A 71,488-nucleotide genomic window follows, 5' to 3' on the forward strand; every position below is an offset into this window, starting at 1 on the left:
GGCATCTGATTGGCTTGAACCTTCTATTAAGCATTGATCAATATCCGTAAATGACCCAATTACACAAACTACAGTTTAGTCAACCGACTTGTGGAGGAAGACAGAAATGCATCTTTAAATCAAAGACTGTCTGGATGTATTCTTGACCATCTGAAGCTAGTTATTGGCATATAGCCGGCTAGTCCATAACGGGAAAAAAGGGGGGAAAAAAGAGTGAACTTCCTCTGCATGTTACCATGGAAACGTTTCACCTCACTCCAGTGCACACTGCATAAAATATGCTGCAAGCTCTGAAAACCGCAAATCATCTCATTTAAACTGCACTAAAACACACATATTTTCATCATGGAAATTTCTTTTTGCTGAAAAAACATGTGAACACACACATGATGCAACTTGAGCTTCATCAGGAAGACCTACAGTAAAATGGATGACTCTCTCCAACAGCTGCCTTTATTACAGAGAAATATTCACATCTATTTTGCACTTCAACATTTCTCCAGCTATCTCAAGATCGTGTGGGTAGTCAACCATTCACAGTCCACAGTCTCACAGTCAAGACACGAAATACTTGGGTAACACTTTATTTTAGGGATACATCTATTAGCACTAATACATGCAATGTTAATGCCTACATAAGTAACTGGTAAGGCATGTACTAAGGAAACGCTAAGGCCTATTAGGTCCTTACTAAAGTTAAATTGGTAATAAATCCCTTATTGTGCATGAACAAGACATTTGCGAATACATGCCTAACAAATGTTTGATTTTGCTTTGTACAAACCTTACAAGTTACTTACACAGGTACATTGTATGTATTAGTGCTAATAGATGTATCCCTAAAATAAAGTGTTACCAACACTTGAATGTTTACATTTGCAACAACGTCTCACACGTGCCATAGTCTTACAAAAATGAACCCGTCACATCTCATTATGATCGTTCAAAGTCATTTAAGAAGCAATTTGCATCTTATCCTACAAACCAGCCTCTTGTGTTGGTGTTTCCATGGGGTTTTTGTCCCATCAAAAATGAGGTGTACATAACTGAGAGTCTGGTTGATAATCGAGATACAGTATGTAATGTCACAGAAGTGCACACCCCTCACATTTCTGGAGATTTGTTTATCTTGGTATCATCAGACTACACAACATGGTTCTAGCAATCCATATATCCTTACTTTTAGTCTCTGGTGAGACCAAGATAAACACATTTGCTTTAGATGGTGTCAAGATTTCCTCTCTCAATCCTCTCTATGGGATTTTAACAGGGATAGACAAGGATAACAAATGGGTTGGGCATTTTCAATGCACACTAGTCCACCAGGTATCCAGAGAGACAATGCAAAGCATGAGCTATGTTGACTGCAACAGCCAAAATGCTTCATTGCTTCATTTATATCTCACCATCTTGGAGAAGCCTCTGCAGTGGCATGAGGACTGAAACCAGTGTTTCCCGCATATATTTTGTTAGTCAAGGTGGTGGGGCGTTAAAAGTATATATTTTTTGGTTCTGCAACTTTTGAAATTACATTCACAACATGAAATCTTTTCAGGAGACCTAGTCAGGTGTTTCTTGTCAAGGTGGCCGCCTTAGCAATAAAGTGCTGGGGGAAACCCTGGATACCATTGAGGGGGAGGACAGGTCAAAATCATGAATTGTCCACCAGGCAAATGCCCTGTATGCCCTGTAGGCCTACTGACTTTTGTGAGGTACATTTTCAGACATTAATGGCTGTATTTCAAATCATTTGTGTGAACAATACATTGTAGCGGCTATGTAAGTTGTATGCAGTCTACTGTTCTTTATGTCAAAGTGACCTTTCCTGTATGTTGTCGCATAAAAGGATGAACTTACAAATCTGTAGAAATATGGGTGTGAGTGCTGTGGCATACTGTAGCAATAGGTCTACTATATTTCCCTGCACAGTTATGCCATCACAGACTCACAGTCTAATGCTATAAATGATTCCCATGGTTTCTATCTAGGGGCATCAAAGTCTGATTATCATGACTTTCAAATCTCTTCGAGATTTGGTCTGACCAAGAGCATAACAACTATGTTCTCAAACGGCATGGTTGACCCACCTCTCCCTTGTTTTGCTACTGGTCGAGGGCAGAAAAGGCTGAGCCAACGTTTAAACCAAACATTTTTCTTAGTCTCAATAGAACGTCTGTGCTTAAACCACGTCATTGCCTTGAACATGCCTATACCCAGGACCGTTGGAGATGCTCAGAGTTAATTGATTCCCGCCAAAGTGGGTGCAGTTCCCCAGCCTTGTGGAGCTCAGAATGTACCTGGACAAACTCTTTGCCTGAGTAGTATCAGAGCCGAAAGTGTTGCGTCATTACGAGGGCAGAGCCTGGGTAGGGGCATCAGATCATTTGACAAAAACTGAAAACTGTTTGTTTAAATGCACTGGTCTTAGTGTTCTCTTGCTTGCAATGCAACGTTTCCTTTAAATTTGGGATTTTCCTTCAGTGAACTCACAGTTGCCCCAAATTATATAACTTTTTAGCATGTATCAATGTATTATCACATCTGCCGGGCATCTTATGATCCCATCAAACATACTAATAATATCCATACTGATCCATTTTAAAAAATCAACATTACCTACTGCTCATTAAATATGAAACATGAAAGAAACTTGAGTTTAGTCTGTGGAATAGATGGCTCCTGGTGTGTGTGTGTGTGCATGTGTGCGTGTGTGTGTGTGTGTGTGTGTGTGTGTGTGTGTGTGTGTGTGTGTGTGTGTGTGTGTGTGTGTGTGTGTGTGTGTGTGTGTGTGTGTGTGTGTGTGTGTGTTTGTGTGTGTGCCTGGTAGCATGTAAGAGGATGCTCCTTCCGTCCACTAACATTAATGGAGGAGAAACCGAAGTGAAACGTGGAGGCGTCAGAGCATGATCTGGTTCCACTGATTCCCTTGATAAGAGGATGTGTGATGGGTATCAACTGTAAGTAATCAAATAAATCAAGCAGCGAAGACACAAACACCCTGATGGATGGAACGCATTGAAATTCCTCCCCAAGTGGCTCAAGTTGATAAGTAGTTTGCAGTTAAACAAAACGTAAAGTTGCTGTTTTTTTTGTTTTTTACATATAACCCTTTCGTTAAACTGTACAACACTATTTACAAGGGAAATTCAAGGATATCTCTTTTGTCCTATGCTATTATTCGGTGTTAATATTGTTGGTGCAATTTTACACACTTTAGGCAATAGATGGAGTGCATGTGGGATTATCCTGTTGGTCCTCTTGCCTGTTTTGTTTCCACTAAAATACACAGTTTTCTAAGGCCAAAAACAAACAAAACCCAAAATGAATACAGAATAAACCATTCAATTAAAGTCTGGATGCTTAATTGCACATGCATTATCATACAGCCTAGCTATAGACTAAACCACACCCACTCCAGATAGTGCACAATACATTTTGCAGGCTCTCATCCCAATCGGAACATTTCCAAAGAATATCAAGAGATTGAAAACATTTCTTAGATCCATTTCGGACCTAAGCAAAAACAGATTGGCCTAGGCCTATTCAATGAGCCTCTTTTTGTTTTCTTAATAGTATCTTCTCAGCCAAGCCGGGCAGGGGAGGATGGTAAGTAGTTGAGAACTGGCATTTTGATGAACATATGAAACAACCAATTGAAATGTTAATGATCTTTCGAAAAGGCCAATCGTCGTCCCCCGGCTTCATCCTCCAGAAAAAGCTAATGGATATGGGCGGTGTTTCGGCCAATCTTATCCGCCCACCGGCGTAGGGTTAGGTTGCACATAGGTTGCAGTTTCAGTTTGTTTTATTCACCATTTTGAGTAGCAGAAGGTAAAATTAAACACAATTCTTTCATAGGATAGAATTGCATTTTACAATTTATCTGGGGAAGGCGTTTGTGATTTGATATTTATTTTTACGCAATTTCACATTGCCCCTCGTGTCGCAGAACTGGACGCTGTTGGCTCTATCTTACTGCTTTTCTTCTGTGCTCTTTTACATTTGTAACCTCTACAGTATTCCAGCAAAATGTCCAGACCCGTGAGGTATGTGCGTTTCAGATGTCCTCCATTCTCATTGCATTGCATGCATGCATTCTGGGTCCTTCGTAGACTGACGCATGCTCTAGACATGTCGAGCATTTAGCTATTATCTGCCTCTTTTAAGGAGAATGGAACACATTAATGCTGTTCTTCAGATAGCATTTGCTAGCCACAGACATTGCATTGCGGATAGAGGGTGATTGCTGGTCAGATGTCTTTTTTACGCGCGAGCTCTAAATGTGTGCAGCGAGATGGTGAGCAGAGACGCGAGCCATCTCCAGCATCATCGGCGCGCAGAACACATGCTGATTATAAGCGAAGCGCAAATATTGGGATTTTCTGATCATGGGGGAAGGCTGATGGCAAAGTATAGAGCAAACATGGCCACCCATTCATCCCTGCTGGGTTCCACAAGACTATTAACCTGGACTGGCTCACTGGCATGTTGAGACAGTGCTGCGTCTCCAAACTATCATCGCATGCTACTAACTTCGCCATGTTGGGTGCATGGAGTCTGGGCAAGCATACACATTTGATTTCATACAAACTTACAATGAATGTGATCTGGAGCCTGGCAGGTTTGGTTTACACGCATTAGAAGAAAGGAGCCGCCACCGCTGCTCATTTCCACGCTGATAGTGGTGAATTAACCCTGTTGGAATGATGTCAGAAGGGGCGGGTCAGAGCAGAAAGTCACCACACCCCCCTCACATCGAATATCGAGAGTCATCCTATTGAATCAAATCTTTACGTTTCTTTTTAACTTACCGGCATTAAGTCGCGTTTACAATGTATTGTTGTATAGAAGTAGGCCTAGCGAGAGTGTTTCTTTGTTGCATGCTACAATGTGAATGTGGTTTGCAACACTGTGTCAGGTCAGGAGTATTCTTCCAACTAGCCTACATCAAATGGCATTTCAGCTTTGGGTCGACGACTTCTACAGAAAGGCTCCATGTAGTTCCAAATTGTTAAATGGGTTCGTGTAGGCTCGACCAGGCACATAATAAGATGGCTGACTTGAGAAAAAGACGTTTGTTTTGTGTTACTTTCCATGAAAAGCGCGTTCTTTCCCGCCCCTCCCCCTTGAAGTTGCTCTGATAGACTGGGACTTGAAATTGCCATTGTCATTAGTGCTTTCCCCCCATACAGAGAATCAATGGAATTATTGACGTTGTATGGCATCTAGCCTGTGAGGATGTGTCATCATTTCATCCAAGAATTGCGAAGTCTTTCAAAACTTACTGATCAAATTCCTTTAGGCTTCCAGCTCACTCTATAATCCAAAACAGCTCAAACACCCCTGTGGCCATAGCCTTCCAGTAAAGATAATTGTAGCAAGACCTGCTTCTGTATGTGCATGCTTGTTTGTTCGTCCAAGGGAAATGGATCTGAAAAGTGATGCAGAATTTAAAAAATCTTTCCAAACATTTTGTGAAGCACGTAACTGTAACTAGCATGTGTGTACAAATATACTGTCAAAGCTGCTTTTCCACTGGAGAATGCTACCTAGCTAGGGTCTGTACATTCTTTTAGATGATGATATGTCTACCTCCTCCACTGAAGGCAACTTATAAAAATGTAAAACCACTGAATGATAACTGGAAAATGTTTAAAAAGTTCAATGGCCATGCTGCAGCTTATATTCATTACCAGACTTAGTTATTCTCGTATCACCTTTACGCAACTAATTGTTTTCTCCCAGAGAGTTGATGTATGATTTCCAAATCTCAGCTGTTTATTTCTAGCTGTTTGTTTTTCTGGCTCCTCTAAAACAACTGCCATCATCTTGTGAAAAATAGCCTCATGGAGCTGGAATAGTGTGTCATGAAGTTTAATGAGGCGCCACCTCCTTGACTGCAGAGCTGAGGATCCCTGAACAGCGTTGCATAATGCAGTGGCTGGAATTAAAACATAAGAAAATGTGGTGGATGGTGTACTGATTCTACTGCAGTTGAATCAGTAGCATGCAGACTCCTGTCCATTGCATATTTTGTGCATGTGTGATTGTTTTTTAAAATGTTAAAAGGCTAAATATGAAATGCAAGAAAAGATTTTGGCCAAAGGAACGAACCTGGGTTTTTATCATTATTCTACGTTAGAGAGATTTAAGTTTTCCAATGGGTCCTCTGCTCCTCTCCATGATTTAAAGGTGTGTTTGTTCAGTTCAGTTTGATGCATTTTGAAGACCATCTGCTTTCTTCTCATTCTGTTGGTACTTGTGATTCACTCAACAGGAATCGGAAGGTGGTGAACTACTCTCAATTCAATGAATCAGACGGTAAGAGGGCGCTCTATCCATCTCCACGCTTTAGTGCAGGGATATTCAATTAAAAGTCACTGAGGGCCAGTATTTCAAATTCCTCCCAGTAAAGGGGCTGAAAACACACGCGCACACACACACACACACACACACACACCCGTTTTAGATAAGATATGTGAATGCATTGGAGAGATATCCCAAACCTGAAGTTTGAATGATTGCAAATTACGCACGGTCACAGATAGCGTGGCGGGCCAGAACCTTGCTGTCCAAGGGCCGCATCTGGCCCCGTGGCCACCATTTGAATAGGCCTGCTTTAGTGGGTACAGAAAAAGCCATAAATAAAGTTACCACCATCAGGGCTCCCATCTGCTTCTTTTTTAGTTTTGAAGTTTCTGTGTTTATATACTGTACACTAGGGGTGGTACGGTTCACAAAATTCACGGTTCGGTTCATATCGCGGTGTCAAGGTCACGGTTTTCGGTTCTCTACGGTTCTTTTTGTTTAGGTCGTATACGCTAATGTTTTAATCAGAGAGACTGGATAAGATACTCCTAGAGTCTCTGTTTTACATATTTTTCTGGGCAGTACATGAATTGCGGTTTGCGATGGATTGCACGGTTCGGTTCGGTATGTGTGTGAATTGTACGGTTTCGGTTTTCGGTGCGGTTTGTGCCATCCCTACTGTACACTGACCTGAAGCATCAACATTTCAAAAAACACATTCATATGAGCTGTGGTGTTGGGGACTTAATGTATGCCTCAGTCCAGTACCAAGACTGGTTAACATCTTTGTGTTGGTTCTATGATGCCCTCTTTCTTATGCACACTTTTTTTTTGCTCTGGTCATTCATTGTACTACATGTTGCACGGAGGCGTCTTTATGGATGTGACAAATAAACCTCCTTAAATCCTTGAATCCTTGACAAACATTCTTGGCTTAAATCAATATTTACCCAGCATAACAGAAGGGATGACCTTTGAGACTATTAGACTTTTTAGTAATGATATAACGGAGGGTTAATTAATTATTTTTTCCTTCTTCTGTTTGCTATTTCTGTAGAGTTGCCTGGATTAACATTTTTTGTTTCAGAGGGGCCAACACATTTTCAAAAAACTGTTTTTATAATCGATACCTTTTGATTGAACTGACTTAATGTTGTCTTTTTTTCTCTCCAGTTTATCTCAGAGTAGTGATGTTGCCATTTATTCAGGGTATAAATGAAAGCTGGCTATGTGTAGTCTGTTGCAGTGTCGTAAGCACATTTTTACACAGTGTGCTCATGGACCTGTGTTTTGGCTTGCTGGAGCTAATGGTGATAGAGCTGTGGTTGTAGGATATAGTGTGCACTCTAGCACCGATTATGCAAGGGACATGACAGAGAGGGAGACAGAACATCCCATTTAGGACTGTTGATCTGTCTCAAAGGGCTTGTAGTAGGCCTACAAAGTGATAATAACAGTAATGGGTCTTTCCTGGTATCTGTCTTCCACACAATGTAGTGCTGTGTAAAGTGAGCCGTTCATCAAATGAATGAGTGTGTGGTACAAACAAACTGGTCACGTTCTAGTTTAATACACGCATGAATGTCAGATTTTTTACCTATGCAATGTAAAGATAGAAGAGAAACTGAAGTAAATGTACAAATGTGTGCTAATTTCTTCGTTAGTACCAGTGTTTGGTTTTGAGAATGTAGCCCAAAGAAATGCTCATTTTCACACAGTCCACTGTGTGATAATTGAGTTACTTTAAATTCTTTCATGTCAAAAAAGCTTTGAATTAGTGTTTTCTGTGCTTTGATTCAAAGGTGCTTTTGATGCTGCCATGAAGGTTTTGGTTGTTTTACCAGACCTACTTCTGAGATGAAGTAATTAACAAAGGGTTATCAAGTCATAGACAAAGGGATCCATAGTTAATGAACAACATGAACAAACTGAAATGGTTTATTTTGTGCCAAATCAGGAGGCATGCTTTATGAGCAGTTAACACGAAGTATCAGTGTTGGAGCTGTGTATGTGAAAAGATGTTGCAATATGCTTTGAAGACCATTAAAATGTCAGTTCCATTCAAATTAATTCAAGCATTAAGCATTTCATACTATTAGTAACAGAGAAAACACAGTAAACACATTATGTTTGGAAAAAAAAACAAATCTATAGTGAGAAGACCTAAATGGATTTTGTAGGCTTAGAAGGCTTCAGGTAATGCTGGAACTGCTGGTGCTCAATCATGTGCTGGAGATCCACAGAAGAGAGGAATTGAAAGAGGCACTCTGAGGAGATGCATTTTGGAAAAGAACATCTCATGTACAATCCAAACAATGATGGTCGACTGACAGGCTGCCAGAGGGGCAAACATTTTATGTGGGAATTTAGTGCAGGACTCGGGACGGATTAACATGGACATGTCCACTTAACGCCATCTGAGAAATATGGCCGCAGAGCATTGGTCAAGATGTTAAAGTTTGTGTTAGATGCATCAGGATGGCTGTTTCCCATTTACATGTTCTGAGAGTTTGTACAAATCTTAGAACAATTCTCATAGAATTTGTTTTGGTTTGGAGTTGCTCATGCAAGCCTTAGTTATGGTTTTTAACAGCTGTTGTTTACAAACTGAAAAGAGCTTGGGAAGTGATGTCACTTCATTTATTGTGTTGTATTGTATTATATTGTACCAAAAATGCATCATGTGGGTTTTATTTTGTGATTTCATGCAATTGTTTTGTGCTGTATAAGACTTGTGTGTTTTGGTATGTGTGCATGTTTTTGGCTTCATGTAGATGAAGAGTATCGTGGCAAGAAACCCAGGAAAGTCCGAGAGGTGAAGCACAAGGTGTCCAAGAACTCCCAAGAGGACAGGTATGATGCCACTCGGTTATGGATGACGCCTCTGTCTCCTACAAAATGGCGTCTCTGTGAACTCTGCAATTGGCAAAGTTGTAGTTGCCTGCATCTAGTAAAAAACGCGCCCAGCTTTCAGTGTGTGTGTGTTTTTTTACCCCAACTTTCTGTCGAGTAAACAAGTTTTCACTGCATCTCGAAGGAATTTTAATCTTGTTTCCGTGCTGTTGCGTTAAGTGATGGAAAACTGCCTTCTTGCCATTTACTGCAATCACGTCCAACTTCATGAAGAGTGAAGGTGGCATGAGTATTTGAGGACACATGCTGTGTCCTGCTCAGTGCAATGTCATGTTTACGACTGCATGCAACACATAGTATACACGCAAATCCTCAGTCCTTAGCCAGTGCTCTAACAGCCATGATTTGTGTTTGTTGTACCAGCACAACTGTGGGGGGAGCTGCAAGATCAAGTACTCATAACTGTGTTTGTCAGTCTTGGACCACAATTGGTGTCATCACTGACAATGATCCATAGAATGAATACTTCATCCTTTACATATCACAAACTATCAAAACACACCAGCATATTATTGACTGTTTTTAATATCTGTTTTTTTTCCCACCAGTGAGGACTCGGATGATAAGCACTCCAAATCCAAAAGCGACTCTGCAGGTGAGTCTTCGGGTTTTTTTTTTCCCTCAGCTCTGTGTCTGGTCTACATGTGGGGGTCTGTTTGCTCCATGCTCAGGTGCCCTCTGTTTGTGCTCTGGATTTTTAGTGCCTTTTTTATAGGTCTTGTGAGTTACATAAATTGCTCAGTAGAGTGCAGTAACGTGTTGGAGGTTGCCGCTAACTCTTAGCACATGGATGAGGAAAACCAAGCGTTGGCAGTGCTGGCATTTACACTTAGTCCCCCATTAGATCTTCCATCGAATGTTTGGCTCATTGATTGTGATAAACTATTGTAGTTTAGTGTTGTATTTAATAATCATTAGTATTGTCTAATGAATGTGCATTATTGGTTAATTGCGTATTTCATCACATTGAAAACCACATCCTCATCTGCTGAACAAATAGTCTACTGTACATGCCAAGATTCTGTCCACATACCAAATACTTGGCTTACATAGAACATGTTGTACAACATGGTGCAGACGCAGACAACAGTCTACAGTACTACTTACATGAACTCAAAAATTACCGAAACAGACACACATACACACGTGTGCGCGCACACATAAAAAATAGAAAACATTTAATTAGTTAAAGGTGCGCTATGTAATATTAGTATTTTTATTAGTAGTATATTATTAGTACCTTTTTCATGAATATTTACCACCACCATCCAATTTTAAGTATTCATTATGGATGGAAAATGTACACTTTTTATACATGAAAAGGGGAATCTTCTCCATTGTCCGCCATTTTGAATTTCCAGAAATAGACATTTTTAGTTGAAAGTCTTACTGTACTTTGGTCATACTAGTACATATTAATTCATTATTAAGTAAATATTCATTAAAACATCATTTGTCAGTAAATACCACAGTTCCAATTAGCTGCCTAATTGCAATACCTACTCTGGCAACCATCCTACACAGTGCACCTTTTAAATAAAACCTGTGAAGAATTCTGCTTATTATATGTGTACCTTGTTTATATTTAGCATACTTGGTTAGAATTGTTTGACGAGTATAATATAATGAGATGCATGTAGTAAATTAGATACTATTTGTGTCCTAGATGACTTTGGCAGTGATGAGGATAACAACTTTGGGGGAGAGGATGGTGGAAGTGATTATGACGCCAAAAAAGCCGCCAAAAAGGGAAAGAAAGGAGGGAAGGTCGAGAAACCCAGCAAGCGCTCGGTGAAGAGGAAACGAGGTGGAGGTAAGAACTGAAGGAGGAAAAAATATTTCGTGCCGTCAGCTTCCCTGTGCATGTGTATTCTGTTCAATATGACATTGTTTTACAAATTTGCATTCAAGTCAGTCTGGCTGAGCACAGACTGTCCTCAGAAAACTGCATGTTATTTTACGTGATGTGTGTTATTATATCCCCGAAACGCGGAGCGTCGGGGATGTAATGGTTTTGCGTGCGCCGCCGCCGCGTCCGCGTCCGCGTCCGCCGCCGCGTCCGCCGCCGCCGCGTCCGCCGCCGCGTAAGGTCTTTCGTGTTAACGCGATAACTTTTGAACGGATGTTTGGATTTGTCCCAGATTTTTTGGGTGAATGCTCTAGGGCAGGTTCATGAACTGATTCGAGTTCGGAGGTCAACACTTTCAAGATGGCTGAATTCAAGATGGCCGAATTTTTATTTGGTCCATAACTTCTGACCGGGTGGATGGATTTGTCCCAGATTTGGTGTGTGAATGCTCTAGGGTAGGTTCATGAACTGCTTCCAGTTGGGAGGTCAACACTTTCAAGATGGCTGAATTCAAGATGGCCGAATTTTTGTTTGGTCCATAACTTCTGACCGGGTGGATGGATTTGTCACAGATTTGGTGTGTGAATGCTCTAGGGTAGGTTCATGAACGGATTCGAGTTTGGATGTCAACACTTTCAAGATGGCTGAATTCAAGATGGCCAAATTATTCTTTGGCCCATAACTACTGACCGGGTGGATGGATTTGTCCCAGATTTTGTGTGTGAATGCTCTAGGGTAGGTTCATGAACTGATTCGAGTTTGGAAGACAACACTTTCAAAATGGCGGAATTTTCATTTGGCCCATAACTTCTGACTGGGTGGATTGATTTGCCCGGTAACACCTTATTTTAATGGTTCACCATTTCAGTGAATCTACCATATTAGGTACAGTGTAATAACCAATGTAACAATATTTAATACCATGTAATACTAGTGTAATACCAGTGTAACAATATGCAATATCAGGTACAGTGTAATAACGAGTGTAACAGTATGCAATACCATGTAATATAGTGTAATACCAGTGTAACAATATGCAATACCATGTAATACCACTTACGCACAAACACATGATGTAAGTAAAAAAAATACATTGTATTAAATATTGTTACACTGGTTATTACACTGTACCTAATGTGGTATATCCACTGAACCATTAAAACAGTATTACCATTTGCCCCATTTTTTGCTTCATTTTCACAATAGTCGTTTGGTATTAAGCCTATGCACGTCATGTCACGTCTGTATGTATCATATACGTTTACGAAATGGTGGACGGGAGTGGTAGGAATGATGGGGGACTGGAAGCGTCGCGTTTCGGGGATATACCTTAAGCAGTCGAAGGCGACTGCACAGGCAGTCTAGTTTTGATGATGCAGTTCAAGAGTGACAAACATAGCATGGATGAGATACTTCTTCCAATACTGTATTCATGAACAGTAAACACAACCAAAGAAAGTGCAAAAACTCTGCTCACAAAACTCAAACCCACCCCTAACCTACCCCAGCCTGTAACATGGCGTGATATGACTTGCAAAAAGCTAAATCAAAGCCACATTGGGCAGTTTTTTTTTTTAAAGGAAGTAAAGTTATAGTTAAAAAAAGTGTGGTGATGTGGTACCATGAGTGGGCTTGCATCTCCATGGGGACCCGGGTTCAAGTTTGACCTGGGTCATTTCCCAACCATACGCCCCCTCTCTCCCCTACTCTCTTCCTGCCCTTCACTGTCCCATCTACAAACCCCAACTCAGATTACGTAAATTGGGACACTTGGTAAGCTGTGAATAAAAGATCAAAATGCTATACTTTTCAAAACATTCATACATTAGATGGAGAACATTACCAAAATAAAATATTAATTGTTGAAACAGAGACAAAATATTGTTCAGGGGCGCATGCACTGTATTGCCAAAAGTATTCGCTGAACTGCCTTGACTCATATGAACTTAAGTGCCATTCAATTCCTAGCCCTTACGGTTCAATATGACATTGGTCCTCCTTCTGCAGCTATTACAGCTAGAGATGCACCAGATCCTGATTTTTAGGATCCTGCCGGATACCGGATCCACTGCTTAAGATCCTGCCGGATCCGGAACCGGATACCGGATCCTACGAAAGGGTTGAAACACATAGCCAACTCGCACACGTGGGCCCTTTTTATTACGCTGGCGCAAAATATTTTTAAGACTCATTGGCTTACTGCCACACTGCCTTCAACGGCCGCTTCCAAAGGGCTTTCACTCCATGCAGCGATTGGGGTTGTGAAAGACTAACTGAAAAGCCTAGGCTACGTAAAAAGTAGAGATGCCCCAGATCCTGATTTTTAGGTAACTGCTGGATACCGGATCCACTGCTTAAGATCCTGCCGGATCCGGATAGTCTGAAAAACCCTATTATCCTGCCGGATCCGGAACCGGATCTTGGATCCTGTACATCTCTAATTACAGCCTTAACTCTTTTTGGAAGGCTGTCCACACAAATGAGGAATGTGTTTGGGCATTGAAATGCATTGTGTGTTTAGCGAATACTTTTGGCAAGATGGTGCTCATTTCAAAATGCAACATGTCTGAAATAGGTTGGGACAGGACCAACGCAATACAATAAACATCAGAATAAGCTAAAACAGCACAAGGAAACGCATTGGAAAATGAATTGTATATTTTGACATTCTTTGTACTATTCTCCATCTAATGTAAGAATCCGATGTTATGAAAACAACAGTATATTGTTGTTATTCACAATTTACCTGTACCAGTTTTCCACCAGAACCCGGCTGTGCTGTGCCGTGCTGTGTTGAGCTGAGCAGGGCTGTCAAATCAGAATGGTTTGCTTTTCCATTCGAAAACGTGCAGCCGCCGAGAAGGTGGCACCTAAGGCAGCACCTAAGGGACCATCTGACATTATGGAAAGCTAAAAAGTGTCTACACCAGCAAAAAAACATTTGCAGAGCATTTTTTCAGTTTTCCTTGTTCTATTTTGCGCTGTTGCCACATGCACTTCTGCAGATAAAGTGAGCCAATGATGAACACAAGATATTGATGGTTGAAATACACTCTCACTGGCCTGGGTTATTGTTGAGGATATCCAGCTCAGCTGCTTTTCTAAAGCAGCGGTTCTCAAACTTTGTTTTCCTGCGCACCCCCTTGTATATTTGAATGGTTCGCTTACAGCCTTACTGCCACAACCCACTGCAAAACTTGTATTAATATTGGGATAATTATTGGGATTTGATTAGTTTGACCAGCATTGAGGACTTAGCAGGCTACATGTCACTCTCGGGCAGAAACTCCACTTTTATTATTTTATTATCTCCACAATTGTATTTATTTATAAATCACTATTTTCTAAATAAACATTTCAACATCAAAGTTGGTTAGCCAATTAAATGTACTTATCAAATATATGTCCATGGAGACTGACCAGTAGAGCTGATTTATATTTTGATAACAGATATAGTAATACAAAAGAAGTGGAGATAGGAATGTGGACAAAACAACAAGACTATACTTTGTCGGAGAAAGCGACTGCATGGTGGATTATACAACTGCTGCTGAAACGCGAATGGAAGAATTTACACAGAGGAGGGAAAGACAACAGGGATGAATAGCCCTGGCTAGATGCAATCGTTTTACTCTTTCTGCCTTCATCCGTAGTTTGTTATGGTGCCTTTTTTAAAGTCCCGCGTTAAGACATGGGGCGTGAGGTCACGCCTCTTGACCAATCAGTGGGCTGGTTGTCAACATACTGTTCAGCTCGCTTCAGCCAGCAAGCTGGCTTTAGAGCTGAGTTAAGCGCAAGTTGAAACGCAAAATGTTGGCGGCTGAGTTGAGCTGTACTGGGAAAATATGTGCAGTGGAAATGACCCACTGGTGTCCTAGGGGTTAGTACAATATATAGGCATAAGCAACCATCAAGTCTTGGAAGTCTTTTGCATGTTGCGTTAATGCCGTGGTGCCTGATGATGCTGTACTGTATGCTGTGTTTATGTCCAGATGACAGCGACGACGATAAGGAGGTCAGCCGGAAGGTGCGACAGGTGCGGCAGGCGGCATCCAAAGCCGTGTCCAAACAGAGAGAGATTCTGACGGCCGGGGGCGGCAGTGAGGATGAGGAGCACGAGGAGGAAGAGCCGACCGCCATGGACCGTAAGAGTCACCATCTCAATCGTCACCATCTCATTACCCAGAATTCCCTGTTCTCCGTTACTTGATTTTCTGACTTTGTTAACGTAACGCATGATTGTTGCTTTCTGCTCCCTGTTGGGTGTTATATACTGTACTGTTCTTTGAAGTATACTGCATGGTACCTGGGCAGCTGTGGCCTAATGGGCTTTAGATCTGAGGGTTGCCGTTTCGATTAACCCTTCCACTCCCTACCTCACTCCATGGCTGTTGAAGTTACCTTGAGCAAGGCACCTAACCCCATGCTGCTCCAGGGACTATAACCAATGCCCTGTACACTCGCCTCCAAAAGAGTTGTCGCCTATCCATCTGTTTGGAATAACAGCTAATAACCTGACTTTCAATTAATCACTTGGCTTCAGAAGTCACTCATATGAAAGCTACAACCCTCCCGAATGAAAATGTATGTACAAAAATACATTTCATGCACCAAAGAAAGATTGACCCTTTATTGAACACAGACAGGGCAGATTTTCACAAGACAAAAGTTTTGTCGCCTATCGAACATAATGTGAAAATGAGCAGATAAGTCACTTCAAAACACTTCAAATACGCAGAGTGGGTGTCATACTTAATCACTGAATCACTCTCACCTCTCCAGAAAATCAACGTTGGCCTTAGGTGTATGTTTAGGGTCATTGTAATCATGGAAAGCAACACGATGAAAATCAATGGAGTTCAATGAGAGATGGTGACATATTTGCTATTCGTAGAGGAATACATTTTTAACTTCATGATTTAATCCATGATAAAAGCCCTCAAACACCTGCAGCATGCATGCAGCTCCTCATAAGAGCTGTATCTGTACCATGTTTCACTTTATACACCATTTCTCTTTTTTCATATTCTTCATCTCCAACACCCTATAGTTTTGATGCTATCAGTTCTAAAATGGTTGATCTTGGGATCTTGACTTCAGAGTATGAGTCCCATTAGCCTTCATTTTTGTCAGAATTAGGCCTGACATACTCTTGGCTGGCTTTTTTGAGACAGGACAGTGGGAGAGACTTCTTTGGTGTTAAAGGTGAAGAATTTGGAAAAAAGACATGGTGCCTAAAGTCAAACATGGGAGGGATACAACTCTTATGTGGAGCTGCATGCATGCTGCTGGTGTGTGAGGGCTTTTATCATTGATTACATCATGAAGTTAAAAATGTATTGCTCTACGAATAGCAAATATGTCACCATCTTTCATTGAACTCCATTGATTTGCTTTCCATGATTACAATAACCTTAAACATACACCTAAGGCCAAAGTTGATTTTCTGGAGAGGTGTGAGTGAATCAGTGATTAAGTATGACACCCGATCTGGATATTTGAAGTGTTTTGAAGTGACTTATCTGCTCATTTTCACATTATGTTCGATAGGCGACAAAACTTTTGTCTTGTCAAAATGTGCCCTATCTGTGTTCATTAAAGGGTCAATCTTTCTTTGGTGCATGAAATTTATTTTGTACATACATTTTCAATCGAGAGGGTTGTAGCTTTCATATAAGTGACTTCTGAAGCCAAGTGATTATTTGAAAGTCAGGTTATTAGCTGTTATTCGAAACAGATGGGTAGGCGACAACTCTTTTGGAGGCGAGTGTACTTACAATATCTGTGAGGCGCTTTGGATAAAAGCGTCAGCTAATTGTAGTGTAATGTAATGTAATGTAATGTAATGGTACCTCAGTTATGGAGCAGTAGAATCATGCTATTAGATAGTTAAATTAGCTTTGAAACATTCTGATGATTCCATTATTTCCTTCTTTCTCCCCCATCACTGCCAAGCTAATTCAAGTCATTGAACCTACAGATATAGTCTGAACCATTTGTTGGCCGTCTTTGTTTCCTTGTAGAAGAGTCGGCCAGTGACGACGACTTCATGGTGGACGATGATGACGACAGCGACTACGGCCGCTCCAAGAAGAAGGGTGGCAAGAAGGTGGTGAGCAGCGGCAGGAGGGGCCGGCCCGAGAAGAAGGAGAAGAAGTCTCCCAAGCCCAGACTAAAGGCCACAGGTAACACCTCTCTCATCTCACCATGCGATGCTCACCATAGGCTAATGCAAAATTAACACATCTCTTGCCATGTCAGTGGCGTGCACAGACATTTGGGGGGGGGCAGGTGCTGAAGGGGCAGGGGGGTATTGGGGGCATGTGGAACAACCGGCTGCCTTAGTAGGCTATAGAGGCTACAGTGGTGCTCATATGTTTACATACCCCAGCAGAATATACGCTTTCTTTCTTTGCTGGGGTATGTAAACATATGAGCACCACTGTATATAAAGCCTCTTTTTCTGTTTTTTTTTTCTGGTTTTACTATGGATGGGTATGTGTTTGAGTAAAACAAACATTGTTATTTCATTCTATAAACTACCGACAACATTTCCTCTGAATTTGAAATGAAAATATTGTCATTTAGAGCATTTATTTGCAAAACAATTACAAATGATCTAAACACAAACGATGCAATGTTTTCACATCTGAAGAAAACAAGATGATATTCACTTTAAAACAATATGAAAGTAATGTTTTAACTGATTAAGAGTTGAGAAATCAATATTTGGTAGAATAACCCTGGACGAGCAAAAAGTCAAACAAGTGTGCCGTAAACTTCTTTCTTCTGAAGTATTGAATATATAGCGTTTAGCGGCACCTAAAGGCTGTGCATGGGTCTTTGAACTGTTAAATCTGTAGTTCACGTTGTGAAATGTCTCTTGACATGCAGTTGTGGAAATATCTTGGATACAGATGTAGTTCTCCAGCTAGTTTACTTTACTAGTTAATGTAAATGTGTATGTGTACAGTATGTAGTTGTACATGTGTAATTTGTAATCTGCCGTTCCGCAGTGACGCCTAGCCCCATGAAGGCCAAGGGCAAAGGCCGACCCGGCGCAACCAAAGCCCAGGAGAAGTCGTCTCCTAAGGACGAGGACGAAGACGATGAGGCAGACAGCGCCCAGGAGGACGACGACCAGGAGCAGGAGGACGAGGGGAAGGACAGCCCTCCCCCCGCCAAAAAGAAGAGCGAGCCTGCTAAAGATGACAAGGATGACGAGGACGAGGACGATGAAGAGGAGAACGGCTCGGACGAAGACGGCGCGTCTGGGGACGACTAGGCAGTCCATGGATGCATTTCTCAAAAGCATAGTTGTTAGTCGTTAGCAACTTGGGTAGTTGCCAATGGGAAATTGCACTGCAAACAACAAAGTAGCTTCTGTAGTTAGCAACTACGCTTTCGAGAAATGCACCCTAGTTCTGCAGCCCGTCTCCAGTTACTCCCCACTTCTTTTCCTTTCCTCCAACTTGCATTTCACCCTCTCCCCATCCCTTTTTTGTTTATATTTTGTTTTTGTCAAGGGTTTGTGCAGACAAGTTGCCTGGCTCAGTGAGTTAAGCCTCTCTGGATCTCATTTTATTTTTTGTTTTTAACATGTTTTTTTCCAAAGGCTTTTCAGTGTCTGCAGACAATTGTATGTGTGTATGTGACCGTGCATGGAAAGGGGGTCTGTCATGGTTTTTATTTATCGACAGAAATGCATGGGGGCCGACCGCTGTAGCTGACGCTAATTTTTATTCTCTCTTGCACACAAGTGTGTTGGTTTTCCTTTTTGGGGGTTTGTTTTGTGTGCTTCGATTTGTTTTGTGTGTGTGTGTGTGTGTGTGTGTGTGTGTGTGTCTTGTATGTTACAAAAACCTAAAGCTGTAAAAGGTCTCTGGAAATGTCTCTGAACCTCTGCTTCCTTGTCCATCTTTTTGCTGTCCATCATCTCTTGAATAACCTTATTTGGTTATGTGGAGGGAAACTGTTATGCTGCTCTGATGGCCACCGTAGATTTATTTTCTTGGTATTTTATATAATTCTCAGCTGAAATGTCAGTTCATTCATGCTTACAGTTCAATTTTGGCATCTTCTCTGTTGTGAAGTTGCTCGCTTGATGCTGTCAAAAGACATAGGATCGTGTAATGGACATGGTTGAGTGTGGGTCATTTTCTATTATTATTATTATTATTTTTCGTTTTGAGGATCATCCTTACCCGTATATATTTTGCCTTGGCTCTGTTTGTCTGTGAAATCACCTTTGGAAACACACAGGTTTTCCTTTATGTGTGCTTGAACATAAACCTCTGGAAAAGTTGTTCTCAACCTTTTATCAACTTCTGTAAATCAAAGGTACATATATGACCAGCCTTTTTTAAAGCCCATAATGAATGCAATGAATTGTTTTGGGGTTTTTTTTGTCTTGTAAAATTTGGGTTTCAGAGTGGATTGAACTAACAGTGCTTGCATTCACTTAAGGAAGGTCCTAAAATTTGCCTGTGTCCAAAGAAAGTCTGACAGTGGATGTGTGTAGACCCACATGTTTCCCCTGACAAGCAGGGTTTTAGCTGTATTTGCTTCAGTGGCGTCAACTTTCTTTTAAACTAGGACACGTTTTTAAATGACTGTCCAAATAGATATTGTGATCCCTGGCTGGAGTTGTGATGTGATGTGGGCCATGGTCCTATTGTGGCCATCGTAGGGTCATGGTCCTCCAAAGACACAGGTCCAAGCTCTGTTTTCAATAGTATGGACAGTGTGTCACAACCAATAACTGTGTCTCTACCCATAGCTGGGATTGGCGATGAATTAAGTCGTCTGCCCATTGTAGCCCTTCATAATTGATTTTGATTGGTTGGTTTATTGTGAGATCTTAATCTGATTGGCTGGCTTTGGTATAACGGGGTTGTGTGACCCGAAGGATGTCCTCTGTGGATGTCCTCACAAAGGTCGCGCTCCGCAATGCTGCAAAAGGGTGTTCTTGAAACGGTTCCTGGTCACACATGGTTTTCATTCTAGGCAAAAAGAGAAAAAAGAGCCTTCTTGCATGTGGGTCAAGCCACTGGGCCAGGCACATCCTCAGTATTTTAGTACCGAAGTTTTGCTTGTGTTGGTTTGGGGGAAATACAGAAAAAATGTTTTGTTTCGAATTTTGTTTGTTTTTTTATAATTCCTCTTCAGAATTTTTGTAATGTTTGTTTTTTAAGAAAAGAAATAAAAAAATGTATTGTGATTTTAAAGAGAAGGCATACCCTATCTATCTTTTGACTGAAACCTCTCAAAGTATTCTTACCCTTCTTTTCCTGCGTTACTGCTTTAGAGTCTCTTCTCTCTGTGTCCAGTTTGGGTCATTTTTGTACTTCATTGCGTGTGCACAAGTGTAACATTACCAACCATCTATTTGGCTTAAAGCACTCCCATGCAGATATTCCATGCCCTTCCTGTGAAACAGCACTGATTTGTGGTGTGTGTTTCTTTGCCTGTCGTATTTCTTTAGAAAAATGAAATCATAAGCAGGGCACCTTTTTTTTTTAAGCGTTGAGTTTTAGCTGTGATGATGACATTTTGAAAGAATGTGAGAAGAAATTTGAATGAAATGGTTGAGACATTATGTACACAGTACATGGCTATGTTTACATGATGTTTTTAATTCCGAATGAATAATTCAGAATTAAATAGTTCTATCAAGTTTATTTTATCTTTCATTTAATTCTGAATTGTGAAGCGTTTACGTGACGTTTTCAAAGTGGAATTGAGCTTTATTCAGAATTAAATTGAGTTAATTCTGAATTAAATGTCTCATGTAAACGTAGTGAGTATGGCCCTCACCTTTTAGTTCCTGCATCAGACCAGCAGCTTAGCTTTTTAGGGCTGTGCTCCAGGTCAACTGTGAATAAACGCTGGCGCTGATGTGGCATTGAACCATGAATGTAGATATTTAAATATTGCTCCATGGCAGTTAACTGCCAGTGCCACCTCGTCTGCAAACTTCATGTGGATGCCACCAAACCCGTTCTTGTTCTCACCCAGCCTAAAGAAACAAGTATGTTCCGGGTACAGAACGGGCTGCTTTTATTAACAAATGTGATATGCTGGCATGCTTTACTTTTGAGAATACCTAAGATGTGTTGCTGTTCTCTTCTTTTGTCCAGTCTCCAATCATGCAAATAAACAGCTTGAGCAATAGACTGGCTCCATTTGAGCATTTGCACAAGAGGCTGCAAATCCTTGAGAACAGCAGTTAGTGATCATCGTGTTGAGTAGGTATTTTGGTACAGTGTTTTCTAGGGTTGGCATCAGTCCAGGTCCTGAAATGAGATTTCTGTCTGCTGAATTAATTACAGCTATCTTTTCTTGTTAACCAAGAAATACTGCTAGAATATCATGACATTTGTGGAAGGTGGAAGGCAGGTGCATTTGTATTTTTCACTCTTTGATCATAATGTCTAATTTCTCCTTGCTTCTAGATAATCTCATTTTAAAATTTGTAACGTTCCCTTGGTGGTCACAGTTTGGCCTCATGAGACTAGGGCTAGTACTGACACTTGGCAAAATGCTTAGTCTTATAAGACATGCGCAAGTTGCAGATAGGAATAACTGCAAGATCTGGCATAGGCGAAAAGCATAGTAATGGAACATTCTCTTCCCCCTTATAATTTTGATTCTTTGTAGTGTTCATACCTGCCCCAAACAGTTTTTACCCTCTCAACAGTGTTTCATTATCCAGAAATGTGAATGGTTGCTTCAAGTATAGTGTACCACAAATTCAGGACTTGGGTAGTCCTGGACAAGAAGAATCTATTAATTTGCAGGGTACTAGCTTCCTTGTGAAAGTCACTGACTGTTCAGTGCTTCTCAAGTTCCTATGGACTCTGGTGGTGTAAAGGGTTTTTTTTAAGTCCTCTTTGAATTGAATGTACTCATTAGTGCCAGAAAAGCCATATTGCACCACCCTTGAGCTGCTCCCTGATTTTAATCCAAGTGCAGGTCTTTCTTGTGCAAAGGTCAATGCGTTAGTTGTATAGGAAGGGGCCGGTCAGTCAACTGCCTTTTAAAGACTGTGTAAACAATTCACCCCCACACACCCCAGTCTTTCTTTACAAAACAAAAAATGAAGCAGAAAAAAATCACAATGGGCTTTCTTTTGTTAGTGCTTGTTTGTGGCGTGCCCTCTTCAGCCTCTCCAACTGTCCCCATGATGTATGTGTGAAATGAAGAAGCTGAATTTCTCTTGTAAAGGGTGTTTGCAGAGCGTTTCTTTTTTTGTGCATGTTTATGGGGGTGGGAGTCCTGAAGGCAATACTGTGGGCTTTAGGATCAAATGACAAAACCACTCTGTTGATGATTAATGGATACCTGCCTCCAATAAAGTAAACCTAATTTTTTACTGATTTAACTGCTTTGTAATCCTGTTGTTGGTAAAGCCTCTTAAAATTTTACTTTAAAAAGCTTTGGTTGTGATAAACCTTCAGTCATCTTTATAAGAGATGGGTAAGTGAGGCTGAATCTGTCATGAAACAAAGATTTAACTCCTTTTGTCAACGGGCGTCCACCAGGGGTCGCCGGCGACCCAATTTTGATAAATAAAGTTTGCTGCACGTTTATGCAACTAATTTTGAAAATGCAGTCGCAACCGCCATTCCCCTAGCTCGTATGACGTCTGAACTAGGTCGAGTTGGAAAATCACCGATGCCGACCAAATGGCTAGCTAGCATTAGCCAAGTTAGCTGGGTAGGCAACCTCCATAGGATTGAATGGGACATGCCACGCTCCCCAAAACATCGTTCAGAAATGTGTTTTAAGACCGCGTGTGGGCACAAATAAAGCCATAAAGTCATTCTTTACCTTTCAGTAGTCTGGAAAGTGGTCTTGGTTGTTTTGAAATGCCCAGGGAAATCGTACAGCTGCGTAATCCCTTCATCGCGAAAAAAAGTACTTTTTCCTCATAGAAATCCAATGGCATGTCCGTCGACATTTACTGGTCACTGGTTTATGGTTTTGCACGCAATGTCATACATGAGGAAACTCGTGAAGGGGTTCTCCGTGACACCATATGGTCATTTTTTGTCATAAACAGACTATTTCCCAAATATAGCCCGATCAAGCTGCCTAGTACAGCCTCCAACTATGGAGATGTGAAAGCCACACGCCGACATTATATGCTGATATCTCAATCAGCGTTACACTATGCCATCGAGGCATTACTGAACTAAACCTATACAGTTTGACGAACACTAAGAGTGGCTCTATAGCCTTAGTTAGTCAACCATGCCTTGGTAGGAAGCACGCGTAATGTCGTGCGTACGTGGCTACGGACATTGGCGTTCTAAGTAGCACTGTGTTTAGCCAGCTACGACGCATGACTGGTCGGGTGCACAGCGATCCACGTCCCTTGAAAGTAATAGTATACCGTTTTATTGTCATTTGAAGCAGTAATATGCCCTGTTTGGACCATCGATTGTGTTTGTAGCGACATATAATAGTGCCTCCCCCCTGTAAATGTAGCATTAGCGTATAGGGGCCTGTTGACACATAGCAAGCTGGAAATGCCTTGGGCGCTAATCTCGCGATGGCGGATGGGGTCAAAGTCGGTCGGCGATAGTCGAGAGAGTTGGGGAAGACATTTCTGGTCTTGTACTGCCATCCATTGGTTATTTATGGTCACTGCACTGTTAAAATGCGATGAATGGGTCAGATGTCAGATAACGTTCCAATAATGGCCATATGAATAACATTGGCATCGAAATTCAAACGCAATAAGATGTTTAACATGTATTTACACAATGTCAAACCATAAAAACCCACAAAATTACCCTCCTTTGTCTATTTAATTCGTTTAAGCATGACGAGCTTTTTGAACATTTTGAAACGCCAATTGCACCCTATACATATGCATGCACAGCACCAAAAAAAAAATAAAAAAATAAAAAAAAATTAAATTTTTTCTTCACTTAACCATCTGAAATGGACATTTTATGACATAAATAAACAACTAGGGGTGAATGGTTGTTTTGGCCATTTTGTCTTCTTTCATTTAAGCCACCATGGACCTCTCAACTATTTATACAACTTGAAATAATTAATGCTGAATGCAGTATCAACAAAACGCCTCAGAATTCCATAAAATCCCCTGCTGCAATAAGAGGTTAAAAAAGGACACTGAGCAATAAGTAAGTACACCCTCGCATTCAATAGGTGGTTGACACTCCTTTAGCTGCAATAACCTTAACCAGATGTTTCCTGTAGTTGCATATGAAATAAGCAAAACAAAATGGATGAATCGTGTCTCCCTCCTCTTAACAAAATTGCCCCACTTCAGCAAGGTGCCGGGGGGTGTCTGAAGGGCATAGCTTATTGAGGTCATATTACTGTATATCAATGGGGTTTATGTCAGGGTTTTGACTGGACTATAACTTTTTTCCTCCCGCTGTACACTGTAATATTACACTAAAGACAAATGACAAACCTTGCAGCAGAAATAAAGAAGAAGCTCTGAGGTAATGTTGACAGTAGTTAAGTCAATGTGTTAAGACTACATTTTTACTAAATTCAGTGTGATACATAACATATAGGGTATTGGTTAAACGAGACAATAAGAGGAACTCAATCTACTTTCCCATTTGTTTTTTGTTGTTTTTTTAGGGGGTCTTTTTAGACTATTTGATAGGACAGTGTGAAAGGTGGACAGGAAGCGAATTGGGAGAGAGACGGGGAAGGGGCGGCAAAGGTCCCAGGCAGGAAAGGTCAGCCACATGGCAGGCGAGTGCCCTACCGGTTGGCCACGGCAGGGCTCTACTTTCCCATTTGTGCAATGTACTTCAATATGATGAGTCATCTTTAAGGGACAATAACCAATAGCCTAAGTCGTATAACATTTCTGCATGTATTTTTAGTATCTTGTGGCCTTGATACTAGTCATACTAGTAAGAAATCCTGAAATACCCTTGAGAAAGCTATCTCCTCCTCATTTGTTCAGGGACTTAACTGAGGAATAAATAACTAAGGTGCTTTTGATAAGATTGCCTGTTAACTCTAAAATAAAAGATAATATATAAAAAATTATACCTAGTGAATGAAATGTAAATGTTCTACAGGTGCTGCAATTGCAGTTCTACTTTGCAGCAAGCAAACTGTCAAACCAAGTGTAATTCAGTTGTAGATCAATGGCCATTCCCTTGTATGTAGAGACCAAAACACTGAAATAACCAAGTGCACAAAGAACAACATCACCAAAAACCTCAAGTCTATTATGTCCTGATCGATTGCTTCAGTTGACTGCATTTTAATGGACCATTCTTGCCAAAATGGTTTCAAAAGAGGAAAATACTTTCAGCTTAAACAACTCCACTGACTTCTTCGGTCCCCCAGTTGAGAGATGGTAAAATTAAAACAGCAACCTCTGCTGTTAAAAGTGCTGAGCCAGTGTCAGTTTTAATACCGCTAACTGCCACTTTGTCAAACAAAAACGGACACATTTTTATCCACAGAGTCTCTTTCACTTCATTAATTTGTACAGACAATTTCGTATAGCCAAATCACTTCTATCAATCAATCACTCTCTGACTTATTATGACTCTTGTAAGAATCCAGTAGCACAGTGTAACTCAGTGATACACATGATAGTCAATTGTTTAGGCTTCTTATGTTACTACTGATACATTGTGTCTGAAGCCAGGACAGTCAAACACAAGGCACAGAAACAGCACAACTGGAGAGAGACCATGCACGTCAGCTGGTTGAGAGTTGATAGTTGATAATAACTTGTGTTATATCCAGTTAACTTTTACATAATATTAATATAACTTAAAAAGCCATTTACAAAGGACACACACACACACACACACACACACACACACACACACACACACACACACACACACACACACACACACACACACACACACACACACACACACACACACACACACACACACACACACACACACACACACGGATGAGATGGGGGATGAGAATTCCAGGGATAGCACATAATTTCAAGGAGTATAGTGTGTGTGTGTGTGTGTGTGTGTGTGTGTGTGTGTGTGTGTGTGTGTGTGTGTGTGTGTGTGTGTGTGTGTGTGTGTGTGTGTGTGTGTGTGTGTGTGTGTGTGTGTGTGTGTGTGTACGTGTGTGTGTGTACTCTGCTGGCCTTGATCTGAATTTGTGGAAAGATAAGCCTGCACCATGGTCACAACACAAGTCTAAAGATACGGTGACATGACCACAAAGTGATACTGCAAGTCTGTGTTTAATGATACATAACAGCTCATTTTAAGGCCATCAGAAACATAACATTATGATTGCATGGCTTCAATAGGACACATGCCATGACTGCAGACCAACTATAACACAAGATAGTAGACTACAAGGAAAGAATGCTGATGTGCATAAGAAATGCTGATGCTCATAAGATATAATTTTTCTGTGGAATTCATGAGCAATGTGCGTCTTCAGTGATCTTTCAACAGGAATTGTTGATGCATGTCCTTAATGATTAATCACGGCGTGCTGCACGCCTGTGTTGGGCAATCAGCTGAGAGCGGAAGCTAAGCCACTGATTTCCAAGCACACTGGTTTCCTGAGGACGGCATTTCCTTGATATTTTTCTGACTGCCTTGCCAGTCTTTTGTTGAGGAGTTGGAGGCAACTCTTTTGACAGGTGGGTGCTATTGAATCGTTTCAAATGGTCTTATTTTTGTCACCTCTGATGTAATGTTAAACTGTAAAGCCACGAAAGTTGAATGGGTAGTAGTGCCCATTCAGTTGCCCATGTATTCAAAGGCTGTCTAATGCGGTGTTGGCACTATAGAGCTAACTGGATTGAATTTGGGCTTTTAGATTCTTATCCATGCAGTTATGTGCCATGAAGACATTCGTAAGATCAGCGAGATTGATAAGATTCATATTGTCTATCCAGGTGCTAATAATAGTAACAGTTCTGAAACTACGAGCAGAGGTTGACGTGGTGTGTCTAAGCTTGAATCACGTCACGTCAGTACCTAGCTGGCATGCTTAAAGGAGTGTAGTCCTCGGGACCAAGACGTCAGCAGGTACACCCAGAGAGAAGCTCCACCTCCCTGCCTACCTGTTGACAGGTGAGACAACGTGTGCTCTGCTGTGGCCTAACCCACTTCTCTTGTTCTTCCCTCAGGGGTATGTGGGAAATGAAGAAAATCCTGTTGTTGTATTACTACGCTATGCTTCATGGCTTTTGCAGACAGACATATTTTCCCTAAGTCATCAAAGCCTTGGTCCCTCCCCTTCCTGTATGTTAAGTTTTACTTGATATGAGTTGTGGAGATGCTGCCATTCAACACAGACACACACGTTGCCTTGGTACCTGGCTCCACGGATGAAGCTTGACAGCGCTGAAGAACTCACTTTCAATTGGCCAATGGAACTGAGAACAGTATGTAGAACACTTTCCATTCATTTTGTTGTTTCAATCATTCATTTTTTTCCTCTGTGTGGGTGTTTTGGATATAGTATTTACAATACTAGGTGTACACTCAATAGGTTTACAATTCTTTAATAACTCAATTAGTCAAGACATGGTACTATAAATGTCTTGTCTAAAGCACCCTTCAACAGTGTGAGTGCTGTTGGAGATGTAATGATCCAGGTGAAAATAACTGACATGTTATTCAACAACTTTTCAGTCCATTTATAATGGACAGAATGAATGTCAACATTGGGCTTTTGTGTGAATGTGTCAGGTGTTTGATATTTTATGCTTGTTACACACTGGTTTACAGTAATTTGCTAAATGGCCTTTATTTTTAGTAAATGAATAATCATCCCTGTGCAGCTGTACGTAACTAACAGCTCCTCTTTTATAGCGGTGCTGGCCACTGTGCAAACAAGAAACCCGTTTCCTTATACAGAGAGTTGAACTTCCAATGAAAGCCACGTACGCTCGAGCAAACAGTCCTTGACTGGCCAGTCAAAGATATCAGCTGTGCTGTAAGAGTTCAGCTGCTGGAGCAGATCATTTTGTCACTGCATCTGTACTTTGTGGACGCTCTGTGAGACATGAATCATGACTGATCTGCTCTAATCTGAAGCTGATTGATGTAACTTTTGTACTTAACATGTTTGACCTACGGACCCAGTCTGTGACTTTAGGGGTGTAGTTGTTGAAATTTTGTTGCTTTAGGTGCAGTGCACCTTTCTGTGGCAAATGCCTCCTGGCACCTCCTCATAGTGTAAACCCACCTGTTTCCTTTGTCCTTGTGAGTTACAAAGAAACATGACTTGTGAAATTTTAATATAGGAGTGTTTGTTTGCACATTGTGGTGGATTTAGAACAGGTTTATCAAGTAAGTCAGGAAAACTGCAACAAAAGTGTCTTATGTGCCAGTTGTCTTATGTCCCATCCACTAGAATGTGCACTGTCATCTAGAAGTTTATTAACACATCCCCATATCTTTGTCAGCACTGTGGAATGGATTGGTTAGAAGAGAGTAATACGAAAGGGAAAAGTTGGTTAACTTGCCTGGTTTCACTTCCCCCCTCAGGAGTGAATTTAAACTTATGGATGCACAGTGACGACTCCTCAAAGTGGACAGCACTCCGTCAGCAGCAGCAGCAGCACTCCTTCGCATGTGTGGGGCTCAGCCAGGGCATCATGGGTAACCACCATCTATGTGACCGTCAAGCCAGTCAGCAGCAGCAGCAGCTCTCCTCTCATTCCTTTAAGGCAGCAGCAACAGTAGCAGTAGCACTTGCAGAAGCGGCAGCCGCACGCAGACGGACTTCTCCCCGCGTCTCGACCTTGTGAGGAGCAAACAGGAAGCTTTGGTATTGGGGCCTCGAGGAGGGAGCGGAGTGGCCCAGAGAGGGGGGTGAGTGAGGAGAAGTGAAATCCTCGCTGCTGTGGCCATGCACAGCCAGCTCTCCCTGCTGCTTCTGGTCAACGTGATGACATGCGGCCTGGAGGTGTGTCTGGCGGTGGGCACCATCTACATCCCCCCCCTCCTACTGGAGGCCGGCCTGGAGGAACGATACATGACCATGGTACTGGGTGAGTACTGTACTGCAGCAGAAGGAGAAAGAAGAGAGAGAGAGAGAGAGAGAGAGAGAGAGAGGAGAGAGAGAGAGAGAGGGAGAGAGAGAGAGAGAGAGAGAGAGAGAGAGAGAGAGAGAAAGAGAGAGAGAGAGAGAGAGAGAGAGAGAGAGAGAGAGAGAGAGACTTTAACAAAAACGTGTAATTTCATTGACCAGATTGAGCTGTCATGCAGCACAAAAGTACATGTTGCAAAAAGACAAGTTTACTTCAGACTTTCTCAAAAAAAGTCGCTGACACTAGGAAACCAAATGTGGTGTGGGGGAAAAGGAACTAATGTTGTCTTCTCACGGTATGATATGACATCATCCTTGGTCCTGTTCTGGTCACTGATAGACAGGGTATTGACCTGGGGTCATTCTGAATCAAAACAAATAGTACTCTGAGATTGTGTCAAAAATTAATCTTTCAATGTCAAACTCAAAATTAAACCTGATTATCTCTTTTGCAAAACAACTCTTACATAACATGTAGGGGTTTTGGTAGGGATGTGGATGTTGCTGGGATTCTAGTGTGGGCTTGGCAGCCCAGCAATAATGGCAGACAAAGTATGAAATAAAAATATTAAAACATGAAATATGGAAATGGTTGAAATGTCAACCACTTTATAATGCCTTTGTGCTCTTAAACGTTGAGAAAGTATTCAAAAAGCATTTGAAATGCTGTGTCTATATCCAGTTTTCTTTTAGTGCTCTGTTTGTGATCCTTTTTTCCTAGTGCTTGCGACTACAGTCCTAAAGCAAGAAAGAGGCAAATTGTCTCAAGTGTGCAGATAATTTTAAGTTGTGGCTTCGTGGTTCTGAGAGGTTGAAATGCTAAAAAAGCCAAGACCTATACTTGGGCTCATTCTTGGGCCTATATTTACATTTACTTATTTGGCAGCAACTGGTATCCACAGCAACTTTTTTTTTTAAGCCAGGCAGACTATCGTACAAGCAAAACAATTGGCCAAGTGGCCCAGTCTCATAATGAGTGCCATATAAACAGGCCTTGTTTTGGTCAGGGAAAACCATTAGCAGCTTTTACAACCCTGGCTTTTGAGTCTCCGCACTCCCTATCCATCCGTCCATGGCTGAAGTGTCCTTAAAGGTGCATTGTGGAAGATTGTGGCGAGAGTAGGTATTGCAACTATGCTACTCATCGAAACTGTGCTGCCTACTGTCAAATTTGATCTTTTCATTAATATTTGCTAAGTAATTAACTAATATTTACTGGTATGACCAAAGTACAGTAAGTTTTGCAGCTAAAAATGTCTATTTCTGGACATTCAAAATGGCGGACCATGGAGAAGATCCCCCTTTTCATGCCTGAAAAGTGCCATTTTTCCAGTCATAATGAATACTTTGTGGAAAATGTAATATTTCTGAATTGGGAACATGAATTCTGGAAATAAACTACTAGAAATATTACACAGTGCACCTTTAAAGGACCAATTTGAATATGCTGTTGTATTGCTCACGCTACCCTTGACTTGTCAGTACCCGGTGATGCCACATTTTTCTGCTCAGCCCTTTCCGAGATATGAGCTATTCTAATGGGGACAGTGTTTGTTTACATTTTTTTTTTTTAAATGAACGTAGGCCTACTCCAAATATTTTCCCAAAAGGTACCGCTGTTTGCTAGTTATCTGCTGATGTTGTATAACCTTTTGGATGTTTTTTGGAATGAATAAACGAGGATCTCGGCAAAGGCTGAAGAAGAAGGAAAAAAAAGTCTATGGTAGGGTGAGCATTACAACTGCATGTTGAAATTGCCTGAAGTTATCCTTTAAGCAAGACACCCAATCCTAGTAAATTGCTTCAACACTATAACCAATACCTTGCACCTCAACTCTTTTTTATGAACATGACCTGGATGAATGAGAACCTTCACAGACATCAGAGCCTGATTCTCCCTCATCATGCCATTCCGTTTCCCCATGCAGGAGTGGGTCCGGTGCTGGGCCTCATCTTTGTGCCCCTGATAGGCTCCGCCAGTGACACCTGGAGGAGCCGCTTCGGCCGGCGGCGCCCCTTCATCTGGGCCCTGAGCCTGGGCGTCCTTCTGGCCCTGGTGCTCATCCCCCACGCCTCCTCCCTGGCTGAGCTGCTGGCTCTCCAAAGCCACTGGTGGCCCGAGGTCTCCCTGCTGGTGCTGGGCATCATCCTGCTGCAGTTCTGCGGGCAGGCCTGCTTCACGCCCCTGGAGGCCCTGGTGAGCGACCTGTTCCCCGGTGAGCAGGACAGCCGCTGGGCCTTCACCGTCTTCTCCCTGCTGCTGAGCCTGGGGGGCTGCCTGGGGTACCTGCTGCCGGCCGTGGACTGGAACACGGGGGTGGCCGCCGCCTACATCAGCAGCCAGGAGACTTTCATCTACGCCCTGCTCACGCTCATGTTCCTGGCGTGCCTGCTCAGCACGCTCTTCATCTCCGAGGAGACGGCGGTGAGCGTGGAGGCCGGCGGGAGGCCCGGCGCGGGCAGGAAGCTCCGGCGTTGCTGCGGGCTGGTGGTTCCCCTCCTGACCCCCCAGCGTCTGCTGAGCGCGGCGGGCGGGCTGCTGGCCGTGCTGCCCCACTCGCTGCAGATGTATCGCGGCATGCCCCGGGTGCTGTGCCGCCTCTTCCTGGCCGACCTGTGCAGCTGGATGGCACTGGAGAGCTTCATGCTCTTCTACACGGACTACGTCGGGGAGGGGCTGTACAACGGCCTGCCCAGCGCCAAGCCAGGAACCAGAGGGAGGCAGCTTTATGAAGAAGGTGAGTCGGAAGGGGCATATTATGTGTAGTAATTATGTATATTATAGGCATATTACTGTATATGTAGTCAGCTTTGTCATAGCAGTTCTGCAGAGTCGTGACATTTAAAGCTGGTTTACTGGGCAGTCATGGGTAAGCGGTTAGAGTGTCAGACTTGTATCCCAAGGGTTGCCGGTTTGACTCCCAACCTCCCAGGTTGGTGGGGGGAGCAATTAACCAGTGCTCTCCCCATCCTCCTCCATGACTGAGGTACACTGAACATGGTACCGTCCCACCGCACTGCTCCCTTGCGGCGCCATTGGGTGCTGCCCCCTTGCACGGGTGAGGCATAAATGCAATTTCGTTGTGTGCAGTGTGAAGTGAACACTTGTGTGCTGAGGAGTGCTGTGTCACAATGACAGTTGGAGTTTCCCAATCGGGCTTTCACGCTTTCACTTCACAATTAAGAGGAATTAATAGATGTTAGTGTGAGAGTGTCTACCTTGCAGATGCTATTTGAGGCATTTCTTTTTATGACCATAAGATGGCCTTCTACTGCTCTTAGGCCACGATTCTATTGAAATCAGTTGTGCACTCTGGCAGCAGAGCACAGTGCAGTGTGTTCTACCTTCAGAACACAACACACAAATAGGAGTGTCTTCTTTGTTCTTACATTAGGTTCAATAATATGTTTTGACATGTCTACATTGTGCTTGTAGTAGTGTAAATTTGTCCTAAGTCAGTTCCTTGAGGGTTGTATACTTAAATGGGTGTGACCACAATCTTTCCCAACAGAGGTGTGTGTACAGTATCTTGAATGCCTAATGTTTGATTTGCATGTGTGCACCATTGTTTTATGTGTTTGCGTGTGCGTGCTACACGTGTGTCTACCTCTGCTTATGCAATTCATGCCTACGTTTGGACTCTCACTGTGCTTGCCTACCTGTACGCATAAGTGTATTTATGTATTTACTGTGTGTGTGTGTGTGTGTGTGTGTGTGTGTGTGTGTGTCTGTGCGTGTGCGTGTGTGTGTGTGTGTGTGTGTGTGTGTGTGTGTGTGTGTGTGTGTGTGTGTGTGTGTGTGTGTCTGTGCGTGTGCGTGTGTGTGCACGTGTGTGTGTGTGTGCGCCGGTCTGTCTGTTTGCATGTCCGGGTACAGGTGTGCGTATGGCCAGCCTGGGCCTGTTCCTGCAGTGTGTGACGTCTGCCTGCTGGTCTCTGGTGGTGGACCGCGTGGTGGCGCGCGTGGGGCCCAAGGTGCTGCTCCTGGGCAGTGTGTCCCTGTTGGCCCTCAGCACGGCCGTCATGACCCTCTCCCACAGCACCCTGCTGGTCACCCTCATGACCGCCACCACCGGCGTCACCTTCTGCACCCTACAGGTGCTGCCATACACGCTCATCTGCCTCTACCACTCCAACTCACAGGTGAGTCCACCCCCCTCTCTTTCTTTCTTTCTTTCTTTCTTTCTTTCTTTCTTTCTTTCTTTCTTTCTTTCTTTCTACATTTCTTTCTTGCTTGCTTTCTTTCTTTCTCTGTCTGATTAATTTCCACGTGCCATGGCAGTCATGGTAGACACAGTAGTTATGGAGTTTGCTTACCATATTTATAACTGGCATTCTAAACACACATATGACAAATTAATTGCATGTGATCTTGGCTATTACGTGTTGTGATGGCTGTTGATAGTTCGGGAGTGGCGATATTTTATGCTATTGTTATTCACAACTCCTCCCAGTAAAAAAATAATCTTTTATCTTTTATCATCTTTTTAACCATGACGTCAACATCACAGCAAAACATGCATCGTGTTAGCTTATCTCAAACCTATGAGTAAAGCCGACAATATTTTGCAGGTGTTCTTCCCCAGCACTTTGAGAAAACCTGCAAACACATGCAAAGACACCTCCTCCTCCTCCATTCACCTCAGCAAAATGCACTCTGAGAGACTACCAGGCTTAGTTCCTCCTGAGCCGCCAGTAGGGTCCCCTCCACCCCTCTGCGTCCTCAATATCCCCCACCCGGACATGGACACACTGGCCCTTCCAGGCGGCACCAGGGGGATGTGTCTGGACATGGCATTGCTGGACAGTGCCTACCTGCTCTCCCAGGTGGTGCCCTCGCTGCTGATGGGCTCGCTGGTGCAGCTGACCCACAACGTGAGTGCCTACATGGCCAGCTCCTGTGTCCTCAGCGTGCTAGCAGTCGTGCTGTCCTCACGGATTATCTTCGACAGGAAGGACATGGAGCTGCTGTGCTGAAAATATAAAAAAATAATTAAATTAAACTATGAGTGATGCTGTGGGGAAACCCCACAGTCGTGATGATAAACTGTGTGTGAGGATGCGGGAGGACTAAGCAACAGTGATGTGAAAGATATAAAAAGAATCTAAAGAATGGTCAAAGTGAAGGTCTACTCTATGCAAGGTCATGATTTTGAGGCTTGAAAAGCTATTTTGGCACATGTGAGAAAATAATTCTCCTACATTTTTTTAATGGATGCTGCCAGTTGTCATACAAAACCAAAGTAACTTTTTATTACTGTTCTCCAAGAACCAATGCAAAGACTAAAATGCTCTCGAGTATTGTTTACAATTTCAGCTGTGTCCTTTAAATGGAGTTCAGGTATTAGGTCAAAGAATTTGCAGGTTGGTTGGCATATGTGTTACTGACTGTACCAAGTGCTAATACCGAAAGGCCTTTGTGTTTACTTTATTTATTATAATGTTATTTTTGTTATGTTAAGTGTTAACTTAATATGTGAGATGTTTAGGTGTTGGGGTAAATTATATTTCCATTTTCCACTTTTCCACATTGGTTACAAACACTTATGAAGGTAGGGGTTCACAGGTCTTTTTCTACATGCATTAAATGGCCCAGTTTTGTATTCTTGAATAATTCGGGTCAATTACAGAAAATCTGCTTTGTGAAAATATTGGAAATGTATCTATTACTCTGCGCTCAAGCTGAATCACCCCAGAAAAGAAGTTGAGACCATGTTCACACATATATGGATTTTTTTTTGTTAACACATCCATTTGGGCCTTTTGTTTATATGTAAACAGAGTTATGTCTCCCTAAAATGGATTTTTGTAAATCACACCTGTTACAATGGTGTTTTTATGCTATGTAAACTGGGTGTATAGTTTTTTTTATCTGTTTTTTTTATTATTATTTTTTTAAATCCATATATGTGTAATCAAGGCCTAATGTCAGCCTATCTGTTCTTCACTCAGGACTGAGGAGAATGTGTCTAGTTTGTACTACTGTTGAAATGAAGTGCAATCTGTAAATACAGATAAGATTTTATTTTTTTCCGTGTGGTATCTGAGATTTCTTAAGAGATGTGTAATATTTTAATTAATGTAAAGAGTTGACCTTATGCACTTTCAGTAAATCTTATACAGGTGTATAAGACAACCTGAAAAATAGATTCCTCTTCATACAATGTTTAAACAGGAAAATTCCCTGAATAAAGCCTTTTCTTTTCTCTACCTCAAAGTAGGGGTGCATTTCTCACAACCGAAGTCGCTTACTACATTAGCTACTTCGTTGTTTTCAATGCATTTTCCCATTGGCAACTACCGAACAGGCTAACAACTTCTCTTTTGAGAAATTCACCCCTAGGTGCTTTGTAAGCATAGGCAGCGCCGCCAGTTAGTATTGGCACCCTTTAATTTTATGTAGCCTACAAAATGTGTACTATATCCAGATATAAATGCAAATATGAAGGGTTTCATTGCAAAACGGTGTATCCACCATTTTTGACTTTTTGCATTTTATTATTGGAAATGGCTGTTCAGAGGTCCTACCACCTTTGTGTGAGTTCTTGCCATTCAAATATTTTGGGAACATACTTTTTAAGCCCATATAAAATGCATTTTGCAATGCAATGCAATGGAATGCCCAATACAAAATGGCAATTTCCCAACATTCTACAAAATGGAGATACACCGTTTTGCAAATAAACCCTTCATATATACCTCTACCACCAGGATCTTTTAATTGGATTTCCAAAGATATTTAGAATACAAAAATATTTTTTCCTAAATGGATTTTGTAATTTCAAAGACAAACAAAAAAGGGCATGTGCAGAAATATTGGCAACCCTCCTCAATATTTGGTTGCACAACCTTAGACAGCAATGACAGCCTCCAAACATTTATGTATTCATGAATGAGCTTCTTGCACTTTTTTGGTGGTATTCTCCCAACTCTTCCTTTACAATATGCTCATTGTCTTGAACAGGTACAGGATTCTTTCTCCTAATGACAGATTTCACATTTCCCCTAAAATTTACAACTGGATTTGCATCCGGAATCACTGCCTGCCCAATGTGTTTTTTTTTTTCATTTTACAACCATTCCATCTGTGCTTTTGGATGTGTGCTTTGGGTTTTTGTCTTGCTGGAGTGCACATGATCTTCACCTAAATCTAAGTGTTCTTGCACAGAGTTAAACATTTTCCTAGTGATGATACCTGTGATGCCTGGTAGGGTCTTTTCCTTAACCTGTTAAAGACACAGCGTTATACATTTGCTGTTACCAGAATGGCAATGATCAAGTGGTGGTGCATTACTAAAGGCCCTATACACTGTCAAAGTATTGTAGTACTATGGTAGGCTACTTAACTTTTCAATGACTATTACTGGTGCCACTGGTAGTACGGCGTGCATTAAGGGGCTACAGATTTTTTGCAGAGTATGCAAACTTGCTTGCATCTTCTTCTTATCTTAGAACATTTTTAAAGGAATGTTCTTTGCCTGTGTTCTCTTACATTAACATCAGGTGTTCCCTTTTACCCTCAAGCGACCGGACTGTTTTTGCGACTAATGCGGGCAGGGTTATTTATGACTCCAATGAAATTGGAATACTACTATATTGTACATTATTTTTGAGGGGTCATTCAACTTTATTTACATCTTTGGCACACTTGACCCTCATCTAAAGCAAAAAAAAGTGAATTTTTACATTTTATTGTTTTGGTGAAGGGTAGTCAAACTTACATCATGTGCATATTACTAAATAGAGAATTAGGTCATTTACATAGATAAAACCATGTCCCAAACATGACCGTATGTACATCAACATTTCTTTGAACCTTTTCATTGTAACTTTGCTTTATATCATCACTATGATTTCTATTCCACTCTCTAATCTTGTGCCTAGCATCTATGCGCAATGATATGAGCAATATATGTAATAACTGAAATGATCATTGCATGGCCTCACTATATGTTTGACTATCTCAGGTAAAGCCCTAATCTGTAATAAAATATATTACATTTAACATTAAATATATTTACTATCATAATATCGTAATATTTACATCATGAATATTGTAGGTCTGCTGACCATGGTCTGCACCAAGACACAAAATATAAGAGTTGGAAAATTACAACATAATGGAACTTATAATGATGAGCATCTCATCGATCCTCTCAGGGTCATAAATAAACCCACAAATCTTTTGATTATAATTCCCTCACACATTCACAAATTCATTCACAACATGTGTATTTACAAACTCCTGGAAGGAAAAGTTTTTCTGATGAAAATATGTGCCCGGGGTCATAAATGAGGGTTTGGCTTATTTATGCCCTACAAAAGCAATTTATCAATAAGGTTGATTAACCCAATGTGTCCTGGAGCGACATATATGCTGCATCTAGGTTCTTTAGATTTGAGCTGCTTTATTAAAAATGTGGGTATGTTAATGAACACATTGTAGTGCTAGATGAAGGTTCTAGCTTAAGACGCGGCTTCATAAATTTGTTGTTACCAGTATGGTAATGACCAAGTCATGGTGCATTACTAAAGGGCCTGTGTTGTGTCATAGTATTGTAGTGCTACGGTAGTTACATTTCAATGACTATTACAGCGTGCCACTGGAGGTACGGCGCGCATTAAGGGGCTACATGCAATTCATATCATGTTTCATATGCTTCGGAGGCTGAGATATTTAGGTTTTAATAGGGAGAGGTCACCTTTTCCCAAAAAGGGCTTCGGCTAAAATGGGTTAAGGTAATTCCCATTTGTGATTTACCATATTTGAGTCAATAAATTTACACAGTGATATCCAGTAGGGTGCTTTACCTTTTTCAACTTTTATCCGCTCATAGTTTAGCTTTTAATGTTGTGGATAGGCCTATATTTTGTATCAATCACAAGCTTTCTATAAGCCCTAGTAAAATCATCCTATTATTTGTTCTCTGAGATATGTCCCATTAATGTGTGTGAAACAGAGGCCAACTAGCAGTGTGGGACGTGGAACGTTAGTAAACCTCCCTCCCGAAGCCTCAATACGGTTCGGTACCGTTGGGCTATCAGACCGGCGCTTTAACTCAGCGGTCTGGTACAGTGCCTCCCATTGCCAAAGCGATGTGTTGACGAGGTGGTGAGTTCACGGCCCCAAAGGGGACGAACTGCGCGGGAACAACTCCATCACAGTGGTGCCATGACCCAGATGGGAGTGAGGTTTAGGGGGGAGAGTGCAACGTATAGGCCAACTAGCAGAGTGTGGCGTGGACAGGGGCGTTAAGTATGCCCCCGCAGCCCCCGCGAGGCAGGGAGGCCCCTGACTTGAAGAAATGGGCCCCCTCCACATGATATTAGGTCCTCTTTTTTCATTCGGGGGCCCATTCTTGGTAGTTTGCAGAGGGGCCTGAAGTACTTGCATTACGCCAGTGGGCGTGGAACGCTAGTAAACCTCCCTCCCGAAGCCTCAATACGGTGCGGTAGCATTGGGCTATCGGACCGGCCCTTTAGCTCAGCTGTCTCATACTGTGCCTCCCATTGTCTAACCGATGCGTTGAAGAGGTGGTGAGTTCGCGGCCCTGAGGGGGACAAGGGAACATCTCTGTCACACCAACAATACTAATAGGTGGCACTTTAAGTCCACACAAGCAAATAACAATCTTGCAGCAAATTGATTTCTGTTTCATTCTAAATTACACAATTCTTGTAGACATGGGTGTAATTTTAGGTGTGGAGGGTACATGTCAATAGCACTTTTGATATTAACCTAGCTTATCCCCGCCAGTTTTTGACAAATATATTGCAAAAATAGCTAACCTGGACAATTTGCCATAATAATGTCCCCACCACTTTCAAAGCCAAACCTAGACCTTTGCCTGTAGGCCTATTTACCAAGTGGGTAGGCTACAGTGTTGCATGCAAACACCTACCCCTGCTATTTTTATAATCATATAGAAACTACTTTGTAGAACATTCCAAACAGCTATTCAAATTATGATTAAGAGTGATGCCATACTTCAAAAAGGCCAATTTTTTTCCCCCCTTCACAGGGCATACAGCCGTCTCCAAAAGTGTTGTCGCCCATCCATCTGTTTGGAATAACAGCTAATAACCTGACTTTCAATTAATCACTTGGCTTCAGACGTCACTCATATGAAAGCTACAACCCTCCTGAATGAAAATGTATGTACAAAAATAAATTTCATGCACCAAAGAAAGATTGACCCTTTAATGAAGACAGACAGGGCAGATTTTCACAAGACAAAAGTTTTATCGCCTATCGAACATAATGTGAAACTGAGCAGATAAGTCACATCAAAACACTTCAAATACGCATATCGGGTGTCATTCTTAATCACTGAATCACTCTCACCTCTCAAAATTTACTTTGCCCTTCGGTGTATGTTTATGGTCGTTTAGGGTCATGGAAAGCAACACAATGAAAAACAATGAAGATCAATGAGAGATGGTGACATATTTGCTATTCGTAGAGCAATACATTTTTAACTTCATGATTTAATCAATGATAAAAGCCCTCACCCACCAGCAGCATGCATGCAGCTCCACATAAGAGCTGTATTCCCTCCCATGTTTTACTTTAGGCACCATGTATTTTTCATATTCTTCACCTCCAACACCATACAGTTTTGATACTATCAGTTCTAAAATGATTGATCTTGGGATCATGACTTCAGAGAATGAGTCAGAATTAGGCCTGATGTATTCTTGGCTGGCTTTTTTGAGTCAGGACAGTGGGAGAGAATTATTTGGTGTTAAAGGTGAAGAATCTGAAAAATCTGCTTTCATATGAGAGACTTCTGAAACCAAGTGATTAATTGAAAGTCAGGTTATTAGCTGTTATACCAAACAGATAGGCGACAATACTTTTGGAGACGGCAGTATAGGCAGAGTAATGCGGTACGCTTATTTCATCTTTGTCCCACTTTGTATGGTGTGTAGCCTATTTCTGACCTGTGTGAAGCTGGCTCCGACTCAAAATGCTGAAATAACTCTGCAGATTGTTTGACCTACGTTTGTGCCGGATTGTGCTGTAAATTTTTTCGTTTGTGCTATTTAGGATTTTGAGTAATTTAAAAATACTACTACATTTTCAATGCCTGCAGTGTTATTTCAGCATTTTGGGTCGGAGGGGGGGCCCAGCTTCACACAGGTCTGGTCACAACACAAGAAGGCTCGCCCTCAAAGCCACACCCACCGATGCTGCATGGCACAAATGTTGAAATAACCTGCTTTTATCGCAACGCAGAGAGCAACTTATGCACGTAAAACTTAAGTAATTAGTTTTTAAAATATTGAGGTAGCACACTATACCGATGACAAAGTGCGATGAAACGTTTGACACAAGCGATGTCACAAACCATGGCGTTGTTGTCAAACAGCTTAAACTCAAAATGCTTCCCGAGGGCAAACACAGTGGAAAGGATTTAACCAATCGTACGACTTGTTTTAGGGCGAGCCTCCACTTACTCAGCCAATAGAAACGGCAGAATAGGATCCGTGCCTACAAGTGTATTGCAATGCGTGTCATGTGATGGGCCTGTAAAGAAGAATGCCAACATGGAACCGTGGCAAGGACGATGTTTTTGCCAGGCGTAACACGAGGGAAAGCTTCAAAAGTGCGGATTGAATCTTACGTTCTGGAAACAAATAGCCACATTGTTCGTAGAGGTAAAAATGATTCGTTTTTGTGCATGCGAGCGTCTGTTTCGTGGGTGTTGGTTGTCGATGGGTCTCGTCAGAACGTGGTTTAGAATTTCGTTGATCCTGTCGAGGCAACTTGAAACTGGATAATATCTAAAAGAGTCGCAAACGTGGTCGGGCGCGTGGCCACGCGACACATGCATGTGTTGTGCCTTGTGCTTTAACATTAGTTGCTAGCTGTAAAGCTAAAATCGTCTTTCTTCGATCACTGATTCGAGAGTTCTGGCAGGCGTTGACGTGAAACGGCCTGTAGTTTTGCTCTGTTGTTGCCCCACAGAACCGCATGCTATGATCTTGCTTTCGTTTTGAAAACAAAACAAACAAAAAAGACAGCTGCTTGGATATATCTATTAAAGGGCTCGATGACGTTTTGTGTTCTGACATGATCTGCTGTAGTTTTACATAAATTGCATTACTAGGGTAGGGCTATATGACACCCATCCATGACTATGATGTATATAACATTTTAGTAACACTAAAAATGTTAAGTTATAAATATGTTGTTTTCATGTTATGTGAGAGCTCTGTGAGGCAGTGTTCCTTTGCAGCCTTCATTTTGCGCCTATAGGCTGCAATTATGTCATATTTCTATAAGCTATATTTCTTAATGTCGATGCCCAACTGATAACTTGTCTGTCATCGTGATTTCCAGATCAGAGTCTATATTTCTCCCTGGAGTGTTTCACCACATTCACCACTGTGATCAGGACTTCGACAAATGGTCTCGGTAAGTGACAAAGTGCTTACAAGTGACAGTGACTCACTGAGGACTGGTTCTCTGGCCACCGTCGCCTTGGGCGGTGTGGGCAGCAGCAGTGGGAAGTCCAGCGATGCCTTCAGCAGCATGACTCTGTGCGCCAGTCCCAGAAGCCCCGACGTGGGGGACAGTGGGCTCCTCCTCAGCTGCAGCCCTCCTGGAGAGCAGCAGCAGCAACAGCAGCCGCAGCAGCCAGAGGGGGAACAGTATGGAGGGGGTGCGCCTCCTCCTCCTCACCTCCACACCTCCCCACTTCACCTCTACCTGAGCTCGTCCAGTGTGAGCCGAGAGGACAAGCCGCCGGACTTTGGGGTGCGGCTGGCGGATGGCTTTGCACCCACGCTGGAGGACATCGAGGAGTTCCTGAGGGAGAAGATGGAACAGGTGAAGGAGGGGCTGCTGGGAGGAGCCGACGGCCAGAATAACATGAAGGAGGAGGCGGATGAGGATGAGGAAGAAGAGGATGAAGATGATGATGATGATGAGGAGGAGGACATGGATGGTGCTGAGAGCAGCACCACCCCTCCCTCTGCCTCCGCCTCTACTGACTCGCTGTCTCCGAGCCCGCCTGCCGACCAGATGGCGCCCCTGATCACCATCTCGCCCTCCTCCTCTGCTGCTGCTGCTGCTGCTGCTCCGCTGCTGGTCGGCTCCCCCGTCCTCCTGCAGCTGCAGCCCCTCAACCCTAGCCCGGCGGCGGCAACGACAACCGGCCTGCGCGTGGCACACCTGCTGGTGGCAGCCGGTGTCCCCAACACCCAGAACTTTATGGTGCTGTCGTCGCCACAGCAGCAGGGGCCTGGGCAGACCGCAATCGCCGGGACCCCCACCCTGCTCTCCTTCCCGGGCGGGCCAGACCAGAAGTACGTTAAGATCGCCCCCTTGCCCCTCACGGTGCGGGCGGTGGGCGTGACAGGGGCCAGCCTGATGAAGGCCATCCCCGCCCGACCCTCCTCCCGGCCCGCCTCGGAGATGATGCGCGTGCACAAGTGCTCGCACCCCGGCTGCGAGAAGATGTACACCAAGAGCAGCCATCTGAAGGCCCACTTCCGCCGTCACACGGGAGAGAAACCCTACCAGTGCAGTTGGCCCGACTGCGGATGGAGGTACACTAGGCTTTTTCCATTAACCCCTTAAGACACAGCGTTTTATATATTTGCTGTTACCAGTAGACCAAGTGGTAGTGCATTACTAAAGGCCCTGGACCTGTGTCATGTCATAGTGATGTAGTACTATGGTAGTTACTATTGATGTAGTACTATTCAATGACTATAGCGTGCCACTGTAGGTACGGCGCGCATTAAGGGGTTAAAACTACACCACATGTGTTGGGTAGTATTCTGTGAGATGGGGCAGCGGGACAACAAAGCCTTAGTTATAACAACTCAATAGCAGTAGCAAAACTGAAAGCAGCAAATGAACTGTTTGTATGTGGCCTAGATCTGGTTTCTGTTTGAAGCACCAGCAGGTGAAAAGGTCAAATAAGGCAATATTCAATACTCTAGGTCAGTGTTTCCCAACCAGGGGTACGTGTACCACTAGGGGTACGCGAGCACATTGCAGGGGGTACTTGGAAAAGTGTTATTATTATAACAAATGTATGGATCAGCCACATCAGGACTGAGAAAATGATATAGAAAATGAATTAGGGGGTACTCATGGCACAACTAAGATGCTTAGGGGGTACGCAAGACAAAAAAGTTTGAGAAACACTGCTCTAGGTGGCACCAGTGTAGCCCTGTACAGTTATTAATAGCCTATTAGAAATACTGTAAAGGTCAGTTAATGAACTGAATTGCAAATAATCCTGCTATTAGTCCTTTCATAATCTTTAAAAAACTCATTGTAGTGACAATAATGTTACCCTGTGTCTCTTTTCATGTATCTTTTTTTATGTTTGTCCAGTCCATATTGCACAAGCTTACTTTTGTAATGAATGTACTTTGCACATGGTCCCCGACTAAATAAACCAAATTGAAGAATCAAATTGTAATTCCCCAGTTCTAACACTTGCCACCTTTCCGTCTTTCTGTTCCTCAGGTTCTCTCGATCTGACGAGCTTTCCCGCCACAGGCGCTCCCACTCCGGAGTGAAGCCGTACGGCTGCACCTTCTGTGACAAGAAGTTTGCCCGCAGTGACCACCTGTCCAAGCACACCAAGGTCCACCGCAGCCCTCGGCCCGGGCGGCTGGTGAGGGCCAGCTTCTGAGGAGTCTGCCTCTCTCTCTCTCTCCCAGGCCCTCGAGCCTGGCAGGCTGGTAAGGGGTCAGCGCCTCTTGGTCCCTCTTTAGGCCCGGCTGGGTAGTGTGCCTGGGCCAGCTTCTGAGGTGCTTCTCTCTCTCTTTTGGGCCTGGACTGGACTGAGACTCTAGCCACTCTTGCCCCTGCAGGGTAACCCCCCTGCAGGATGGGACTGCCTTGGTGCTCCTCTGAAAGGGGCACCCTGCAATGCGTATGACAACAAAACAAGCTAAACAAAACAAAAAAAACAGATGTTACACTATGTATCCATGGTGCTCTTGTAGGTCAGAAAAGAAGAAAGGAGACATTTGTGACACCGCCACCCTCCTAACGCCCCCATCCTGCACCACCCTCATTTGTGTAGCAGTGAACAAGATGGTTACCATATTTTCCTCCAGTGTTACAGCCATATCACCTAAACTCACCTAGGGATGTGAAACAATTGTTCAACTCTGACTTCCAACACTGTAGCTTTAGTGACATGCCTGGATAAGCTAGCTCAGCAAGTGGTAAAATTGTGGGGTTTAGAGTCTAAACTCCTTTTTAAGACATCGCAGTTTCCTGTTTGGCTTGATTTGTAAGTACATCACAAGTGATGTAAATTGTTGGAGTACTCCAGAGCTCTTATCCGTTAATACTGGTGAAGGCAGATGTAAATGCAGTTAATCCGGTAGAGAAGGTAAAAGTCCTTCCTCGTATTTCCCACAGTCCATGCTCAGTGAGGGATATTAATTATGTTCAAAAGGAAAATGGGTACCAGTATGTTAAAACATGGCCACAACTTACTGTGTTTGCTGAGCAAAACTACACCAGTCAGTTGCATTTATCACCACACATTTTTACCATTTTGGTTGACCGGGAGGAACTGGAACTTTTATAATCAATTGAAGAAAGGTCTAAGAACCCATTTCTTGGTAGTATATCAAGGATCTTTATGTCCTAAAACAGGGCAGCAAGAACTTAATGAGTTTAAAATGTATCCATGTGTTATAACAACAGCACTTAAAGAGTGCAGCACTCCCACAACCAGCTCAGATCAGCCCCAAAAAAGGAACCCTCTCCAGCCATGCTGCGTACCAATTTGCTGTCAAGATTTCAGAACATTATGGGCATACATTGTCAAATTATTTAGGAAACTCACAAACCCTGGCGTAAATATGACCCGTCAAGGAAAGTTTTACCGGTGGTCAACATCCACGGCTTTTAGTCGCTGCCATGTTGAGAAACCATACATGCCCATATCCATTTTAGATTCGATTTGGAGCAGCACTTCATAAAAAGTATTTTTCCTTATTAGCTGAGGAGTTGGGCTTTGTGTGGCCAGTTGGTTCATTGAATTGGCTGGAACAAAATATGGCAGGACTTTCACTAGGAATGACATCTGCTGATCCCAGTGTGTAGTTTGTGTCTTTGTCTGCACAGCCTCAATAGTGCGAAAATCTGGTCATTGGAAACACAGAATAGGATCGCGAGACATGTACAATCACTAAGAAAGACCAGAATGTTAACTACTAATGTTAACTACCTCCAGTCACTGATTGTTTTCGAAAGTTTTGGTAAATTGGTTTAGCGTTCATAGCACTAACCTCATCAAGATGGACTGGTAATGTAGGTATTATTATGGCGCTGCTTTAAAGGCTTCTAGTAGTGGCCCACTGCAAGCTGCACACGGTTGTGTGAGGATGTATTAGTTTGAGATCAATCAAGGCCAGCATGCCGTGTTGGTGCATGTCCTCAAAGGGTTTTGTTTGTGATTACCTTGAGGGGAAGACGCTCATGAACTGCTATACTTGATTGCACTAAAACCACAATGTGTAAGTGTAACAATGTTATAAAAGGTGGAGAATATCTCGACAGAGGTCGGTTTTGGAAAAAGTGACTGTCCAAACTGGGCTGGAAAAGTTTTCAAAACAATGTAACCTCTGCTACACACCATTAAATGAAACAAATGGCTTTAGATTCACAAATAAGCTCTTGTTAGACCGTCGGGTATGGTCTTTCAAAACACGGACAGATGCACTAAAATAATCGCCTTTTTAACATGCAATTCCCAGAAGTGTGTTTTTCTCATCCACAAATATGTGTCCTTTCCTTCATAGTGAAGTACATAAGTGCTCTTCAGAAGCTGTTGGCCATTTTTCCTTAACCTCCATGATGTCCGTTTTGTCCAGCTTCCGTTTTCCCATTGAGTCCCTACTAGATTGCCGTAAATGTATTTTTTTGTACTGTAAACTTAGTCCTTTCCAGATACAGTCTTTTGTGAAAAAATAAGCAGTCCGGGAAAGGCCATCACACTCAGAATACACTAAATCAAGTGGGATGCTTTGGCAACGAAGGTGAACCTTGTCATCTAAAAGTCCAACTCAAGTACTGTATGGGTTTATAAGCTATTGTTTTTTTTTTCATTGTTAGATTATATCAATGTGTATTTTTTGCATATGCCATCATGTTCTTCTATTGTATCTGTAACTTTTAGTTTTGTCTTTGTTAACGTCCGTAATTTCTGATAGGCTGATAAGACATCATTTTGTACACTGATTCTCGGTCTGGCAGCTGATCGTGTTATGTCGAAATGAAGCTATCTGGCAACACTTTTATCTGATTAAGCTATGTAACAGAAAACCAGAAAATGTCAAGGCATTTATTTCCCCTCGCCTTGAAGAATCATGGTTCTGTTCCAGTGGAGGTCTGCTCCAGGACTCCTGGAGGGGGGGAAACCGTTGTTAATCACTGCAACCTGAAAAGTGCACTTACCTGATGGCAGGCAGGTGTGGTGGAAACTTCGTACAGTAATCTCTTCTTGCCCAATGAATGTGGTCTGTGTGACAAGAGATGTGACCATGTTATAGCTGGCTTGACGTTAGACGGCTCCTGGTGTTGGAATGCAGAACTGGGCTGACATAGGAGTAGCACTTTTAACCTATCTACAAAAATGGTTCCTTTGTCTCTGTCGTCAACATATACGTTTCAGAGAGCAGTGACAAGAGGTGCTCATGTCTGTCCTGTGTGAAACTAATGCAAATGCCAAATGCAATCCCTTCAAAAACCTCCCTTTTCTTTGCCTTACCAGGAGTCATGCTGCCCACTTTAACTGTACTCATTAACAAAGCCATCAGATGTAGCCACTCTACTGTAGAGATGGCGGAATACAGTATAGGTTCTATTTTTGAACATGTCAAAAGCTATTTTCCTATGTATAATAAATAAAAACACAAACATGGCTGGACTGGAAAGTGACTTTTTGTCTTCCGCCGCATAAAGGAGGGTAGTGAATGTTTAGTTCAGTTTGGTTTGTCTGTCTGGGATTATGGAAGGAGGAAAGGAGGGGGGAGCAGTGTCCTCCGACTGCCAGACTGACCGAAATTTTATAGACGGGTGATGCGTGAGCCAAGAAAGAAGCCATTCAAATTTGAAGCTGACCCAGATCAAGGGAGAGATTTAGCATGTGAAAAAAAACGCTAGACAGAGCATTTGACCACAGTGGAGGCCTGCACTCTGCAAATCTTAAACTCATCTAGGTTTATACAGTATGTGTTGTACTGTATGATGAAAGATACAACAAATATTTAATCTTTATTTAAAGGTAGAGTGCATATTTCAACATGTTACTTCCACAATTCATGCTACCCTTTCAGAAATGCCCTGTCATGCAGATGGTACCACTGTCAATCCCATTCACTATATGCTGAAAAACATTATAACAACACCACTATGACATTTTCGAGAGTCTTAAGTTAGTAGGGTTATTTTTTTACAGCGCTTTTCCCTCAACAAGACAAAGTGCTTTACAATAATATGATTATATTATAGTAGGAAATAAGGGGAAAAGAGAGGGAAAAAATATACACTATAAAGTAAATTAATAATAAAACAGAAAATAAAATGCAGGTAAAATTGAAGGAAAGAAAATAGTTAAAATTAAACAGAAAGCTTTTAGTTGTCTTACATTCTTCCACAGAGGGTACAAATCTAAGATTGGTAGTCAACGCATTCCACAATTTAGGAGCAACTGCTTCAAAGGCATGGTCACCATAGGTTCTAGGCGAGTGTGTGGTATAGACAATAGATTTTGATCGTTAGATGTGCAACATGTCATCATGCATTGCATATAGATGACACGCTGATTTGAACCCGCTATCACGTGTGTCCAATACGCCTTTACAAGTTAAAGCGTGCTCCACAACGCCCTGTGACAGGTTAGGTTTAGGGATGGTTTTGGTTTAGGCACAATTTAGCTAGAAATTCGCCTAATGTTGCCGTTCTTGGCAAAAATAAAGCAGCAGAAACATTGCTTTACTGACAGGTTAGGTTTCGTCATGGGTGAGCGGTTAGGGCGTCAGACTTGCATCCCAGAGGTTGCCGGTTCGACTCCCGACCCGCCTCCTCCATGACTGAGGTACCCTGAGCATGGTACCGTCCCACCGTACTGCTCCCTATGGGGCGCCACTGAGGGCTGCCTCCTTGCACGGGTGAGGCATAAATGCAATTTCGTTGTGTGCAGTGTGCAGTGTTCACTTGTGTGCTGTGGAGTGCTGTGTCACAATGACAATGACAATGGGAGTTGGAGTTTCCCAATGGGCTTTCACTTTCACTTTTCACTTTAGGGATGGTTTTGGTTAGGGCACAGCCTTAGATGTGGGAGATGGTGGAGAGATGGTGCTGAGGATAGGGGGCGAAACAAGTCCACAGGCTAGACAGGTGCCTGCCCATAAAGACATTTGAATGTGAAAGGAAGGATTTTGAACTGGGAGCCAAAAGAGGCACCTACATTTGGGTGTAGTCAATAGGCTATATAAGTCAATATGTAATGAGACAATATATCGCACAATAACTTTTTTGGGCCATAATAAGTTATATTTGCGGGCTTCTTTGTTTTCCTCATCACTGTCTCTTTCTCTACCCAAGAGACTGAATACCGAGGCACATTTCATTTTCACTCAGTGCAATGAGGCTTAAATATTGGTGTACTTTTGATTATCTATCTGTCTGTCTGTCTGTCTGTGTATCCATCTATCTATCTATCTTGCACCCCCTGCCCCGACACTTTCAAAATTAGAAAGGGTGTATTCGCATTTTTATTACATTATCCCATTGTCATTAAATTATTTTAAAATGACCACGAGAAGGACAATCTTAGCATTTTTCGCAATCATTTCTTGGCCAATTTATCGTCCAGCAAATAGCGTTATTGTGACAGCCCTACTCTGGCCAAAATCCTACACACTCTACCTTTAGCTGTTGAATGTAACGACAAATATTGCACACCATACAGGATGGTAGAGTAACAATGTGCAGGAAATTCTGAATAAGTCAAAATACCTATCACATGTATACTATCAATGTATTGTCTCTCTCCTTTTGGGTGTGAGAGAAGTCATAAGACCTTGGTGTGGAAATCCTGAGTGCCAGGGTAGAGAATAGAATGCAGTGGGTTTGCAAGTTTGTGTCTTACTAAAAGGACCACACAGCTGAGCAGAAGTATGTGGGAGTGTACTGCGTGATGCTGGCTGCAGGGAGCATGGGCCCTGTTGGAAAGCTAGCTTGCTTGTTGGACTGGAATGTCTGGTTTTTACTGTGACAGACTGGCTGCTCCTGCCGTGTTCCATATGGGGACAGAATGGCTTTGTCTTTCTATATTGGCCTGAATGTAATGACTTTTTAGAATAGGAGGTTAAAGTGCAACCAATGTGTATATATACTGTATATCAATACATAATCCTTTTGTCCTAAATAATGCCCTTACCCCTCCTAAACGAAGGAATCAAGGGTAGCAGGACAGGGATCTAAGATGCATGCTTCTGGACAGCAAATATGCAGGGGGATTCCCTGTTTTTCTTTTTTTTTCACCAACAATTCACAATTCAGGCCATGTGTCTTGGCACGGCACAGAATCTTTGACCTTTCCTCATCTTGGATTGATTTAATTTTGGGTTGGGGTCAGGGTTAATCTATATAAACTGTTGCCTTAGTATACAATACTCTGCATGGTTGGTAGCGCGTTTATGTAACAACATGTAATGTGTTGTAATTACAGTGTATATCACACAATAACTTTCTACAAGCATGGTAACTTTTTTTTGGCCATAATAAGTTATATTTGCGGGCTTCTTTGTTTTCCTCATCATTGTATCTTTCTCTACCCTAGAGACGGAATACCGAGGCACATTTCACTCTGCAATGAGGCTTAAACCTTGGTGTACTTTTGACTATCTATCTATCTATCTATCTATCTATCTATCTATCTATCTATCTATCTATCTATCTATCTATCTATCTATCTATCTATCTATCTATCTATCTATCTATCTATCTATCTATTGTAATATTTTACAATACTCTGCATGGTTGGTAGGTAGCACATTCATGTAACAACATGTAATGTGTTGTAATTACAGCTTATATAGGCTACTATACACTGTAATTACAACATATTACATGATGTTACATAAATGTGCTACCAACCATGCAGAGTATCGTGATTGTTCAAACATGTATACAGTACTAAAATTGAAAAAAAAACCCTGATCATTTAGAAGTGGTCTCCTCATTTGTTTCACTAATTTTATCACTAATTATTAAACTCTATGTGCAGTCAAGTGGCAAAAACAAGCCCATGTTAAAATATGCAGTAGACCTATAGTAGAAATATGCAGACCTATGCCTACAGCAATGCCAGATCCACGGACAGATTACAATATTTCTCAATCATGTTGTTCACTAAATAGATGCAACATCACACAGGAGTAATCATCATCAAACATGTTACTTTTTTAAAAGTATTTTTTGGGGGCTTTTCACCTTTATTCCCGACAGGACAGCGAAAGACAGACAGGCCATGAGTCGGGAGAGAGAGACGGGTAGGGATTGGCAAATGACCCGGAGCGGAACCAAACCAGGGGTCATCGGCGAAGCAACCCAGTACCCTACCGTTACCCCCAGGCAGGGCCAACATGTAACTTTTTGTCATGAGACACGTACAAACTGGATTGATATAACAATAATCTTGCCAGATATTCCCTCTGCCTGTGCTTTTGAAACAGGTGAGTCCACTAAAAAGCCCTAATTAGGGGCCCTGCAGTGGCCATCCAGTAGGGCCCTCGTCTGCCATGCGGCCAACCTGGGTTCGATTCTCAGCCTGGGTCATTTGCCGACCCCTCCCCATCTCTCTCCCCATTCACTTCTCTCAAATTGTCCTGTCAATAAAGTCATAAAAGACAAAAAAAAGCCCTAATTAGAATCGGCTGTTGAATTGGCTGGAGCAAATATGTGGCAAATATGTTCTGCACCCTGGATGTCTGCCCCTGCGCCAGTCCCCATTCTTCTGCAAATACATGTCCCCTGCTGGTAGACAGCAAATCGATCTCTTTGGAGGAATTCTATCAAAGGACTATGTCAATTTTCTAAGCTAGGTCATAGGAGAGGTATGAGGTCATGTATGGTGATCCATATTTTACAACAGCAGCGTACACACAAAGACACAGACACACACAGACACACGCACACAGAAAAACGCACACAATGTAACTATAATAGCCTACATCCGTGTCTAATTTCACATAGTAAATTTCACAGAGCAGGTGGATTAATGAACAGACCTAGCCTCAGAGGGCCACAGGTCCCAAGGGGCCTGCCCTGGACAAACTGAGTGAGAGTCACATCCCAGTAGGCGTCTGAGATTGGGGGGGGACGGGTGCAAGGTTGAATCGACACCACACAGCCCTCTTTCACCCCATTCGCTCTTCGGACAGTCGGTCCAAGACTGTACATTCCAATCCAATCCACTCAGACTTTATACTTGAAACTTTATTTTCTTTATAATCCTTATTCTTAAATGTGGCTACACTTTATTTGCTCTTGTTGACACAGTGTAACAAGTATGTAACAATGCACTGAGTTATGATTAGGTGTAAGTAGGCTACAGCAGGCCTACAACACACCCAACATTTCCCCCTGGGAATCAATAAAGTTACTCTACTAAATAAAGTGTTTGGCTATCTTAAAATTGTATGAAGCTGCACATGATAATGCCACTGGCTCCAAATATAGACAGGCATTGCCTTTCTTTTTAAAATTTAAAGAGCACAATAAGCTACTTTCTTTCAGATGAGATGATCCAACATCCATTAAAAAAATAAAAAATAAATAAAAATCCCAATTGGCCTACAGTAGGCTATCAGAGCGGCTCTGGCATGGACAACCACCCGGTTAATTTTGCTACTTGGTTGCGCGGATTACCGTAGAGGAATTTGATTGAACCATCAAAATCGTTGTCAAAACTCAAAAGTAATCTCCAGATGTAAACGTTCTAGTCGAGCAGCTGAAGCGCGCCAAATGAGCACGGAGGGAGCTAAAAGCATATTTATGAAAATGCTCGCAAACAAAAAAGGAAGTGATCTCAGCAGGCTGTTAATTTCCTGTTCTGAGAGATTTGTTCCTGTACAATTGCCGAGGACTTGATGCAGCTTTTGTGGATTTATTTATGAAACAAACGTGCCAGCTGTTTCGCGGCAAAGTCTACTGCATTAATGCAGACCAGGGATTAAAAATGTAGCCACTTAGTTGACACTTTGCTTCTGTGGACTTCGCTGCTTAAAAATCGAAATCAACATCGGCAAGTAAGGTAAGAACGAAGACAGCCTTCGAGAAGTGTATTTCATGACTCTACCCACCGGGGCTATTTTGTCCTCAGTGTGCCAAATGTTACTGTTAGCAAATGATGTGTAGCCCGAATGTGAACTCAAATTAGCCACAGGAACAATTTAGCCACTTTCCCTAGCTAGCCATAAACAACTTTCTCACCAGTCCAAAATGCATCCAGCGATACGTAGCAGCTACAAGACAGCCATCACTTGTAGTTATGAGCTAGCTTGTTACTTAGATAACAAAGCAAGTTAAGGTAGCTAGCACATCCTTGCACGTATTTTTTACTTATGTTGTACAGTCAGTGATGTGTACTGTATGGCGTGGACAATGTTATAATTTGATGTTTTAACCCCATTTACACCATTCTCACAGCTCAAAGTGACACCGTAATTATAATGCAGATAATATACATGTATTAAGGTCTTCGCATTGATTGCATTTTAGAGCTCGTGGGTCTTCGTTTTAAGTCTCGTGCGTGTGTTAGAAGCTGCACAGCCTCGCAATTTTTGAAACAGTACACAGCACACTGTATCTAGCCTAGTCTGAAATTAATGTTTTGTGTTGTCTGTCAGTGTGTGGGAGGCGTGTTGTGTTTTGAGTTTTGCTGCCTCTTCAGCAGATGAGATGAGTCAGATCAAATGTAGCACAATTTTAAACACTCTCGCTGTCTGCATGCTTATTCTATAAACCAGTGCACATGAAACAAGAACAAGTAGATGGTAGGCCTATAACACGGTAGCCTATATTATTGATTACGCAATAGCCTACATGTTGAGACTTTACTGAAATGAAGAAAAAAAACCTGTAGCCTACTACCACCATTATTCACTGTTCTGAAAACAGTGCAATGGGATGTTTGATCATTCATGGTGTGAAATAAGCTCCTTATGGTTCTTTTCAAGTTCCTAAATGTGTGTGTGTGTGTGTGTGTGTGTGTGTGTGTGTGTGTGTGTGTGTGTGTGTTCATGTTCAGTGGAGTGTGCAATCAGTAGATTACTGATGAGTCTAGTACTAGCCTATAAGTCAGGGGGCGGGGAGTCTTTTTCATTCCAGGGGCCACTTCAAATTTTATTAAGTCCTCGAAGGGCCGTACTATGACCACAAACCATGACCTGGACAGGATCTGCACTTTAGTCCTACATTTAAGGCAGCCACCTTTATAACAGTTCTCAGCTTCACAAGGTCCCCTGAATACAAACCCCAACTCCGATGAAGTTGGGACGTTTGGTAAACAGTGCATAAAATCAAAATTCTATCATTTTCAAAACATTCAATCTATTCACTAGTTGGAGAATAGTGAAAAGACAACATATTAAGTGTTAAAACCTAGAAAAAAAATTGTTTTGGGGGACATATGTACTCATTTCTAATTTGATAAATCCAACACGTCTCAAAAGAGTTGGGACGGGGACAATAAATGGCAGCAAATGTCGAGGAAGACTAAAAACAAAACAAAAGACAACACTTAACAGTTAAATACATTAACCGATGAGATGATTTTTATATAAAAAACAGTGTTAATTCCTATCTTGGACATGATTTCACCAGCTTAAATGGTGGGTGTATTCCTTGTCATGTTTTGCAATGTTTTCCTTTCTGTAGTGCTTACAGTGTGACAGGTCTTGACCAAAAACCCACCATTTTATCACCTGCTGGTCCTTATGATGGAGTCAAACTGTTAAAACATAGTAGAGAATGCAATTTGACCTTACTATGTGGCAGTAATCGAAGATCTCCCTTCAAAATATAATGCATGAGTGGCTTTTCATGCTGTTTAAAACCCATTTATACCATTCAGCACTGTATTTAACTCTACAGATGAGTGAGAACATCTTAACCAATGCAATACTGCATCCGCATGCCATCATGGAGGCTGACTTTTGAAGCTAGCACTAACACAAGTTGGATGGTCCATTTTCACTGTAGCACAGGATGTGCAATGCTCTATTATTGTCAAAAAGAATGGACTTCTACAACTTCTGCTAACTTCTGTAAGCAAAGGACAGTTTCCCATGTCTTCCGGGTCTATTTCAAGTGAGCTCAGGTGCTTAGGAGAATGTTAAACCCCTGTATCATTTTCATGCATTAAGCATTCTTAATATGGTCAATTTTCAATAGCTCTAGCACTCCAGGAATTAGAGTGAGACTACAGCCAATATATATTTCATGATGTCATGAACCTATACAATGATTTCATTAACAAAAATGTGTCTTATATACACTCAATCGTGGTAAATCAAAGGGAATTCAAAAATGTATGTAATAACTATGGTAATTATTCCCTTTGCATCTTTAATTCTGAGTGACTCAGCCTCTCTTTGATGATCTTATACCTGGACACCTATATTGTCCGTCAGTACAATTCATTTTGAAATGTTCTTCTTTGTTGTTTTATCTTTTTTGGATGTTTACTAAATTTCACTGATCCCCGTCCCAACTCTTTTGAGACGTGTTGGATTTATCAAATTAGAAATGAGTACATATGTCCCCCAAAACAATATTTTTTCTCGGTTTTAACACTTAATATGTTGTCTTTTCACTATTCTCCATCTAATGAGTAGATTGAATGTTTTGAAAATGATAGCATTTTGATTTTATTCACTGTTTACCAAACGTCCCAACTTCATCGGAGTTGGGGTTTGTATATAATGTAATTGTATTGCAAATGTAATTTCTAAGGTTGCTTTACAAAACATGTCATATTTAATATGAAACTGCATAAATTATATCAGGGGCCAGATAAGACCGCCTCACGGGCCATAAACAGCCACTGAGCCGCAGGTTCCCCACTATAAGTGTTTGAGACGTGTAGGACGGTTGTCCTGACAGTCAGAGACAGACAGACGAAGATGAAGAGGGTGGTGCATGTTAGTGTGCACAGGAAACAAGACATAAAAAGATGAGTGCTACAGAGGACCCCCATGTCATCTGCACCGTGTGGTTGTGGTCTTCTGCACTTTGTGTCATCATACACACATACGTACTCTGCACCTTGTTGAAAGCTTGAGCTCTCAGTCTTTGGAATCTGGAACTCAAAACAGAATGAGCCCAATGCTCTTTTAGTGATCATGGCCACAGGCAAGGATTTTGGGTTGGGTACTACAGTAGGTCGGCGGATGGGGTCATCTGAGTTCAGTTCATCACATTGTTGTGTGCTTTATAGGGACACTGGAGAAAACATCAGCAATAAACAACACGCACAAGTCCCTTCTTGGTAGATTTGCTTACATTCCGTGAGACTGAGCTTCACATTGTGTTATGAGTACTATAAAACCACAAGTAAACACTTATGTGTGTTTGGTTTGCTTCTTAATTTCTTTATCATGGGAGATAGCATTCTCTAGAATTAGTTGATCTTAGTGGCCCAGGAGTTAAGCTTACCTTTCGCTTTTAGGGTATCATAATACACCTTCTCTCCTTCTTCTTCTTCTTCTTCTTCTTCTTCTTCTTCTTCTTCTTCTTCTTCTTCTTCTTCTTCTTCTTCTTCTTCTTCTTCTTCTTCTTCTTCTTCTTCTTCTCTCTCTAGCTGGATGCCATGGACAGCTCGGTCACCCTGTGGCAGTTCCTGCTGCAGCTGCTGCTGGATCGGAGCCAGGAGCAGCTCATCTGCTGGACCAACCAGGAGGGCGAGTTCAAGCTGCTGCAGGCCGAGGAGGTGGCCAAGCTCTGGGGCGCGCGCAAGAACAAGCCCAACATGAACTACGACAAGCTCAGCCGGGCCCTGCGCTACTACTACGAGAAGGTACTGTACCCGGCACTGCACTGCACTGAACCGCATGCTTGACCAGGGGTCACCAACGTGGTGTGGCACCTGTGAGCGCCGTGCAGCCCTTTAGCTGTGTGTACACCAGAAACAACTTAAGTAATACGAGTAGCCAGGGTTATTGAAGACGTTTCGCCATGAATTTGCTTTATTCGCTCTGGATGTGACATTGACATGTTTGATTTAGGTAATTACTTAACGGCTCTGGCTTGTCAGCCTGGGACATTTGGACATACAGTATGACCATTAGGGTGCATCAGATGCCCGCTATGAAAAGATAATGCCTTGGCCCTATAGTAAAAATTTTCTACACCCAGTAAAAACACACTGTGTAAAATATTTTGAAATTTGGATGAAGTCTACCGGGGCCACCAGCCCCATGAAAATGGAAAATAATGGTGATAGTCAGAATTTTGGAATAGAAATGGACATTTTGCTGCATAAAGCTACCCAATAAAAAACATATTGTCTCAGCTCTGTGATAAAAATGTTCTATGCACAGTAAAATCACTCTGTGTAAAATATGTTGAAATTTAGATGAATTCTACCGGGTCCACCAGGCCCATGAAAATACAAAATAATGGTGATGGTGATGGGCAACCTGGATTCCAAAGCTGAAGTCCAGTGCCACATATTCCAAATGACATACCTAGTTTTACCTTTCCAGTTAGGGCAATTGGACAGGTAAAACCAGGTAATTTGAAATCTGTGGCACTGGATTGTAGCTTTTGAATCTAGGTTTGCCATTGTCTTAAAACAGAGGTGGACAAACCGCGTGACACATTTGCCCCAGCCAATATAATGAAGCAGCTGAGCCTAATTACCACTTAAGCCAGGTTGATGAGGTAATTAGTGAGATCACCTGTATTGGGAGCACAAACAGAAGGAATATCTAAGCAGGTTGTGTATTCAGTCGATCCACTTACACAGACTTCAGTCTCAGGACAGACTGATGGTCAAACTGCTATATTTAGGCAAATTTGCTCTTTTGCAACACAATATCAATTCCTTGCTGCCTTGTACCACTGCTAGTATCAAGCAAGAGATTGCAAAGCTGCATGACTGTTATATTTGTGTGTTTCACCTGTGGGCCTACAATTCATGGAGGAACATCTGTACTAAAGCTGTGAATGTTCCTTGGAATGCCTAGGCTACAAAGCAGTCAATACAACTGTATTGAAGAGTGCCATTACTTCTTTATCCCATCGCCTGTGGTAGTATGTCACTTTACTCCATCAGATGAGTACCATAACTTAGCTGAGAGGCCCTTGGCAATGGACTCTGGACCTGGTGATACCCATGACATACCTAGAAGCCACTTAAGTACAGGTTTTGGGAAGCCACTCTTTCCAACATCACATACAGTTGTATTGTATGTACTCTATTGAACTACTGCAGGGATTTCTTAAAAAAACACAGGTCATTCCAAGGAGCATTCACAGCTTTAGTACAGATGCTCCACCAGGTATTAACAGCTACCTGTACAATCCTGTAGGCCCACAGGTGAAGCACACAAAAGTCATACAACTTCGCAATCTCTTGCTTGATACTGGCAGTGGGTCAGCTGGTTCATTATATTGGCTATATTTGGAATATGTGGCACTGGACTTTGGAATCCAGGTTGCCCATCATTATCACCATTGTTTTGTATTTTCATGGGCCTGGTGGACCCAGTAGAATTAATGTAAATTTCAGCACATTTTCCACAGAGTGATTTTACTGTGCACAGAACATTTTTTTATCACACAGCTGAGACAATATGCAGCAAAATGTCCATTTCTATTCAGGGCTGGACTGGGCGATAAATAGGGCCCGGGCACTTTTGGATTTAAGGGGGCCCCCTCATTATTATTAGTGCCGCAGAACTGACTCACCGGTGGGCCCCGCACCCTCATGGGCCCCTATTTTCAGTAAAAAAATTAAAAAACTGGGGGCCCACGAGGGTGCGAGGCTCACCGGGAAATGCCCGCCATGCCAGATGGCCAGTCCAGCCCTGTTTCTATCCAGGATTTTGACTATCACCATTATTTTCTATTTTCATAGGCCTGGTGGCCCCGGTAGACTTCATCCAAATTTCAAAATATTTTACACAGAGTGATTTTACTGTGCATAGAACATTTTTATAACAGAGCTGAGACAATATGTTTTTTATTGGGTAGCTTTATGCAGCAAAATGTCCATTTCTATTCCAAGATTCTGACTATCACCATTATTTTGTATTTTCATGGGGCTGGTGGCCCCGGTAGACTTCATCCAAATTTCAAAATATTTTACACAGTGTGTTTTTACTGGGTGTAGAACATTTTTACTATAGGGCCAAGGCAATATCTTTTCATAGGGGGCAACTGATGCACCCTAATGACCATTCCAATTGTTTTTTCCAAGCCGCATCAGAGCTCATTACCATAATATTAGCTTTTCTTTAAACGCTGAAATTTACTCTGTTCGCCCAGGTTGCTTCGCTCCAAATTCACTGTGGTCGCTTTATTCGCCGACCCTCCACAGAGAAATAAGGAGTTCCGTCATTGCGGTAGGGTAGGTCACTCTTGGGGTTCATATAGCTTTATAGACAGAGAATATGAGGTCTTCGCGTAGCCCTCAAATCCAGAGAGTCTGCAGACTCTTGTGCTAGGCTGTTGAGTAAAACAGACCTAACATGAGTCGTTAGGAAGGTGAGATTGCTTGGTGTAATAGATGTGCTGTGAGAATTCAAATGGTCTAACATCCTCAACAGAGGGGTAGAAACCTTATGACATTTTAGCAAATAGTTTATTACATGCTTTGAAGAAATTATTTGTAGGATTGCAATTGAGTTTTGCCTTTTATTTTAGTAGCATAATCTCCTGCCAGGATTAATATTGTAGGCCTAACCACCTATGACAAGCCCCGTAATACAAATCCTGCTTTTACTTTGCCTGCAGCATGCCTGAATATTGAAGTGTGTCACACCAGCTGTGCAGAAGACTGCATTGCAGAAGTCTTTCTACTCCATGCAGTGTTCGAGCCACTGAAAGGACTAATACCACTTTAATGCCTCAGCATGTTATCAGATTATGCATAATTTCAGGCTACTTCAGAGCAAATGTTTTGACTTCATGCTTTTCTTGTCTGTAGCTGTGCTATTCTCCTCCTCTATAGTTACTTTGAGCATTGGAATTGAGTTTGACATAAATACACCTAGTTGACAGTGAGTGCAAGTGGTAAAATCAGACTTGGGTAACTTATCAGTGTCAAAGTCCCTGATCTCTCGTCAGCGTCTGCGTGATAAGGAATGCTGATGTGTCAAGATGACTTGGTCATGTACTGTAGAACTAATAAAGCCTACTTGTATGTAGACTACCATGTACAATTTGATAATGGGTGAAGTGAGGTAAGCTGTTGGAAGGCAGCAGGTGCAGTTGATTTTGTTCTGAAGTCATGCCACTGTTTCTATAATCTGCCTGTATGTTGTACTATTGTGCATTTTTCATATCCTTGTATGACTGTGTTGGATCTTGAATCAAGCATGGCATTATGGTCATTACAGTGTAGAGCCTGTCAAGGGTCATATATTGAAGTCCAACAGTTTTTGAATTCTCTAATATACTGTGGTCAGAAGACACTCACAGTAGCTTTCATGCAGCCTCACGGTGCGCTTTAACAGAGGAACGCTTCACTATTGGTTGAAAAAACTTCACTGCCACAGTACTATGACATGACAGAGTCGTAGCCCCATATTGTACGCACTACCACCAGTGGCACTCTGTAATAGTCATTGAAAGGTGAAATAGGATAGTACTACTCCACTATGACATAACAGAGGGCCTTCAGTAATGCACTACGACTCGGTCATTGCCATTCACGTAAACAGCACATTTATAACACTGTGTTTTAATGGGTTAAGTAAAACACCAACTTGGTCAATGCCATTCTCGCAATAAAATTAAATTCTTCAAGGTTGTTTAGATGTTAAACTGGCAGCTCAATCATACTACCTTCTGCCTCTCTGCTGCTACACATTTATTTAAAGGGACTCTGTGTGAGATGTTTAGTTGTTTATTTCCAGAATTCATGCTACCCATTCACTAATGTTACATTTTTCATGAATATTTACCACCACCATGAAATTCTAAGTATTCATTATGACTGGAAAAATTGCGTTTTTCATACATGAAAAGTGGGATCTTCTCCATGGTTCGCCATTTTGAATTTCCAAAAATAGCCACTTTCAGCTGCAAAAATGATTCTACTTGGACCATACTAGAAAATATGTGTGTATTACCTAGTAAAAGTTCATGTAAAGATCAAATTTGGCAATAGGCAGCCCCGTTTCAATGAGCAGCATAGTTGCAGTACCTTTTATGACCATTTCCTGCACAGTGTCCCTTTAAGCTAGCTAACACAAAGTGACTAATGTGTACTGTATGGAGCAAGACTTTTCTGAGTTCAAAAACCATAGTCACCACCTTAAAAAGCTGGCAAGATGCTTTTCTCTTAAACAACCAGGCAGTTGGTGGGGTTTGAAGGGTCAAGGCCATTTAAACAGCTTCATATTTGCACCCTGTTGCACTCTCACCCCGTCCATTTCCTCTCTGAGTGTGTGTTGTGTGATTGTCCCTCCAGTGTGTGTGTGTGTGGAAGGAAAGGCTAGTGTGTGGTGGGGGGGGGGGAAACGAACAGTGGGGGAGGACCAGGGTGGGGCAGTGTCAGCGTGGTTTCCTCTCTCCCCCTCACATTCCACTGAGCTGCTGGAAGCCGCCGCGTGGTGCGGCCGTAATTGCAGGTTGCTTCTCCGTGGAGGGAGCCTGCGCCACGGGCAGGGATGTCTGACAGTCTGGGTGGAGGGCCGCAGAGAACAGGGGAGTCTTTCTGTCTCCTCAGAGAAAACGGCTGTGGGCACTGTACCGCTTCACTTGCCTCTCACGACAAAGACTTGAGTCAGGAGGACTGCCAATCTTAGATGTCAGGTTGCACCTTAGCAGTTCTGCAGTATTCTCTGACCTGAAGTTGTGAAATTCATTATGCTCGGAAGAAAATGTAGAATCAGTCAAAAGAGCCAAGCAGGCACCATGCAGCGTAAACTATGGCAGTCGAGCTCCACAGTACATTTCTGGTTGAGTACATTTGACTGTTTTCCCACCTGCTCAGTTTCTGTTCACGTCTACTCATTTCTGTGAACGTTTGTAAGCCCCTTATTGAATGAAGCCAGAGATTTGGGCCGGCAGTTGATTTTCAGACCTTTGCCACCACAACAGTGCTATTGTCAGCCGTCAAGAGCGGCTTCAGCTAAGCCACTTTTGCCACACACAGCATTACAGTATTAACCGGAGTGGCGTCCAGACAGACAGACGTAGAAAGCAGACTGGCACCCATACAGTGGCATCTGTTGACGCCAGAAAAAGCCGTTTCTCACGGCATTTAGCTCACACCACAGATGCATGCTCAGTGCATAGCTGAGATGCTGAAATGCCACTTCCCCACAATACAAAAGCCCTTACATAGTCTGTGCTTTAAATTTGCTTTTTGTTTTTGATACATTATGAATAAATGACAGTTATAAGGCTCTTTATGGAACCATTGTGCACTCTGTCTCTAGATTATTTTTTTAGGCTGTAGTTCAGGAGAGCATTGTGCCGTTATTTGACAATCCTTCTGATTGTTGCCATTCCAGTGGTTGTCAGGGTAATTGGATGAGACGGTGGATTTGAGAGCAGGCGGAGCTGCCGGAGCTAGCAGCTGTATATTTAGCTGATGTGTGGAGAGAGAGAGAGAGAGAGAGAGAGAGAGAGAGAGAGAGAGAGAGAGAGAGAGAATGAGAATGAGGCAGGGGAAGACATGGCATCTGGTAATGACGTTAGCTCTGCTGTCCCACGTAATGACTGCTGCTAAATCAAGCTCTTCCTCCCTCTCTCTCTCTCTCTCTCTCTCTCTCTCTCTCTCTCTCTCTCTCTCTCTCTCTCTCTCTTCCTCTCTCGCGCACACTCACAGACAACTCTCTCATTCGCTTCCTCCCACTCTTTTGTCTCGCCCTCTGACAGAACATCATCAAGAAAGTCAACGGCCAGAAGTTTGTGTACCGCTTCGTCTCCTACCCGGACATCCTGAAGGGGGAGCCCCTGAGCCGAGCCGAGGGAGCTGGGGAGGGAGACGGCCTGGGTGTCCCAGGGAGCCCCAGTGGTTCGCTGCGGGACAAGGAGAACAGCGACAGCGGAGGAGCAGGATGTCTGGAGAAGGCTGGAAGTGTTGCCGTGCTCGGGGCAGCCGCGGCGGCGCAGGCTAAGGCCACCGGCCGCAACGACTACATCCACTCGGGCCTCTACACCACCTTCACACTGACCTCGCTGCAGTCCGGCACGCAGCTCTTCAAGTCCATCAAGATGGAGAACCCGGGAGAGAAGCTCATGGCCGAGAAGAAGGGCACCCTGGAGCTGAGCCAGCCACAGCCACAGATACAGCACACACTGCAGCAGCAGCAGCAGCAACCGCCACAGCAGCAGCTGCAGTCATCCGCCCCGTCTGTCATCCGCTTCGGGACCATCCCAGGCAGCCGTCCACCTGCCACAGGCTCCCCTGTGGACACCAAGCCCAAACCCCTGCCACTAGCCTCCCTCACACAGTCCGTGGTGCACCCCCTCCAGGCCCTGACTGCTGCCGGCAACGTAGAGGTGGCCCTGACGCAGACCACCACCGGCTCCTTTGAGGACACCCTGGTCACCGCCGCCGGCTCCTCATCCGTCCCCATCTTCAGCCTGACGGGGATCCACTCCGGCTCGTCCTCGCCGACCAACACGGTGCCGGACTCCAGCCAGGAGCTGGTCATCGACAGCGACATCGAATCCTCCTCTCAGACATCGGATATACAGAGACAGGTAAGGTTGAGCACAAGTAACTCCTCGTTATGCTTCCATACCAAGAGGACAATACAAATCCTTAGCACAGCCCTGTCCACATTCAGGTCCAGTAAAATGCAAGGTCCCTGTTAAGCACAGATATCAATTACATGATGTTGTCAAGCACAGCGTAACCTCTTACTGCAGCAGGGGTCGCCGGCGACCCTATTCACTTGATGAAAATGCTTAACTACACCATAACAACATTGCTATGACATTACAGAGAGCCATAGTGCTGCGCTAAGTTAAAGGGTAATGTCTGCCAATTTCGACATGTAGTTGCAATGCTCATACTACCCTGGTCTTGTCAGTACCTGAGGTTTTTTTTTTTTCCTTCAGCCTTTTACGAGATCCTTCAGCCTTTTACGAGATCCTGGTCATTGTAATGGGGGCAGGTGTTTGTTTACATTTGAAAAAAAAACATCTTGATTTATTCCCAATAACATCCAAAAGGTTATGCAACATCAGCAGACAACTAGCAAACAGCGATACCTTTTGGTATAATATTTGGAGTAGGCCTATGTTTAGAAAGTTTTTATTGCCCCCAGTAGAATATCTCGGAAAGGGCTGAGTCGAAAAATGCAGCATCACCGGGTACTGACAAGTCAAGGGTAGCGTGCAACAGCTTATTGAAATTTGCAGAAATTATCCTACAATGATTGCATTAGCATGCACTTTTCACTTTCACTACAACACCAGAAACATTTTGAATTGTTTATTGGAAAGGGCCATATTTTAAGTGATCCTTACCTAAATTGTCCTTATCCCCTGTGATATACAAGACCTTAAAACCGGTCCATGCACTTGTAATTTGTAATATGATATGCACTTTGTAATTCATATAGTGTATTGTGGTTTATACTCAAATACTTCATACACCTACGATTTGTACACATCTACAGTGTGCTAACCGGTCCTTCCCTTCCTCCATTCTTTGGCACAGGGACAGTCCTCCTCCAGCGCTCCCCAGAGCACAGGACAGGGGCAAGGGCAGGGAGGAGGAGGAGGAGGAGGAGGAGGGGAGGCACAGCTGTCCCTGGTACGCGGCGGGCCCCAGAGCGGCAAGGCTCGAAAGCCCAAAGGCCTGGAGCTGATGCCCACGCTGGTGGTGACCAGCTCTGACTTCAGCCCCATGGGCCTGTCCAGCCCCTCACTGCCCACCGCCTCACTCACACCCGCATTCCTGCAGGTAAAGGCAATTGTGCACTCTGCATAATGTACAAACACACGCAAGGGCATGTACCGTATTTTTCGGACCAAAAGACGTATATAAAATCATAAAATATTGTCAAAAACTGCCAGAGCGTCTTATAAGCCAGTGCGTCCAATGGGTGAAAAAAATCATGGCCACGAGACTCTGTCGATATTTTAGAACGGCTTCGGGGGGGGGGGGGTAATCAAGAGCGTCGCGGGGTAGGCTGTGTACAGTAGCCAGGTTACAATGGCACCTGTTAAGAATGACCTCTCTCTCTCTCTCTCTCTCTCTCTCTCTCTCACTCTCTCTCTCTCTCTCTCTCTCTCTCTCTCTCATGCGCGCATTGCAAGCTGTTGCATATTATTTGCTCGATGCAGAGTTATGATGGCGTATGCGCTCTCGTTGACATGGTTGTGTGAGCATGGTTGCATGCATTCGCAAGACGTTATTGCCGTAAAGCATGTGAAAAGCGTGGAAGGGCCGTTGACTGGTATTTCAGTGTCCTTGACTGAAACAAGTATCAAGACTCCACACTTCAACATCCGTTGCGATCGGCACAACAGTGATTCTTATCAGAAGGCTACTGTGCCTACGCACAGACCCTATAGTTAAATTAATTAAATCAGAGAAAGATGTTTGCTACTGTGCGACAACACTACCACTATTTCATGACTGCATACACGTCTTCGTCATGGATGAATGGGCAACTATATTTTTTCCCAGCCAGGATTGCACTGAAAAGTAGGCTACTCCTGTTAAAAAAGGGCACGGGTGTCCGACGCTGTGCCTGCGCGTGTATGTATGTGGGAGGGAGGAGAGGAGGGAGAGACGCGGAGCATAGGAGAGATGAGGGTCGCGACTCCTGAAAAAGGCTACCAGGCGATTCTTTTTCAATGTTCTATGAATCTGTTGCTGGATAGCCTACATTAAATGTGTTTAAACGTTTTCTTTGAAAAAACGTGTAAAATTTAGTGATGGCTTCATGTCATAGCCTACTTTAAGAAACTGCTCGAAAACTCGGCAACGTTTGATATAGCATGTATTCGGCCACTTATGTTATTTTTGTGCCTTCTTAACAACAACAGCATTATATTAGTTATGAAATTATGAAATTAGTTATGAAGTGTGTCCTATGATGCAGAGCGTCTTGTGTGTGAAAAAAGTCACGTTGGTGGTGCATCTTTTCTCCCAGTGCGTCTTTTGGTCCCGAAAATACGGTAGGTACTGTACACATGCATGCATGCATGTGCATGCATACACACACACACACACACACACACACACACACACACACACACACACACACACACACACACACACACACACACACACACACACACACACACACACATGCCTCTGATCACACAAGGCTGCAATGTGTTATCGAGGCTTCTTTTGTCATGATGCTGTGCCATTAAAATAGTGTGGAATCAAGATGATAGAATCAAAGTAATACAAGTAATAACATTAGAAATTCAATTATTTTCATTATACCAACTATTCATTAATAATCGGTTGAAGATGTCTATTACTGAAAATTCAAAATTGCAGACAAAGAGAAGATCCACATTTTTTATGTGTGAAAACTGTAATTTTGAATTTTGAGTCATAATGCATACTAAGATATACTTAGATACTTAGATGGTGGTGGTAAATATCAATGAGGAAGATCACATTTGTGAATGCAATGGGCAGCATAAATTGTGGAAATAAATTACTAATGAAAATATTACATATCGTACTCAACCTTTAACAACTTTCACAAATAATTGTAGAATTATGTTGTCCAGATATTTGCATCCTTTGCCCAGGAGATGGCAGTGTTGCTGCTCTGTAGATTTTGTCTTTAGAGAGCTCAACAGAGACTCATTAGGGTTGGAGACACTTTAGTGGTACAGATAGGAAGTGCTTTTTAGTCATGTGCAGGTTAACACGCAACTTGGGTCTGTTAAACATGTTTAAGTGACACCCTTTTAAGCTGCATAGAGAGTGTGTTTGTCTGATAATAGTGTTTTGGTTTGTCATGCTCCTTATATGAGATTAAAATGAGTAGTAAGAGTAAACTCCAGGCCTGACTCTGGAACAGGGGTTTCCTTAAGAAGGGCTGCGTGCATCCTGATGTGATTTAGCCACAAGTCTCCTTATTTCATTTAACTCATTAGTGTGACACAATGGCCACGTTTGACCAAAACAAATGACCCCGGATATGACCTCATCTGGTCACATCATGTGACGACAGAAGCCTACTGGTTTGGCCACCTTTACTTTGTTGTCTTTTCTTTTCTTGTCATCCCCTTTTGTACTAAGAATTTACTATTGAATCAGCCATTCAATACGGATGGTTTAAGTCAATGTGAAGTTATTTGGGGTGAGTCTGAATGGCATTGTTTGGATTTTTGCCTTTGGTCAACTAGTTTTAAAATACCTTTGCTAGCCTTAGGCTGTCCTTCTCCAGCATCAGTGAATGCTGTGCATACTAGACCCCGCTGAACTTGATGTGATGTCGGCCATTTATACTGTATGAGCTTACCCACATGTTTATTAGTATGTTCAAGTGATACTTTCTTTTTAAATTTGTTTTTACATACTGGGTTGGTATTGAATCTCTGTCCGTCTGTCTTTTGGTGTGTCTGTCAGCAGTGTTTTGGCTCACCTGCAGGCGGCGTGACAAAACAACATCATGTTTATTTAACGTTTGGGCCAAGTTGTAACCTCTGATTGCGCTTGTGTTGTGTTGTGTTTCCCTCAGACCCCCACACTACTGCTGACACCAAGCCCTTTCTCCAATATTCACTTTTGGAGCACGCTCAGTCCGGTCGCTCCTCTCAGTCCTGCTACTCGCAGACAGGGCGCCAACACCTTGTTCCAGGTTGGTTACTAATACATACGCCTGCAAAATATATGCACACTCATGCACACACTCCAGACAGCTTGCATACAGGAGGAAGTGTTTTAACAGTCTACATTTCAGCTCTTTCTTACCCATCTACATCATAGCACTCAGACTGTTCTAGAAGCACCCTAAACCCATTTCTTATTCAATTTCCACAGTCACAATGACATTTCGCGTTTGTGTTGCACACCACACTATTCTATAAGCACACTGAGCTAATTTCTTGTGCAACTTCCACTGCTGCAATGAATTTGTTTTGTCTTGTGTGTTGCAGTTCCCCTCCGTCCTCAACTCGCAGTTCACCATACCCAGCCTGCACAGCAACCTGGATGGCACCATTACACCGGGGCCCCTCTCGCCGGACCCCCCAAAGACATAAGACGACCCGCTGTCCACAACCCTCCTACCACATCTCGACCATCCAAAGACACACTTCAATCATTCTCTTATTGACCCCCTCCTCTTGTCCCTTCATCTACCTGCACCATCCTAAAGGGAAACGTGCTGAGCTGAGTCTCGTGTACTGTAACTTCACCATCCCTGGAAAACCCCCGTAACGTTTTTCACTACCTTGGACCCCTACTACTCGGCTCTTCGAATCCCAAACGGTTCTGTTCTGGAGAACCAAAATCAGGGTTAGGCATCTGCCATGGCCATTTGATTTCATTTGCTCGTTTGTTTTGAGACGGCACTCAAGAAACGGAACCTCACCATTCTTGGATTCCGATTGGTGGAGTGAGGTGACTGTTCTGTTGTTTTCCCCGCCCTCTCTCTCTCGCTCTCTGACAAACGCTCCTCTCCATGTTGAGAGATGCACAGGCTCCTTCCTCAGGAAATAAAAACTAACTACGACCTATGACATTAGAAAGGAGCTTTTGGTGAGTGGTGAAGATGCTGTGTTGTACGACCTTTGGAGGTTAACAGAATGCACCAATCAGATGAGTGGCAGTGCCTCGTGCGGGTGACATAAGGATCGTCCTTACACGTTAGAAGAACTCTTCGAGTGGCCTTTCATGGATGCAGCTGAGCTGAACTTGTCCTTGTTAGGAACGGTTTATTTAAGGGGGAAATTTTTGTGTTCTGTTTTAAAATTATGCCCTTGTTATGCACCTGTTGGTATGACTAAGGCAGACCACTCTTGATGACCTTTTAATGTTTTTGTAAGAGAAACATGTTTTGTTTGCTTGTTTGTTTTCCCCCTGGGGTTCAGTCAGTGGTGACCTTAAAGTCAAAACCTTTTGAACTAATACCTAATTGTGACCTTTTCTTCTTTGAACCCTCCTCCCCCCACAAAAAAAACCCTGCATTGTGTTGTGACTGGCGATAAGGTGGCATCTGTGTCTCACGACAGATTACAGATTGGCTTGAAGAAAGTGGCATTTTGCCATTAATTAAGCCAGAAAATGGCCTCTTAGACAGATAACCCCTCCTGAATTAACACCAATTGGATATGAGCAACTCTGGCAGTAGGACTGCTCTCTCAGTGCGCTCTTTGACGGTCCAATGTCATAGCTTTTTACAGTTGTGTCCTGTACAAAAATGACTTTGATCGAAAGGAAAAGTGGAGTTCTGGAATCATTTGCACTTTGGTATAATCAGTAGGTAATAACAGGGAAAGCTGAGACTGTTAACAGCGCAGGATTATATGGATGGCTGCAGGGAAAGTATTTCTTAGTGTGTGAAGGCAGGTCTTTGGGACGGCTGATCATATGTGGAAACATAGCGTTACTACTACAGTAGCTTATTGCATGGATGTTTGCAGAGCTTGGTGTAGGACACTCCTTCCCTTGACATTGTTTGGCATGCAGTAGAATGAGATTAACTTTGGTGGAAGACATGCAATAGTTAATTCCATTGATTCCATCCATGAAAGATAAATATTTACTCAAGAGCTGGATTATTTTGAAGAAAGAAAGTTTTAAGAATGGTTGAATGTGATTACGGATGGCTTGGTGCAATGAATTCTTTTGAGGGATCCTTGTAGTAAACTATCCTACCCTTGGCCCTAGACTCGGAGCTGGATCACCTGCTTTGACCTGAGCTGGCCTCACCCCTCCCATAGAGACAATAAAGGAGTTTATTCAGACACTCTAGTGTACAGTAGTTGCTTCAGGGATCAGACAGTGCAGTTATGTATAAAGAGTCTTGTTTTGCAGCTTAGTCCACATGAAACCTGCGGTCTGCACTGCAGCCATGCCTGCCATTGTGCCAAAGCATCTCATTGGTCGCTCGTTTTGCAGAACATCAGTAGCTTCTGTGGCCCTTGGTGTATTTGTAATTTTAGACTGCCGTCTTTCATGGACATAAGGATCTTAGTCACAGGTAAATTGCCACCTCTTATAGGATTATGAAAGCACTTCATCCAAGAGAAGGCTTCTCTTTTTCGCTCCTTGAAACATGGATTGTATTTGTAACTCAATCACCTCTCTGTACTACTGGCCATAGAAAAGTGCAGTCCCCTACCTCGATCCCTAGGCTTTCTGCCCTTGAGTCGGACTGAAGGAGAAAGCCATGCTTCAAAGACAAACTTCACCAGCACTTAATCGCTACTTGTAACTGGAATCCATGTCATAGTTGTAGGCACTTATCTAATCTTTTTTTATTTGAACATGTAACCTTCTAATCACTTTTGATTTTGTGTGTCTGTGTATTGAAATGAATTCCGATGTGACTTACCTTCTCCTCAACCCCACAGTCCTTCAAAACTACGCACACAAAAAAGAGCCCTCCTTGTCCTGTTGTTGTGATGGCACAGGGGGCCGACCACTTTAGCCTAGACGAAAGCCGACTGTTGACTCACACAGTCTGGACCAAGCGAAGAGCAATCTGTTTCCATGGAGGGTGGGAGATGGTCTGACCCAACTCTGCAATTTAAATTAATTGGCGTTCCGAATTCAAATTCAAAGTGTTCAAATTCAAAGCATGACTTAATGTGTTGCCAAAGCATACAAGTAACAAGAGAAAAGTGTGAATAGTGTTACCATAACCAATCAATAACGGACTCTGCGGATGAGTTCTGCGTCACCACTCTCAACTGTTTACTGATTGGCAGAACCATGAGCGAACCGAGCTAGGAGGGTTGGGCCAGACTATGTACGGAGGCAAAATCTTTGGGTGGAAGTGCGTAGGATGGCGTCGCCAGGCTGGCCGACCACCTCATAGTTAATTATTTAGTTATCTGAGTTTACAGTATCAGGCTGTATTACGTTGTACTTTCCAGAGAATCAAGATGAGGTTGTTGAGTTGTTCCCTTCATGCTTGGTCCTTGTGCCAGAATAGTTTTTATCTGAATCACACTCCCACTCAAGAAAGAAATAATCTCAGGTAAATGGTCATGTCATGTGTTAGGTTCAATTACCAGCTAAGGGAATATTCTCTCTCCTGGAGGCAAGCAAAGCTCTTAAGGGATAAGCTTTGTTTTGCTCTTCTTCGAAGCCATACATACCTAGTTGACAGAGTTTGCAATTCACAGCCTGGTCCACTGAGATTGGTGCTGTACAGCAATTGAACACAAACGCTGGAATGGAAAGGCCATGTATAAATGGTGCCTTATTTTGCAAGTTGGATGTGTTTGCCCAATGAGATGGGGGCAGTAGGCCGTGTACTCTCAGTCAGAAAGAAGATGATTGCAATTGATACAAAATGGATAGGGAATGTTCTGGAATGTTATTTTTTTCCTATACCCCTTAGTATGCACATTATGCTGTTTTCTCTAGGAAATGAATTTAAAATTGCATTACAATGGGATTCTCAATGGGAGCTTTTTTTTTTTTTTTTTTTTTTTTTTAAAGGCAGATCTATTGTAGTATTTTAATCTTTTAGAAATATGTATAAATATGTTTTTAAAATTGACTTTTGGAATTTGCAAATACACCATGTTATTTTGAACATTTTTCCCCAATGCTTAAGCCTGTGCCATCGCCCTTATGTCCTCTGATCTGTAACCTTTCGTCTGGGCTGTGGCGTCCCGGGCTTCTCCACAGTACACTGTGCAGTGTTAAATCAACACTTGCAGGGTCAAATGTAACACCCATGGTGTTGGTTTTACTGTTTAAGCGTTGAATTGACTCTATAAAGTGTCCTGTGCATTGTCTTTTTTGTTCTGGGGTGCCTTTCTCAAAATCATAGTAATTGATAACTACGTTAGCTACTTTGTAATGCAATTTCCCATTGACAACTACCCAAGTTGCTAAGTGGCTAACAACCACGCTTTCGAGAAACGCACCCCTGGTCTTTACTTATCCCTTTGCCCTGTGTGCCACTAATGTGGGTGAGGCATCAAGGCCTCTCCTTTCTCCTGTGCCCACTGCCTAT

At 42.6% G+C, this 71,488-nt stretch overlaps 4 protein-coding genes across 7 annotated transcripts in view; all 4 read left to right on the forward strand.

The window, feature by feature from the left end:
- The first annotated feature begins 3,757 nt into the window (after positions 1-3,757).
- Positions 3,758-20,690, forward strand: nucks1a (nuclear casein kinase and cyclin-dependent kinase substrate 1a). Of its 3 annotated transcripts, none has more exons than XM_063215354.1 (9): positions 3,771-3,831; positions 4,018-4,046; positions 6,278-6,321; positions 9,084-9,162; positions 9,771-9,817; positions 10,889-11,035; positions 15,064-15,216; positions 17,095-17,256; positions 18,088-20,690. In XM_063215354.1, the coding sequence occupies exons 2-9, from the start codon at positions 4,030-4,032 to the stop codon at positions 18,354-18,356; spliced, it is 918 nt and encodes a 305-aa protein (XP_063071424.1). In that variant the 5' UTR covers positions 3,771-3,831; positions 4,018-4,029; the 3' UTR covers positions 18,357-20,690. The 3 variants fall into 3 exon arrangements, with proteins under 3 accessions (XP_063071422.1, XP_063071424.1, XP_063071423.1); XM_063215353.1 differs by having other exon boundaries at positions 3,804-3,831; positions 3,950-4,046; XM_063215352.1 differs by having other exon boundaries at positions 3,758-4,046.
- Positions 20,691-26,345: 5,655 nt separating this feature from the next.
- Positions 26,346-35,150, forward strand: LOC134462364 (solute carrier family 45 member 3). 2 transcript variants are annotated; one of them, XM_063215356.1, is made up of 6 exons: positions 26,346-26,717; positions 27,210-27,467; positions 28,576-29,081; positions 31,048-31,857; positions 32,997-33,262; positions 33,692-35,150. In XM_063215356.1, the coding sequence occupies exons 3-6, from the start codon at positions 28,940-28,942 to the stop codon at positions 34,094-34,096; spliced, it is 1,623 nt and encodes a 540-aa protein (XP_063071426.1). In that variant the 5' UTR covers positions 26,346-26,717; positions 27,210-27,467; positions 28,576-28,939; the 3' UTR covers positions 34,097-35,150. The 2 variants fall into 2 exon arrangements, with proteins under 2 accessions (XP_063071426.1, XP_063071425.1); XM_063215355.1 differs by lacking the exon at positions 26,346-26,717 and having other exon boundaries at positions 27,025-27,467.
- A 5,507-nt stretch (positions 35,151-40,657) lies between these two features.
- si:ch211-117k10.3 (Krueppel-like factor 15) lies at positions 40,658-47,029 on the forward strand. Its single transcript, XM_063215358.1, has 3 exons — positions 40,658-40,780; positions 41,466-42,676; positions 43,611-47,029. Exons 2-3 carry the CDS (start codon positions 41,532-41,534, stop codon positions 43,777-43,779), a joined length of 1,314 nt encoding a protein of 437 aa, XP_063071428.1. The 5' UTR covers positions 40,658-40,780; positions 41,466-41,531; the 3' UTR covers positions 43,780-47,029.
- A 5,017-nt stretch (positions 47,030-52,046) lies between these two features.
- The window catches only part of elk4 (ETS transcription factor ELK4), a 20,589-nt gene continuing 1,147 nt past the window's right edge, over positions 52,047-71,488 (forward strand). Inside the window, exons 1-6 of the mRNA XM_063215359.1 lie at positions 52,047-52,431; positions 55,981-56,196; positions 62,235-63,065; positions 64,030-64,275; positions 67,031-67,150; positions 67,449-71,488. The exon at positions 67,449-71,488 is cut by the window's right edge and continues 1,147 nt beyond it. Of these exons, the coding sequence (XP_063071429.1) occupies positions 55,990-56,196; positions 62,235-63,065; positions 64,030-64,275; positions 67,031-67,150; positions 67,449-67,553 (1,509 nt within the window). The 5' untranslated portion in view covers positions 52,047-52,431; positions 55,981-55,989 and the 3' untranslated portion in view covers positions 67,554-71,488. The remainder of the gene's footprint in view (positions 52,432-55,980; positions 56,197-62,234; positions 63,066-64,029; positions 64,276-67,030; positions 67,151-67,448) is intronic.

Source organism: Engraulis encrasicolus, chromosome 14 (genome assembly GCF_034702125.1).
Source record: "Engraulis encrasicolus isolate BLACKSEA-1 chromosome 14, IST_EnEncr_1.0, whole genome shotgun sequence".
Taxonomy (NCBI): Eukaryota; Metazoa; Chordata; class Actinopteri; order Clupeiformes; family Engraulidae; genus Engraulis; species Engraulis encrasicolus.

Coding starts and splice junctions, on each gene's coding strand:
- nucks1a (XM_063215352.1), top strand. Junction 6,322..9,083: donor TCAATTCAATGAATCAGACG/GTAAGAGGGCGC, acceptor GGCTTCATGTAG/ATGAAGAGTATCGTGGCAAG. Junction 17,257..18,087: donor GCCCAGACTAAAGGCCACAG/GTAACACCTCTC, acceptor GCCGTTCCGCAG/TGACGCCTAGCCCCATGAAG.
- LOC134462364 (XM_063215356.1), top strand. CDS start 28,940: ATGCACAGCCAGCTCTCCCTGCTGCTTCTGGTCAACGTGATGACATGC. Junction 31,858..32,996: donor GAGGCAGCTTTATGAAGAAG/GTGAGTCGGAAG, acceptor GTCCGGGTACAG/GTGTGCGTATGGCCAGCCTG. Junction 33,263..33,691: donor TCTACCACTCCAACTCACAG/GTGAGTCCACCC, acceptor AATATTTTGCAG/GTGTTCTTCCCCAGCACTTT.
- si:ch211-117k10.3 (XM_063215358.1), top strand. CDS start 41,532: ATGGTCTCGGTAAGTGACAAAGTGCTTACAAGTGACAGTGACTCACTG. Junction 42,677..43,610: donor TGGCCCGACTGCGGATGGAG/GTACACTAGGCT, acceptor TCTGTTCCTCAG/GTTCTCTCGATCTGACGAGC.